This window comes from Anastrepha obliqua, chromosome 5, assembly GCF_027943255.1.
Source record: "Anastrepha obliqua isolate idAnaObli1 chromosome 5, idAnaObli1_1.0, whole genome shotgun sequence".
NCBI lineage: Eukaryota > Metazoa > Arthropoda > Insecta > Diptera > Tephritidae > Anastrepha > Anastrepha obliqua.
In genome coordinates this window covers 89,146,956-89,219,044 of record NC_072896.1, presented here as the reverse complement: position 1 = coordinate 89,219,044, position 72,089 = coordinate 89,146,956, and the positions used below count along the sequence as shown (strand labels likewise).

General features: G+C 38.0%; 3 protein-coding genes across 3 annotated transcripts; 1 reads left to right on the top strand and 2 right to left on the bottom strand.

Annotated features, from left to right (window-relative positions):
• Positions 1-4,129: 4,129 nt before the first annotated feature.
• LOC129248873 (uncharacterized) lies at positions 4,130-8,459 on the bottom strand. The gene is made up of 5 exons (XM_054888486.1): positions 7,529-8,459; positions 7,402-7,471; positions 7,086-7,335; positions 5,052-6,908; positions 4,130-4,954 (listed from the first exon to the last, which is right to left on the bottom strand). The coding sequence occupies exons 1-5, from the start codon at positions 8,457-8,459 to the stop codon at positions 4,823-4,825; spliced, it is 3,240 nt and encodes a 1,079-aa protein (XP_054744461.1). The 3' UTR covers positions 4,130-4,822.
• Positions 8,460-48,690: 40,231 nt separating this feature from the next.
• On the bottom strand, positions 48,691-51,160 carry LOC129248402 (dnaJ homolog subfamily A member 4). The gene is made up of 3 exons (XM_054887938.1): positions 50,930-51,160; positions 49,972-50,460; positions 48,691-49,906 (listed from the first exon to the last, which is right to left on the bottom strand). Exons 1-3 carry the CDS (start codon positions 50,996-50,998, stop codon positions 49,232-49,234), a joined length of 1,233 nt encoding a protein of 410 aa, XP_054743913.1. The 5' UTR covers positions 50,999-51,160; the 3' UTR covers positions 48,691-49,231.
• A 954-nt stretch (positions 51,161-52,114) lies between these two features.
• Positions 52,115-55,999, top strand: LOC129248078 (NAD-dependent histone deacetylase sirtuin-1). Its single transcript, XM_054887512.1, has 2 exons — positions 52,115-53,884; positions 54,020-55,999. The coding sequence occupies exons 1-2, from the start codon at positions 52,573-52,575 to the stop codon at positions 55,792-55,794; spliced, it is 3,087 nt and encodes a 1,028-aa protein (XP_054743487.1). The 5' UTR covers positions 52,115-52,572; the 3' UTR covers positions 55,795-55,999.
• The last annotated feature ends 16,090 nt before the right edge of the window (positions 56,000-72,089 follow it).

The window sequence follows — 72,089 nt, the reverse complement described above, 5'->3', positions numbered from 1 at the left end:
GCTCAGTCTTGCTTATTGTGGACTTTGCCTTGTATATGAAGGCATAGGCTCCGAGAAACCCACTGAACGTAAGGAGAAATTTGAGAAACACCTTCCGCACGCGCTCTATCCTATCAACGTGGAACTGGTGGAAAGGGCGCCAGATTATTGCAGCATACTCCAGATGCGAGCGAACAAAAGAGGTGTAAAGCAATTGTATGGTGTACGGATCGGTAAATTCAGTGCTACTACGCCGAACAAAACCAAGCCTCGCTTATGCCTTTGAAAGGACAAAATTAATATGCCTAATGAATGAAAATTTAATATTAAAAATAACGCCAAGATCCCTAAATTTTTTAACAGATTGCAAAATGTTTCCAGAGAAGCTGTACATTTTTTAATATTTAAAGAAAGATGTGATCTCAAGCACCAAGAATATAATTCCTCTAGTGTGGATTGGATTTTCATCATATCACATCTGCAATATTCTTATCGACTGAATAAATCTGAAGATCTTTAGCGTACAATAGAAAGTTGGCCATGGAAAAGCAAGAACGAATGCCATTTGTAAATAGAAGAAACAGCAGTGGGCCCAGAATGCTACCTTGTGGTGCGCCAGAGGTGGCGAAAGAAGGTTCAAATTGAACATCATCGATTGTGAGAACGCATCGTCTTCGACTCAAATAGGATTTAAGCCATTGCAGTTTGAAATTTGTAGCGACAGTCAAGCTGTACTAAGAGCCCGCTAGCCCACGCTGCGCTTCGAAATTATTCGGTGAATGTAAGACAAAACTGAACAGTGTTGTAAAACACAACAAGTTTTGTCTTATTTGTGTGCCTGTACACTGCGGTATTACAGGGCACAAGTTGGCGGACAAAATGGCTAATGAAGGCCCTTCAAACACACCACTGGGCCCTTAATCCTTACTAGGAGTCAATTCTGCACCAGCTCAACTATGGATTGACACTTTCATGAGGTCTACCCTTAGAAGACGTTGGTCTGTTAGGCTGAGTTGGACTCCTGCAGAGTAGGCAAAAGCTTTGTGTAAGAACCAAACAGGAAATTAGCGACCTTTCTCCTAAAACTTAGTAGGAAGTCCCTGAGAGTACTGGTGGCATAATCACAGGGCACAACGCCTGTGGTCAGCATGTGGCTACCATGCGAATTATAGGCGACCCAATATGCCTCTTCTGTCGTGAGAATGAGGACAATGCAGAGCATTTTCTCTGTAGCTGCCCGGCTTCTTCTAGAATCAGGCTTAGGCTGTTGGGCTACGATGTACTGAGCATGGATAAAGTTAATACTCTTCCGGAACTCTTAAGACTAATCAATGAATCCAAAAGATTCGCAGAAGAGTGACCTCCAACTAATATCCCCGACTTACTATCCATACCGTATCTATCCCGTCTCTCAATTCCTTCCACTGTAATCTATCCGAGTGTACTATAGTGGTCTTCTTGACTAAGTGCGTGAACTTGTCCAACCCTCCACAAACCTAATCTCATCTAAGACATGGCAGAATTGTAGAAGGAACTTCAGGCAAGCAAGCTTGTCAATCAATAGCATAGGTACTGCTACAACAACAACAACAACAATCAATAGCATAGGTGAAACTTTGTCGAAGGCTTTAGAAAAGTCAGTGTCAATGCAATTAACTTGACGCCCAAAAGAAAATACTGAGGTACAAAACTCACCAATGGCAGCCAAATCCGTGTTGATTCGAGCAAATTGAGCAGGGCAATTTTTCAAATAAAATATCGGAAAGACCATCAAAGCCTATTTGGGTAAAGTTTTTGAGTTGTGAGATCCCAGTTATTATATCCTCAGTTGTGAAGGAAAGTGATCCAAAACCGAATGGTGTATCAAAATAAAATGAAAATATACAAAGAACTCTTTCTGCTCTACAAAACTATGTTAATTGTATTTTTGAATTATTTAAATTTTTATTAGTTTTCAGGCTTAGAAATCGAATACCCAGGAGGCAAAAATCAACATTTTCGACACCTGCTTCTCTTTGCTTCGAGGTCAACAAGCTGCCGAAGCAACCCGGGACATTTGTTTCGTGTATGGAGAAGGTGTCATAGACGAGTCTATAGCACAGAAATGGTTTGCAAACTTCAAAAATGGCGACTTTGACGTCACTGACGCATCCCACAGCGGAAGACTTTATGAATTCATTGAAAAACGTTTCAAATCACTTTGGAACGAGAACGATCGCCAAACCAGTAGTGAATTGGCAGAAAAAATTAGCTACGACCATAAACCGATTCTCAATCGCCTTCATTCAATGGGATTTACCGGAAAATTGGGAGCCTGGCTGCCTCACGAATTCAACGAAAAAAGCAAAGAAAGTCGCACTCAAATTGCTTCTCAGTATCTCGCCCGCCATCGAGTAACACGCGGTCATAAACAGCGCTTTTTGTACCGAATCGTTACGGGAGATGAGAAATGGTGCCTTTTCTTCAATATTATGTAAAGTAGGGAGTGAGTGGTTGCAGGAGATACGCTAAAGCCTTGAGTCAAGCCGGATCTTCTTCCAAAGAAGATTATGAAATGTGTTTGGTGGGACTGAATGAAGTGATTCGAATGAAAAGACCTAATCGATATGGTCAAACCATATTCCTTTACGACAACGCCAGGCGCCATGTTGCACATGTCACCAAAGCCGCATTCCAAGAGCTCCAATAGGAGGTCCTTTAGCACCTGAAAGACTGGCTCAAAAACTTCTTTGACACCAAACCAGGCGATTTTTGGCGGAACGGCATCAACAAATAGATTGAGAGGTGGGAAGAGGTTGTAAATAGCAACGGCAAATATATGATTCACTAGCAAACCCGGCCCCCTTCGCTGGGCACACTAAAATGGAATAGATATGGTTTAGAACAGAAAATATATGAATTTCATATTATTTATTTCTTTATTCTTTATTCAAGCGCTTTGGCATAAACAATATTTTTTGTTTTTCTATTTGTTTTTGAGTAAATATAAAATATAAATTGAAAATCAGGAAAAAAGAAGATTGTTTTTAAATTTCAAATCAACGCATATGAATAAACAATCGTCTTTTTTCCTGATCATCCATGAATTTTTCGTTTCAATTTATATGTTTTATTAAGCATTGGAGCTTTTTTAACCATTATCCATTTATATTTATCAAAAAAAAAAACGAAAACAAAATTTTTTTCACGAACACATAATTTCATTCGGATTTCACATTAAATTCTCAAATTTCGTAAGAAATTATTCACTGTTCCAAAATCCACTCCAAAAAAATTCACAAACAATTTTTACATGTTGCACTTACGTTTTTTCCTTATGGCATCGAAATCAGAAAGAAATATTGACACATTGTAACTCACACTGTCAATTTGACAGTTCAGTTCCGCCCCAAGCGTTAAAAAAGTAAGCGACATTATGGCTGGTTCAAAAGAACGCTGTACCCGTTGCCAGTGCTCCGAATTACAACCAAACTTTATGAAACCCATTTTCAATACTTACTTAACAATGTGCGTAAGTTTGGTTTAATTCGATGCAAAGACACGGCGGGTCCACGTTTTGGCATATATTTCGAGACCCTAGTCATCAATAGGTATGAAAATTACCCCGTATTAAAGCACTTATCACTTTCATTTGATACCCATATTGTACATACACAACCAGAGGTTACCCGGGTCCACGTTTTGACCTATATCTCGAGACCACAGTCACGTAGCGGCATGAAAAATACTCTGGACTAAAGCATTCACCAACAGCTTTCATTTGATACCCATATTGTACATACACATCCGAAGGTTACCCGGGTTCACGTTTTGACTTATATCTCGAGCCCTATTTCCAAAATAAAATATAATCCATGTTACTCGTGGATGATGTAGCTTTCGAATGGTGAAAGAATTTTTAAAATCGGTCCAGTAGTTTTTGAGCCTATTCATTACAACCAAACAAACAAACAAACAAACAAAGTTTTCCTCTTTATAATATTAGTAGAGATTAACTTATTGATATTGTACAGACAAACTCGTTTGTTTGTCCGGCGGCAATGCTGAGAAAAAGCGTTATAATTCAACGAACTCCAAAAGTGTACTGTTTTATTTTGCATATAGGCTTGCTTATATACATACACACATACTTAATTCTAAAGGTTCTAATTCTAATTTGGTCCCCTTTAATCACCTAATGTTCAAGGTTGGTCTCCTTTAATCACCTGATGTTCAAGGTTGCGGGAATGCAATGCAGGGGCGGATCAAGTGATGCGGTCAAAAGGGCGCTCATAATATGACCAATCATGTGCAGGGGCGGATCAAAGGATGCGGTCAAAAAGGGCGCATATAATGTGACCAAACATCCCGGGCCCGTTGAAATGTATTTCAAGCAGGTAGTACAGCCATTTTATGACCCAGAATTGAAGACGTAGTAATGCCACCAGTGCTTTAGCACCTGCATGGTAATGCGTGATGTGTAAATGTCGAATATAGAGCTCCACGAAGTAGCATTTTCCTGGCAATATGATAGGGTGTTTCTGAAAATCTGCCAAATCTGCTAGCTCAAGACGCCCACCAACTAGTAGTAGACGAAAACCACCTTGAATCTGCAGAAACGGGTTGAGAAATTTAAGTTGCCCAGATATTGTTTTGTTTTGGTTGATCAGCCGTATTTCGTCAGCGAAGTGCTGTTGTTGCACATTCCAAACAATGCACCACAGCGCTTGCTTCAAATCTTGAGGTGATAGAGTTCCTTTGTCTAGGTGAGTTTCAAGCGGCCTGCTTGTTAATTGATGAAAACGAAATAGCCAGGCTACAACTCGTAAGCAATGAATGTATGTACTGTTTCTCTCAAGCACCTTCAAAATGTAGTTTTCTTCGATGACTGCTTTAAAAGCTGACTTACGTTTTTCTCGAGAAACTTCTTCCATATCGAGTTGGCCACATTGATTGCTGGGCCAGTTTTCGGGTTCAAGTTGTAGGAATGATGGTCCTGAAAACCAAATTGAATTGTTTAGTTCAAGTGCAGTACAGCCTCGTGACACGATATCAGCCGGGTTGCACTTTGTTGGGACATGCCGCCAACTTACGTCTGCTGTGAGATCTTGAATCTCTGACACTCGATTACCGACGAATGTTGATAGGGTAGCTGAGTGCAGTTCAAGCCAATGTAGCACAATTTGTGAATCAGTCCACAGAAACACAGTGGTGTTGGCGTTGAATAGAGGTTTTATTTTTGCTAGTAGACGTGCCAACAGCAAGGCGCCACACAACTCGAGTTTAGGTAGCGATTGCTTCTTAATTGGAGCTACACGCGACTTGGCAGTCAAAAGGGTGACAGTAGGTTTGCCTTCTGTTGATTTCGAGCGAAGATAAATAGCACAGCCATAGGCTCGAATGGACGAGTCACAAAACCCATGAATTTGTAAAGAGTTGTGATTTGTTGATCCAGAATACCTTGGAACTGAGAGCGTACTCAGATGAGCTATGTCCTTGAGAAATCGTTCCCATGCCGTTTGTAGGTTCTGCGGCACCGACTCGTCCCAATTCAGCTTCAAAAGCCATATTTCTTGTAATATGATCTTTGCAGTAATAATAACCGGAGCGAGAAGTCCCAAAGGATCGAAAAGCGCTGATGCAATAGATAAGATTGATCTCTTAGTTCCACGTCCATTCACAGGTTGTTTCGACTGAAAAGTAAATAAGAAAATATCTCGTATTTGATCCCATTTTATACCTAAAGTGCTCGTTGTAAAACTTTCGTCGATATTTAAATCTTTCATGGTGTCGTCTTCTCGAAATTTAGTGTGGTTTGAATGCCACTTCGCCAAGGGGAAACAACCACGCCTCAGTATCTCCGTGACTTCGTATTTGATTCGCGATAGCTCTGCCAGGGTATCGGCACCGCATAAAAGATCATCAACGTAGAATGACGTTTTAATTGTGCTGGCACCGAGCGCATACTCCGATTCGTATGCATCAGCAATGTAGTTTAGGCTCTGTACAGCGAGATAAGGAGCGGACGCCGTACCATATGTTACCGTGTTTAACTGGTAAGTGCGTATTTCATCGTGGGGCGTACTTCTCCATAAGATGTATTGGAATTTGCGATCGTTTTTATCCACCAAAATTTGTCTATACATCTTTACGATATCAGCAGTAAGTGTGTAACGATATAATCGAAACCGTAGTAGCAAGATGTATAGATCGTTCTGCAGAGTAGGACCCACAGCAAGAATATCGTTGAGCGATCTTTGGGTTGTACTCTTGCAGGAGGCGTCGAATACTACCCTGAGTTTAGTTGTTGTGCTAGTTGGCTTCAGGACGTAATGATGAGGCACATAGTAATGTGGATTATCGAAATTCACATTTTCAACGATGCTCATATGCCCAAGGCGGGAATACTCTTCCATAAATGCGATGTATCGTTGGTGAAGGTCAGGACAGCGCGTTATACGCCGCTCCTGAGCAATAAATCTTCGAAGTGCAGTTGCGTACGACTGGCCGAGACAATGAGGGGCCTCTTTAAACGGTAGCTTGACAACAACTCTCCCCTCGATGTTTCTCTGCACGGTTTGCATGTAACTTTGCTCACAATTCCTTTGCTCAGTGGTCCACATGTCTGCCTTTGATGGTTCATCCAGCTTCCAGAGGCGTTGCAAATTGGCATCCACTGATTCCTCAACCGAAAGTAGGCAAATTGATGATGAATTTTCTGTAGGTCGTTGATATCGGCCAGAGACGACCCATCCTAATAAAGTCTTCTGTAGTGACGGTAACCCAGGTGCTAACTTTATTTGCCCAATAGACAGGATGTCGAAAAAGATTTCTGTGCCGATGAGTAGGTCTACACGTGTTGGCTTGAAGAAATTTTCGTCGGCGAGTTCAATGTTAGCAGGCAAGTTCCAAGATGTGATATTAAATTCAGCCTCTGGCTGATAAGCGATCTGCGAGGTAACATGGAATGATAATGGTGTCTCATAGTCACACATTCGAGATTTGACAGTGGCTGATGTCTTGTGTTTGATGTTTGTTACCGAGTCCCCAATGCTCTGGATTTCAGCGTGGTGCCTTTCTCTTGGGAGGCGTAATTTTCGGGAAAACTCCTCGGTAATAAAATTTACTTGGGAGCAGGAGTCGAGTAGCGCTCTACCCAAATGAAAACAGCCAGACGCATCTCGGATGAGTACCACTGCAGTTGCTAGTATGACTTGGTCTTGTGGCGATTTTTCTTGATGTGTGTGCGCAGCTGCAGTACTTACAGGTTGCGTTGGTTGCTCAAGTGATGATGTAGGAAGCGATGCTGACTGCATTTTGTTTGAAGTAGGAGCACGATGAAGTAGGCTGTGATGAGAACGAGCACAATGTTTACATCTGAATGCGGACGAGCAATGTGCTAGTTGGTGTTTATTAGACAAACAATTTAGGCACAGACCTAACCTCTTAACCTCCTTGAAGCGGTCAGCAATCTCCATTTGCTTGAAGCGAGAGCAACTGCCAATCAAGTGGTCTGAATTAGAACATAATGCGCAAGAGCGATTTGTACATGAAAACGAATAGCCCTTACGTGGCGGCTTATTCCTGTTTTCCTGTTTGTAGCTGGATTTTCCAGAATCACCAAACGAGAGGGAGCCCGATGCTGACTCTAAAAACTGACAGCGTCGTTCGAGAACCTTTGCGCACTGTTCCCAAGATGGTAGCGATGTGAAGTCTAATGACTCCTTCCACTTGTTTTGCGTTTCTTCATCAACCTTGTCCATTACAAGGTGAATGAGCAGTAAATGCGAAATGTTTTTATCAGAGCCGATTGACAACAGCGAACTATAAAGTGCAGACACGTTGTCGACCAAACTTTGTAACTGAGAAGCACAACCTTTTGCAGCAGAAGGCAGCTCGAATAACGACTTGATGGTTTCCATGAAGATGAGCGTGCTATTGTCGTAACGGGACTTTAATCTGTCTAATGCCTTTGAGTAGTTCTCGCTGGTGATTTGGAACGCCTTCACAGTCTCCAAGGCCTGTCCTTGTAAACAATTGAGGAGATGGTTGAACTTCTCAATATTAGACAGCGATGACTCATTTCCGATGACGTGCATGAATGATGCGATGAAATTTTTATATTCCGAGTACCTTCCACAGAATACGGGTAATTTTAATGCTGGTATTTTTGAATGCGAAACAGGAATTGCTGCTGTTGATTCACGGAACGTTGAGTTGTGTTCATCTTCACCGAGCTGCATTTGGATGTTTGAACGGATGGTGACGTAGAGGTCTTCCAGGTCACCCCGACCATTGTCTTCTGGATCGAGCTTCTCGATTTGCGTTTGATAGCCCAATCCTTGCTTAAAATAGGAATCTAAAATTCCGAGTCGACACTTGAGTTCGATAGGCGAAAGTATTTTTCCAGTTTTACTTTCGCTTGTCTCCACTATTGTCCTTATGCGGGACATGTTTTTCCGGGTTAGTAAGCGCTGCTGCTTGACTTCTTCCAGCGACATGATTCACCAAATAAATTTTGCGAAAAGGTATAGATGTATGATTTGCGAAATGACAAAATGATGAAAATGCTGAGCCGAAAAATATTTGGTGGTTGATGAATCACTGCAGTAACACTTAAGTTGTATGCCAAACAGCAGAAGTTGACAATAATCCACGGTTGCGAAAAAATTTAATTGCTGAACCGATATTTATTCCGTTATCAGCGATTGCCACTAAAAATTAAGACACACTATATGTATGCCTCACGTTGGGCGCCAGAAAATGTACAGACAAACTCGTTTGTTTGTCCGGCGGCAATGCTGAGAAAAACGGTTTGAATTCAATGAACTCCAAAAGTGTACTGTTTTATTTTGCATATAGGCTTGCTTATATACATACACACATACTTAATTCTAAAGGTTCTAATTCTAATTTGGTCCCCTTTAATCACCTAATGTTCAAGGTTGGTCTCCTTTAATCACCTGATGTTCAAGGTTGCGGGAATGCAATGCAGGGGCGGATCAAGTGATGCGGTCAAAAGGGCGCTCATAATATGACCAATCATGTGCAGGGGCGGATCAAAGGATGCGGTCAAAAAGGGCGCATATAATGTGACCAAACAGATATAATTATTGTTTTTTGTATAAATAAAAGTATTCGATAAAAATGCTACGAACTTGTTCCCCCACCTAAAATATCCCCAGTTGAGAAGGAAAGTGTTCCAAAACCCTATTCATTCATTCTGTATTATTTTTAGCATATTTGCTATTACTATTTACCCATTATTATTTTTGAGCTTTTGAAGCACTGCACGCATCCACTGTATTTGCTAGATTTACCTTTATTTTCGTACTTGCATAACTAAAACATCTATTTTTCATGTTCATCGTCATCACTGACAATTTTTTCAAGTATGTTTTCTACTCTATGAAAATTGAAGACCAAAAAGTGAAAGCATAAATTCACGTAAAAAAAAACGTAAAAAAAAGTATTATTCAAATACTTTAAGGGGTTAGTCTACTTTGTCACTTTAAAATTTTTCAATTTTTTTTTTTGCATAATTTGAAAGTATATATATCCAGAAATATTGTGTAAAAATTTTAAGAAAATCCGAGCACTCTAACTATTTTTTTTTTACCTGAACATCATTTCGTCTACCTGCGCGTATAGCGTGCATTAAAAACTTTAAACGCGTTTTTCTCAAAACAACGTTTTCAAAATCTAGCTCCACTGTATCTCAAAAACTAATCAACCGATTTTCATAAAATTTGGATCACCTATTCTAGACATAATTTGCACCAAATTGACGCTCGGGGGTTTTGAAATTTTAAATTTTTACTATATATTTTTTTTAAATATGCGAAAAAAAAAACCGTTCTATCAAAAATTTTCCATTTTTATCAGCCATTTTTTTTGTCTTCATTAAAACCTAATATCCGAGGGTCATTTTGTAGCCAGTATCTTACTGAATCTGAAACATTTTGATTTTTTTGTTTCAGACAAGCCGTTCTTGAGTTCTGATGGAGCTGCCTCACCAACCCATGTTTGAGACGTTACGCTTCACTGCTATTTTTTTACTAAAAATACTATAAAATTGAATAAAAAAAAATTTATTTCTGAATTTTAAGACTTTATTTAATAAATCAAACAAATTTTATATTACTATCATTTATAGTTTTCTCAAAAAAAAAATCACGAATATAGCCTTTTTTTCGAGTCTCCAAAGTAGACTGACCCCTTAAGAACAACTGCTCGACGCATGGAACCGAATATGCAGTGCATATAGGAAGCCCAACTAGGTTAGTAGGCTTTCTGCGTTGATGGCGTCTTTTTGTGAATGTCTGCAAATGTTTTGCTTTCTCATAAAGGGTGTACCAATGGCTGGTTTATATCTAAATGGCGCGTTCTTTTCATCTTCATCATAGCATCACAGTTCGGTGTGAACCATTGCTTTCGTTACAATTCGCATTCACGTCACTCGGGCATCAGCTTTTCGTTTGATATCAGATATGCCCATAGCTTGAAAGTCGCCTTCAATGTCGTCATCTCCCCATCGTTTTCTCGGGCGGCCTCTTCTTCTGTCGCCTTACGGATTTGTTTCGAAGATCTTTTTTATAGCTCTATCGTTGCTCATTCATAGGTGACCATACCTTCGTACAATCCTTTGCGCTTTAATGTATCTGACTACATTTGCACCTCTGATAAGTGTGTCTAACTCGTCGTTGTGCCGAAAGCGGTAAGTACCATCCTCAAGTCGTACAGGTCCATATATTTTTCTTAGTATCTTTATTTCAAAACAATTTAACTGAACGGATTTTATTGGATTTCAGCACCCAGACTTCGTACCCGTATGTGAGTGTGGGTCTTACGACAGTTTGTCAGCTGTTTGTAGGTTTGTTTTAAGCTCTAAAATTAATGAAAAACTCAGATTCGTATTTCTGGGATATTTAATGGATTGCTTGGCGTAATATTGGAAACTAATTCCAAAATTGTGCCCAAACTTTTACTTTATTCAAAAGAAGTTTTATATAAGACACATTCTCACCTTTTCTCGAAATCCGTTGGTAAATGTCACTTTGACACCATTTTTGGAGTGGTGGCATCACTAATATTTTTGTTTGTTTGTGAAAATACTGCCTGGAACCGCATTTTGTTTTCGGTTGCCGACTTCTCCGACCGACAGAAATTTACAATATGAGTTTGGTGCTTGCCCTCCCATATCACACAGCTCATGAAATAATCGATCGTTTATTCGTATTCAATTTCAATTCTTTAGAGTTCCGACTTCAGTCCGCTATCCTTACACGGAAGACCAGTTTCCCTAAGTGTCTCCATGGTTATCTAGGCAAACAGGGAGGTCATGCGAGAGTTGACTCTACGGTTCATGGACAATAGAGTTCAGAGCCAGGACAGGAACTAGTCAGGATTTCTCAACTGAGCCTACACCACCAACTTGATGGTGACATGTAAGGAACGTACCCAAAGGCTTGCCAGAGTTTTAACGGGACGGAGGCGATTATTGTATTAGCCTATCAGTCATTTCGGTGAGGTGTTGCCCTCCTGTACTGAGGTGATAGAATACTTCTTTCACCAGCTCATAGACTGTCTAATCGGAAATATACCGTAATCAGGATCACACTGGTCTCGATCCTGATGAACTTTAGAGCCCCGCCGCTGTTGGTACCCGGGGTATATGAGGCATTTCGAGCCGAGCCCCTTCCTCTCCTCCCGGATTTTGGTCGCCTCTTACGACAGGCATGCCTTAACACGGGCACTTCCTAACCCGCTGGTACAGACACTACGTGATTACAACAGTCGGTTTGAGAATACCGATTTTCAGCTTTCGATCAGCAATTAGACGGCGTTCGACCTTTTTGCAGATTGTCATTAATAATCGATTAATCGTTAATAATCGATGATCCAAAGATGATTGAAATGCGTGAGGTGAGAGATAGTATTGGAATCTCGGATTAAAAGAACGCGCGGTAAATACAGCCAAGTTAGTTATATTCCACAGTTAACTGAAAGACAGCAAATAACGGAATTTTTTATATCATTTTTAAAAAGAAACCAGCTCATACCGCACCCTTTATATTTTTTTATTATATGGCGCGTGCTGTCGTATTTCATATTTTCATTTTTTCGGTTAGCTGTGTGCTTCTATGTGGCTCACTGGCTTGACTTGATCGGCTGTTGTTTGGATGCAGTCTATTTAGTTGTGTTTGTGGATTCCTGTTAATGTTTTTTTTTTCTGTTGCAAATTGTGTGTTTTGGTGTGTGCCGCAAAACAACGTGGCACACCAGTTTCACCGAGCAGATTTAAATTTTTTTTATTTATATATGAATGTATGTACAGGGTGAGGTAGAAGTAAGTTATGAGGTGAATTGGTTGAATATTTTTAAAACCAAAAAACACATTGTTTCTCTTTTCACGAAAAGTTTACTTCAAGGTAAAGTAGAGTAAAGTAGAATTGATTGCATACAGTTGACAAATATCAACAAAACTAAAAGAACAATCTACTGATTTCGTTCACCTCTCTTTGAATTACTGCTGGCAAAACATCTGGCTCCAAATTTATAATTTCTCTTCAGTATTGACCGGCCGCCGTAGCCGAATGGGTTGGTGCGTGGCTACCATTCGAGAGTGCTTAAGCTCGAATCTCCGTGCACGAAACAGCAAAATAATAGAAAAAGTTGTTTCTGATAGCGGTAGGCAACGGCAAACTTCCGAGTGTATTTTTGCCTTGAAAAAGCTCCTCATAAAAATCCATTTGCCATTCAGAGTCGGCTTAAAACGGTAGGTCCTTCCATTTGTGGAACAAAATCACGGCACAGGAGGAGGAGCTCGGCCAAACACCTAACAGAACTATACACGCCAATTTTTTATTTATTTTTTTATTATTGACCTGCAAAAATTGTAGTTCGTAGTAAATTCGATGTAAATACGAGTTTTCGAAAAAAATATACAGGAAAAAGTCTAACGATATAACCGGATCGCCAAAGCAGGATACCAAAAAACTGGTGATTCAAAATCTCACCGAGCTGTGTGAGCGATTATTTCATCTTGCTAGAGCCAACAATCTGCGATACCAAATTCCTTAGCTTGTGGGAAAAAGGGCGTTCAATATCTGTCTGCAGCGCTCACCAGTTACGGTGAAGGTGCAGCCGTCGACGTCCTGAAAAATATAAAAAATAAAATATAATATATAAATATAAAAAAAGAGCACATCCAATTTTTCACTGCAAATGCCGCACCAAAGAGACACATTGAAGACTTGCAATGGCTCATCGTGCTAGAAGGACCATTTTTCTTTTCACATAAGCATCTAAGCGCACATGTGTCCCGTTACTCATTGTGCTTTTGAATGCAAAATCCTCCTCCCCTTGCACCAGATTCAACAGAGCGTGGGACTATGATAAACTCGTTTGTCGATAAGCAGGAGCAAAAATTTGCTCTTCATAAGGGACGTCTACAGCTCCTTTCCTTTCTTTCGCTAATACCAAATTACTTGCATCGATTTTTCGTTAACGTTAGTGGCCACCACCGTATGTCCTTGGACACTGGAGTGGGTCCAGTTTACACGAAATGTTCAGCTAAAAACTTTATTCACTCGTTCACGGGCGACCAGGTAAAGAACGGCGAAAGTCTTGATGTTTGAAAACAACAGACCGAATACCAGGTTTGGTCATTAGCTATAGTGAAGCGAGCAACTTTGACTGCACCCTCAACGAGTGCCCGGCAGCCGAACTCTGCCTGCTCTAGCAAAATCTCATATGATGCTTTCCATTTCAATTCAACCGGGCTATTCGGGTCATGTTCTTCGATTTCGATGTAACTCAAATATGTTGCTCTCTGGTCAAAATAATGAGACACGTATTTTTTTGTTCGCCCGAAAAAATTTTTTTTCAAGAGTTATCAGCAATTTTGTGTTTCGGCTCAAACTCGATTTTTTTTTAATTATATAAGAAATTTTTTTTTTTAAATGCCCATAACTTAGTTAAAAATGAACCGATTTTAATAATTATGGGTTCAAAATGATCGTCATTACTTACAGGAGCGACTTAATGTAGAAACAATTGCAAAAAAGTAGTTGAAAATTTTTTATTTAGCAAAAAAGAAAAAAAAATTGAGATTTTTTCGAAAAGTGTATTTTTTTTTTTATATAACTTTTTCCAAATCAAGAGAACACCTCAATCTTCAATTGAGCTGAATGCCCAGTAGCTAAAATGAGTTGTGTTTGAGTAATGAATTTTTGAGTAAAAAACCTGTTTCGCACTTTTTTTTGGAAAATAAAAAATTTCCAACTACCTTTTTGCAATTTTTTCTACATTAAGTCGCTCCTGTAAGTAATGACGATCATTTTGAACCCAGAATTATTAAAATCGGTTCATTTTTGACTAAGTTATGGACATTTAAAAAAAAAAATTTCTTATATAATTAAAAAAAATCGAGTTTGAGCCGAAACACAAAAAAATTTTTTTCGGGCGAACAGAAAAATACGTGTCTCATTATTTTGACCAGAGAGCAACATATTTCAGTTACATCGAAATCGAAGAACATGACCCGAATAGCCCGGTTGAATTGAAATGGAAAGCATCATATACAAAGATTTTAAGAGGTGTTCTCTTCTTCTCACACCTCTCCTCCACAAATAGGAGGAGGAGCTCGGCCAAATACTCAACAAAAGTGTACGCGCCAATCATTTATTTATTTTTATTTTTTTATTCGGCTCGGAGCGAATTCGACAGAATCAGCCGATGGGTTGATGGCACTTGAAATGTGTTTACACAAAAACTAAGATGGTGTTGATGAATACGAAAAAAATCAACCAATGACACTTCGTTGCCGCCTGCACAACGACTGATTGCGACGAGTGTGTGAATACATGTAAAAAGATCGTGAACAATTCGGCTGCCGAATCTCCCAACTGAAGGTGGCAACCAAAGTTCCCCTCACAGTTTTCTTGTTCAGCATAGTTAAAGAGCAAACCCTGTAAATCTACTATCCTTGGCAGAATCTTAGTTTTTCGTAAACAAAGCGCTTCGTAACCGCAATGAGAGAAAGAGCGCCCCCAAGAGCGCTGAGAGCCAATTAACGGTCCAATATTGAGTGCGCCTGTAAAAATCTTTTCACCATGAGCCAAATATTGGTCAAATAAATATTTCGGCGCACTTCGGGTGTGTAAAGCGCAACTGCTTCTTATCTACTAAATTCTGTCTGCCTGTAACATAAAAATCAAAGCGCAATGCTATTAGAGGCCACTAGCAAAAATTATGCCACACTCCAATTATAGGGTTTTCCAATAACAGGTGTGACAGGTGAATGGATTGCGCTATCGAGAGATGATTAACGATTTTTTTATGGCCAGAATTGACAACTAGACAACGTTTATTTTCAACAAGGCGGCGCTACGTGCCACACAAGTAACGAAACCATTGATCTTTTACGGGAAAAGTTTCCGGAGCGTGTTATCTCTCGAAGAGTTGATCACGATTGGCCACCGAGATCTTGTGATTTGACACCTTGTGACTTTTTTCTTTGGGGCCACGTGAAAGGGAAGGTCTACGCCAACAGCCCAGGGTCGCTTCAAGACCTCAAAGATGGAATTCGTGAAGCTATCGAAGGCATAGGGCAGCCACTTTGCAAGTCGGTTATGGAAAATTTCAGGAAAAGGATATTGTCCTGTAAGCGTGTTCGCGGTGGTCATTTTTCTGACGTTATTTTCCACTATTAACGACATACCTTCCTCTTTATAATGAAATAAACATCCGATCATTTATATGTATTAAAAAATAGCATTTTTCTTGGAATATCAAAATAACACCTCTTATTGGAAAACCCTTTATAACATTTCTTTGACCGCACCCTGCATGTGAACATGTATTCTCCTAGGTCGCTATTCGCCGTTTTTCCTTCCGTCACTTTGGCCTTTTTTATGCAGCGTTTTCAAAATAGCGTAACTCTTTGTTAGACCATTTCTTGCTCGGGTTTTTAGTGTTCCCATTTGTTGTTTTTTTTATTACTTTTTTCGTATTTTATTTGCCATTTCTGTTTTCGTTTGGCACTTTGTAAATTAATGCACATTTTTTTCTATTTAAATTTTTTTTTATTTTTTCTTTTAATTTTTTTATTTTTTCCCCTCGCCACTTACTTTGGAAATGCGGTTTTCATTTTTCATCCCATTCACGTCTGCCTATTGTCGCTGCATTTACAGTTTGCCGTATTTAGTTGTTATTACTGTAGCTGCAGTAGCGGCAGCAGCAATAGTTTTTTTCTATAGGTCCTAATGCTGTTGTTGTGCATTCGTGTGCACATGTGGTTTTACGCTTCTAAAGAAAATTGATTGTTCTCTGCAGTGGCGTGGAACTCTTTGGCCTAATGGCGAATTCGCAATTTGAATGGGTGCATGGCCTTTTCCACATGTAGAGGCATTTAGTATGCAAAAATACATGCAATCGCATAGAAACACGTTTGTGCATTGTGGGTTGTATGTGACTGTGTGTGATGCACTAAATTCTGCGATTGTACCGATGAAATACATTGACTTACTTACATTTGTTATGGTCTGCTTCTTTCCTCGAATTGTTAAAAGGTTTCTGAAAAAAACAAGAACTAATTAAAAGTTGTATTTAAATTAAAACTGTGGAGCATATTTTAGATGAACCTTAGAGGGAAAAATCCTGTGTATAGTCTCTTAACAACTCTTGACTTTAGAATTTAAGAACTTAACCAATGCTGTTCCACTTGACTTTTGAGCCTTTCTAAACCTTTTTAAGTCATATTTTTAATAATATGATATATTTTTAATTAACTTAGAACTAATTTGTACTCTCCAAAGCTTGTAACGTTATTAAGCCATATAAAGGGTTTTTCAATTGGCGCGGGTCGATTTTGGCGCCCTGTGGCAGCCATTTTGTTTTGGTGACATCTGTGAAATCTTTTGTTTATTATTCAGTTGTTTATGCCAAATCATCATGGCAAGTTACACGATTGAACAACACGTTCAAATGATAAAACTTTATTATCAAAATGAGTGTTCATTAACGCAAACGTTGCGCGCATTCCGCCCATTTTTCGGTAGACGTGGTGGCCCTTCAAAGTCGACTCTTCAACGTTTGGTGGCCAAATTTGAGACGACCGGGTCAGTAAACAATCAGCCAACACCCGTACGTTCAAGGAACGCATGATCAGCCGAGAACATTGCCGCGGGCCGTGAAAGTGTACAGCAAAACCCGAGGCAGTCTATTCCTACCCGTGCACAAGAACTTGGCCTTTTGCAGACTTCAACTTGGCGAATTTTACGTCGGGACTTGGGCCTACACCCGTACAAGATCCAACTGACCCAGGAGCTCAAAGTTGATGACCATAGACAACGCCGTTTGTTGATGACTGAGCTTCGAATCGTTTGGAAGAGAACCCCAGTTTTGGGCGAAAAATCATCTTTAGTGACGAGGTGCATTTTTGGATGAATGCCTGTGTTAACAAACAAAATTGCCGTATATGGGACGATAATATATATATATATATATATATGATAATGCATCCTCAAAAAGTTAGCGTTTGGTGTGGATTTTGGGCCGGCGGCGTCATTGGTCCGTACTTTTTTGAAAACGACGTTGGTGAGGCGGTCACCGTCAACAGCGAGCGCTACACAACGATGATAACCAATTTCTTATGGCCCATATTGAACCATATGGACCTAGACGACATGTGGTCCCAGCAGGACGGCGCTACGTGCCACTCAGCAAACGCCATTTTATTCCATTTCAACATCTACCCGCCCTTATTGAAAAACCCTAGCGCTAGATCTCGCAGGGGTCGAGAAAAGTTGAATTGAAGGAACCTCCTTGGCTATGAAATAAACTCCGTTCCGGTTTGTCAATATTTTCTACGATTAGCCTACCAAAGGTGCCACTGTAGCCGAATAGGTGGATGCGTGACTACCATTCAGTAGTACCCGGATTCGAAATAAAAAGTTTTCTAGTTTAGTTTTTTCGTGGCCAACCGTCGGCAGTCAATGCAAAAGTCAGAGTGTTTTTCCGCCATGAAAGAGCTGCTCATAAGAAACCTATGGCGTTCAGAGGCAGCATAAACCTATAGGCTCCTCCATTTGTTGAAAAACGTCAAAACGCACACCACAAATAGGAGGAGCAGCTCGGGCAAACACCCAACAAAGAGTGTAAACGCCAACTAATATTATTAATATTGACTTACCAAAGGACGCTTTAGCTTACACGTCCATTTTACCAGAAGAAAATCGTTGAAAACACCAACTTGCTGTTGCATTTAATGCTGTACTGGGTTAATAAACACCACACATTTTTTCCCACCTGCTCCGACTTTTCAACTTGGTCCTAATAGTACCGAAGAATGTATTAAATTTCTTCCTTTTTTGCCTGAATTTTGGAACACCAAAACACGAAACTGCAAAAAAAAATTTTTTTGCAAGCGCAATTTCGTCTTTAAATCGTCGTGTAATATGGATCGATGCAATATACACGTCATTAGATATGACTCGCTAAAACCATGTAAGCGAAAGTCTTCAGAACTCATGACTTGACACAATATTTTACAAATGTCTACCTGTGTAGGTTATCGAGACAACAGAAAGCAGATTCGGACAGAGCTGAGTACCTACGGCGTACTGATAGTTCCATGTATTCATATACATATATACTACGTGATCATAATTTAAAAGTAAACGATTGCACTCCTCGATGTTGCCAATGTTTTTTTTCCTTTTTCTGAAGTATCAGCGGTTGCCGATGCATCGTAATTCAACTATAAATAGTTAGATGAAAAAAATAAAATCAGCCGCAAAATATTTCGCTTTTCCTCTAATAGCGAATGCTCGTGAAAATTGAGTTATGAAAAGATTTTGAACCATTCTGAGTTGGATAAAATTAGTTATTAGCTAAAATTCCCGAATAACGAATATCTTCAAATGATCTGTCCTCAGGAATGAAATTAGTGTCTTCAAGTATGATAGGATATTTTAATCTGATTTTGAATCCCATGCTAGCTTTTGTTATATCATCGTTTTTGAGAAAAAGGTCATTAAATTAGCGTTTCTTTTTATTATATACTAGCGTACCCTCGCCCGCTTCGCTAGACGATAAATTCAATGATTTGCTGAAAGAGAATAAAATTAATACGAAACAAAGCAAATTCTTTGATACAATTTCATTCGAACTTTATTGTAACACTTTTTGGTAGACAACGTTTTTGGTTTTTTCATCTTTCGCGTGAATAATGACGATGGTTTGCCAACTCGTGAGCAAGCTACATACAATTGTCCATGAGAAAAAATTGGGTATTCTAAATTAATACCGCACATTTGTAGAGACTGTCCTTGCGCCTTATTAATGCGGCGAATAGGGAACTGCAAACGTTTGAAATCGAATGGTAAATCCGCCGGAATCAGTCGAATTCAGGGTATCAAAATGTATTCTCCTTTGTACTTCCCTTTCAAAATTGTTGCTTCGATAACGTTACCCATTAGCTTCTTCACAGCGAGTCTGGTACCGTTGCAAAGTCGGGGCACATTACTATTGCGCAGCATAATAATCGGTGCTCCAATTTTTAATCGTAAATTATGAGGTGGTAAGCCTGGCAAATCGAGTGAGTTTAAGAATTCAGTTGGATAATTTACGACCTCATCTTGATCAGTAATAGTGTCCATTGACTTATACGCAACTATGCCACCAGGTATTTGATCTAAAATAGCTGAATTTATATCATTGACGTCCTTATTTTTCCCAGCTAAAATTGCTCTTTCGCTGAGCCAATCATGGTTTTTGTAATGTTGAACTATGTCTGGAAATACACTCTGTATCAATGCCTCTTTAGACTGTGCAAAAGTGCAGAAATTGTTAGGCAATGTTATCATTCCTGTTGTTTTTGAAAAAAGGTTTATTTTTTTTGGTTAAAAAGTGTTTTTTGAAGTTTTGAAAAACACTTCGCTCTAACAAATTTCTTCTCAGTTAATTGCTGAAAATTAAATATTTTGAAAAAACTATTTTTTTTTTTAATTTAACGTTTTTGAGAAAATTTTGTTCTTGAAAAAATTTCATACTTTTGTAAAAGTTTAAATTGATTTGTTAAAAAAGATTTTTTTCCGCTTTGAAAAACACCCCCTCGAAAAAATGTATTCTCTATTAATAGTGGAATATGAAATGCTTTGAAAACACCATTTTTTTTAAATTTTGTTTGGTTTTCAGAAAATTTTGTTTTGAAAAAATTTCATACCCTTGAAAAAGTTTTATTTTATTGTATTTTATTTGTTTAAAATTTTTGAAATTTTTTTTTTTTGTAATTTTAGAAAAACACCTCTTCGAAGAAATTTCTTTTATCTTTTTGAGGAAAATTTGGTTTTGAAAAAATTTCATGCTTTCGAATTTTTTTTATTTTACTTAATTTCTTCAAAATTTTTGAAAACAATTTTTTTTATAATTTTCGAAAAACACCCCTTTGAAAAAATGTTTTCTATGTGTCATAGTGGTATTCCATTAACTTTTAGGATTATAGTCAAATACTTACAAATATCTACGCTTTCACAAATAGCAACAATAAACAAATTTCCTCAAAACCAAAAAATTTACTTTTTTTCTAAAAAAATTCTAAACAAACAACGTAATAAATTTAGAATTTTGTGTTCACGAAAAAACAGTATTGTTTTTATTGTATTAACTGAGAACCAAAATGTTGCAAAAAATCAAAACAAAACTAAATTATTTTTTTGTGTTCATTTGGTCCATATGTTCCATAAAAAGTTGATATGGTAAATAATATGCAGGGTCTGATACACGCAAATTTCCATTGACCATTATAGTGACAAAATTATCGATCACCAATTCCAACAGGATTTCAAAATCAGAGTTGGAATGAGTTGTTGTGTGGTGTACTTCTGAAAAAATGAGAAATAAACAAAATAAATCTAAAAATTCGAATTCTAACTTTATCTTGTGTATGTTCTTATTACCTTTGAATTTTTCCAATGAAGCACCATTCATTTTAAATTTTCCAAGAATTTTTTTTATCATTTCGCGTTTCTTTCCTTTTTCATTCGATTCCAACATTTGTTCATAGCCGAAAACATCGTTTGCAAACGCATTCATTTCCATATAGAATTGGTCAAAGAAAGCATTGCTGAATTGAATTGAAACATTATTTTCTTAAATACTTAGGACCTTAACTAATGCACCTTGGTACATACCTAACGCAGATATTCATCGCGACCTTGACATCGATACTATTGATGAAACAATACAAAGCGCTAGCAGAAGACACATAAATAGACTATTAACGAATACAAATCCTATGATGAGGAGACTACCAAATAGAGAAAAATCTACCCAAAGTCGGCTTAACCGTCAAACACCAACAGATCTTGCAAAATCCTTGTAATCAATTGTCAACTAATCGTATATGTCATTGTTTGTTAATCACCTGTTTTTAAATAATATTTATATATTTCTTCTAAATGAGCTTGGGGGCATTGGCCCTTCAGTATCACTCTCATTCCATCTTTTTGTAAATCAAATTACTTATTGTCTAACGACAGGTGTAATATTTTATGGAAGAAATAAAAAAAAAAAAAATTTTCATTCGAATCATTTGAAATTTCTGTATACAATAACGAAAAATTCAAAAAAAGTTGTACACATAACTTACTTTAATCTAAGAATCGAGCAAGTTTTCTTTTGTACAATATTTTGATTTTTTCTTTTTTTTATATGAAGAAAATATTTAAAAGAAATTTTTTTCTGCTAAAAACCTTCCCCTAGTGGATCCCTATAATATGAAAAAAGAACGAATAAAATTGGCCTCGTATCGGCCCAAAAAAATGCGTACAAACGAACATCATTTCATTTTTATATATATAGATTATTTTTATTATTTTTTTTTTTTGGGAAGAAATAAATTTCATCACATCATGAATAAGTCCTATGTAGGCGGTTTCTGTCCACTTTACTCTGTTGGCATATCCTCTTGCCCAAATGAATCAAAATAATACAGTTTCTCACTACTCATTGGCGCAGCTCAAGTGATAATGATGAGGAGTCGAGCTAGTAAAGCCCTAACTTCAAGGTGTGATTTTTTTCGCAAAATTAACCAGAAGAGCTGAAAATAGATGATTAAAAAAAATCGAAAATTACTTATCTTTGCAAAGTCGCGTGAAAAGATCGAATAATAAATTCGAAAACTGCATGGAATTCGCTAAAACATACACCGGAATTTCAAGGTTTGGCGAACCGATACTCACATTTTTTTTACTAATAATTTAAAGCATTTATATTTCCAAAACTATTTGATGATATGAAAAATAAAAAAATACAAAATAAAACGATGAAAGAGTCCTGTCGAGGTCCTATGCTCCCGAGAAGAGTGAACAAGGAAAAAAAAAAACACCAGTCTAACGGTTAGACGCGATAGAAGTGAAACCTTCCGTAAAACAAACTGAGAGAGAATAAGACGAAAGCAGCATTAGGAGCACGATAATTATAGGTTCATTATAATATTGCTATAAAGTTCATATTTTATTTTCTTCATTTTATTATTATTCATCCTCAATGTTTTCAATTTCAACAAATGATACGAGTGGCTTATGATAGCTAAAATATGATACAAATGCTTTGGTTTCGATGTTGTCAACATATCTTTGAAATACCGCGTCAATGGTTGTTTTTGATCGTGTTGTCGATTCAGTGCGATTGTTACACATTTTTAAATTGAATGTTGTATTGAGAACGTCAATTAAAGGAACCGCCGTGTCCAATGCAAAATTTACGTTAAAATCGCCACTTAAAATCATTGGAACTTGATTGTAATCTTTTCTAAGTATCCGCGATACTTCTGGTGTATACTTTATTAAATTTTCGTGAATTAATTCCGTGATGCTATTTATTGATTTTTTTTTCTGTCGATATTCACGACACTTTTCTGCATTATTTTTCGGCATAATTGCGGTAAATATTTAAAAATGAAAATATTTACGAATATAAAAATACACACGCAGTTGCTATTATGAGCGTCCCCAGCAAAACCTGCGTGACCTAAACTCTAACACAATTACATTTTTTTGAATGTTACAAACACATATGCACGCAGGTTTTGCTGGGGCGTGACCGAAACTCTAACACAATTACATTTTTTTGAATGTTACAAACACATATGCACGCAGGTTTTGCTGGGGCGTGACCGAAACTCTAACACAATTACACATATGCACTCGTATTTGTTTGAAAATCGACTTTTTTTTTTGGTTCTCCGTCACCTTCGGAAAATGTGTAAACAGTAAGCAAACTTTATTCATATATTTTTCCTCATTTTTGCATCAGTAGCCGAATGGGTTGGTGCGTGACTACTATTCAGAATTCACAGAGAGAACGTCAGTTCGAATCTCGGTGAAAACACCAAAATTAAGGAAAACTATTTTTCTAATAGCGCTCACCCCTCAGCAGGCAATGGCAAAACACCGAGTGTATTTCTGCCATGAAAAAAAGCTCCTCATAAACATATCATAAAATAAAATAAAATAACTGTATAAAAAAATTTTTTTTCTTGTGATTCGAACCAAGGACTTTGGATCGGAAGCTCACATTGCTAGCCGCTCGGCTATCGCGCCATGCTGTCGGCGCTGGCCTAAAAGTTATTTAGTTCGTCGCTACGTGTATATGTAATATTCGTAGCCAAGAGTGTCGCTTTTTTCGTTTCACTTTTTCTCAAATCACTCCCAACGATTCTAAAGAAGTTTTCACTTCAAAAACACGCCTTAACTTAACCCATCCAAATGCCACCACTTCAAATGCCACCACTTCAAATGCCACATTGATCACAAAGTTCCGGGAACACTATAAGTCAAATGATTTGAGTTCTGCTATTTCTTGTCTTAGGTTGTCTCATCTGTGATTATGTAACATTCCTACCAAACCTTTATTGCCATTGCTTGACATTAGTAAAAGTTAAGACGTCTTGATTGAGACTACCTCTTCACGTATTTTCGATTTTTTACAATTTTAAAAATGGATTTGAATTTGCAACAAAGAGACTGTATGAAATTTTGAGTTAAAATGGATTCAATGTGGCGAAAACCTTGAAAATGTTGGGAAACTGTTTCAGTAATAGTAATCCAAAGAAAAAAGTCGTAAACGTTTCAGAAAAGATCTTGAGTTCATCAAGGATAACGAACGTAGTGGCAGGCCATCGACATCGAGATCTGATGAAAATATCAATAAAGTGAAAGAAAAGTTGACCAATAACCACAAAATAACCATCAAAGAGCTGGCAGAGGACTTGAACATTGCTTATGGAACCAGGAGATTGTCGTTAATGATTTGGGTTTGCGCCATCTTGTTGCAGAGGTGGTCCCACAGGGACTGAATTTAAGGGGGTTGTAGGGTTTAGCGCTAAAAAAGAAGCACTTTTTTTTTGAATTTTTTACAGAAATATGGCTTAAGATACTTTAATAAAATCAGTTGCATGTTTTTGTACATCTTTTCAATAAGTTTTTAAAAAATATTAATAATAAAATATTGACAAATAAGCCCATGACAGAGTTTTTTTGGAGATATGTTTTTCGAGAGGTGCTCTGCGGTGCCAATCGGCATACGTCGTAGAATCATCTGAAACCAAAAAAGTCGAATTTTTCAGTTAAAGTATGACGTAATGCTCCCCCCCACATGAATAAAATTTTTTTTTTTCATTTTTGTAGTTTTGGTGGCAAAAGAAGGTAAAACGAGCATTTTTGGCGAAAAATTTCGCCATATTTGTAAGTGAAAAACAACCTTAAAAAAAAAAAAATAAAAAAAACAGTGTGGGGTTGAGGTATTTTTGATTTAGAAAACGTGTGCCAAATTTGAAAAGAATCGGTTGAATAGTTTCGGAGTTGTGATTGGCACCGACTTTTAAGAAGTCGTTTCGGGAAAAACGCGTTTGAAAAAATGACTCTGAAAAATTATCGATGCTCCGCATTCGAGGTAGAGTGCCTACAAAGGCTATAACTTTGAGAGTTCTGCTCTGATCCACTTAAAATTTTGACGCAACATTCTTGAAATGATTTACTATAAGATGAGTGAAGAAAAAAAATTTCGATTTTGTGACCCTACCCCCCCTTAATGCAAACAAGGGACTGCATTGATATCGCCAAAGACATGATTTATACAAGGCAGAATCAGCCTAAGATTAATCGAAGGCATCATTACTGGAGACGACTCGTCGGTTTATGAGTATGACACGCAATCCAGACATCAGGCGAGTGAGTGGAGAGTTCAGAATGAACCAAGACCTAAAAACCATGTCATTTTCAGAAAAGAACGCCACAAAGTACACCACGAATTTTGCCAGAAGGTCAGATAGTTAATAAGGACAATAATTTGGGCGTTATGGGATGTTTACGTGAAGCAATTCACTAAAAAAAAAGGATTTGTGGGTAAGCAACTTGTGGATTTTGCACAGTGCCATTATTAACCATAAATTTTTGTCCAAGAACGAAACGAATACCAGCCAATAGCCCTCGAATTCACCTGTTATAGCTCCCAGCGATTTTTTTCTATGCGATCGAGTCAAAAAAATACTACGGGGACGCGTTTTAACAGCCGAAAGAAAGTAATGGAAAATCGAAGACGGTGCTGATGGCTGTACCGAAAATAGAGTTCCATAAATATTTGGATAGTTGAATCAAATGCTCGCATAAGTGCGTTGGAGTCGATGGGGATAACTTTGAACCTGTAAATTTTTAAAGAAAAAACTTGTGTTTTTAATTTTTTGAATATATTCCGGAAACTTTTTGATCAATATGGTACTCATACCCGAAATCATATGCTCACAGTGACATTTATTTTCGAAGTCTTGCTTAACTGAAGGTTGTCACAATTCTTAGATTAGCGCGGGTTACAGTGAGAAAGTGGTGACTAAATCTTAAAGTATTACATACTTATTTAAGTATGTACTCAGCAGAGGAAATTATCAAGTACTTCTGCATTGCTGGAGATAGCAAATGGCCTCGCTTGCGGTTTCCAATTGGCGCCAATTTGCTCAAAAGAGATGCCTTCACTGTGACGAATCAAAGACAGGTAGTTTTTTTTTACTTATTTATTTTGTTGTAATACAAATTTCAGTTATTATTGTAGTTTATTGTAGTGCATATATTTTTACCATAACTCATCGCCAATACGAAAAACCGCAAGGGTTTTATTGACAGCTGAGGTGAGTATATCAAAATCAATTGTGCTAAAGCCCACTGGCCGCAACACTGAAGAAATGAATCAAGTAATTGAAAGGTTGACAGGCGTATAAACGATTGACTCACTAGCGATTGTCGCGTGTCAGTGACAGTGATTTGGAAAAAACGTGCAGAGCAACTAATAAATTTTATCGAAAACAATTGCAAGGCAGAGCTTATTTAAAAAAAAAATAAAAATAAAAATTAAAGAAATAAATTTAAAAAGAAGAAAAAAAAGGACAAATATGCTAGGAATTGCAGTGAAAAATTATGATTTGTATGGCTGCGTTCCATATGCATTATTATGAAGAGCAGATACGCTGAATAATGGAAAGATACAATTGCTGGCTGAAGATGACGATTGCGTGTCAAGATATTGTCAACTGAATGTGTTGCAATGCACAAAAATACAAATAAAAGGTAGAGTGCTGAATTTTATAAAATTAAAGTTTGTAAAATACTTGGCTACCTGCGTACAGATGAAGGCGATGACAGTCAAGTGATAATCAGTAAAGGCTTCAACGAAAAGGTTGCGCATGCGCCGGCAATTTAAAGTGTTGTACGAAACTGAAAAGCAAAATCAGATTAAGCAAAAACTGGCAATACAGTACATGAATATACGCATACATATGTACATTAAGTGTGCTTACAGGGTGGTCAAAATGCAAGTTTTATTACTGAATTATAGATTGTCTGGGCACTGAACTGTCAATTAGTTGAACACCACCGCCAAACGAAATTGCATTGTTTTACACTTTGAAACCATTGGAAAATATTGAAATGAAGTAGCCACCGCTGCAACTGTGAGCAAAAATGCGCAAAAAGCGCGTGAGTAGCTGCTGTAGTCGAGAATGTACGTAGAGAAGAATCGGATCTCGATTTATCAACTTACAAGGACTGACTGACCGCTTGAACAGAATTGGAAATTGAATTAGACCACCTTTAATAGCATCATAGCGGTCTCGGTAGTCTAGCGTAAGTGCGCTAGCCTGCCATCCCAGAGATTGTGGGTTCGAATCCCACATAAAGCAAAGCATCCCAAATTTACCTACTTTCCCTGTTTCTAAATAAAAAAAAATCTCATTCCTCAACCCCAAAACCTTATTCTTCCTATCCTTACCCCCGCACAATACATACAAAACATGCAAAAACAAAGAAAAACACACAGTTACACAATGCAGCAATGGCGTCAGGGAGAGGAAGCGGGCAACAGCGGTAATAACGCTGACACACCAAATTTAGCGAAGTCCCTAACCACCTGTATGATCCTTCTGCCAGAAAAATGTGAAATGCAGATGGCGCGCAAAGCAGTAAGAAGGCATTGTTTCTAAACAACGACAGGTGGGCATTCTCGGTACTTAGGACGGCAGGTTGTCAGAAATCAAATAGATTAACGAAAGCAACGCAAGACAAGTTTGTCGAGGCGATATGCTCCCGAGAGGAGTGAACAAGGAACAAAAATAGCATGAATTGCGGCGCGAACGGATTTCTTGCCGTCGTTTACTTTGAGACGGAAAAAAAATTAAATTAAATTAAATTAATTAATATAATTCAAGACTCAAAGTTGCTTTTCTGATTACGTAATAGCAATTAATTCGTTTACAAGCAACAGCAGGCAAATAAAAAGCAAATAGTAACAAAGGCTTTATTGCACAAATTACCTATAATTTAGAAAGAAAAGATTTTTTTTTTTTTGTAACTTTGCGCTTCAATGTGTTACTTCAAAAATATAGCAAACGTAAAGATTCCACCGCAAAATTATTTTTTTTATTATAACCACAAAATTTCAGCTGAAAACCGTTCCATCGCAATAGTGTCCTCATCCCAATTGTGTTTAACCGACCGAATTTTCCGTCGAAAGTGGATCAGCTGATCACCACGCGTCAACCCGTTACCTGCTACAATTCAGTTCCGGACCTGACTCATTAATTAAGAGCTTCATTATAGTATCCCTGTTCGAGCTTCGAATTCACTTTAAGTCATCCTTTCTGACGCATTTAGAATTCGGCGACTACGCTCACAAAAAGTGCTGCGCCTGTGGATCGTGGAACTCATACGGTTTAAGCCAAGTCAGCTGCAGGAAGATAGAATTTGTATCCCAGAATTTAATTATTTTTTTTTTTAATTTATTGTTTAATTTTTTTATATTTTTTCTAATTTTTTTATCCCAGAAGAAGAAAAAGAAAAGTAGTCAACATTTTTATCTTTTTTTTTATTTTTTTCTTATTTTTGCTTTTTTCTAATTTTTTTGTCTTTTTTTTTTTAGATTTGTTTTTGTCTTTTTTTAATTTAATTCTTTTGTTTTTCTTGTTTTTGTTTCTTGTCTTTTTTGAATTCAATTCTTTTATTTTTTTTTCTTTTTTTTTTCTTTTGCTTATTTCTATTTTTTTCTTTTGTTTTACTTTTTTTATTTTCCCTTTGGTTATTTTTCGTTTTTTTTCTTATTTTTATTATTTTGTTTATTTTTAATTTTTTTCAGGTTTTTATCAAAGTATTGTTCAGTCGTCAACAAATATCACATAAGTCAAAGTATAAAACCGTGGTTTAATCAGAACTAAAAAACGAATTTGGGTACGCAGTTTTGCATGACGTGCAATCGTTATATGGAGAAAATGCGCAACACCATCAGGAAAAAAGTTATAAAAAATCAGCGAGAGCCATGAAACTATAATTTATAGGTTTTAACTAGGCACCTAGTATATGTAGTAAAGCATTTTTTGAAGATATTTACATTCGATACACCCTTTATGCGCACAAGTGAATGCAAGCGCAATCAACATTCATCATAATTTTTTTGGCAATTCAATATTTTTTTTTTAATATTATCATTTTGTTTAAGCGCTTGGTTGCATGCGGATTTGTATTTTTATATTACCAACTCTCTCTCTTCTCTTCTTCAGTAACTGCCGCTGCCACACCAGAGTCTAAACATATCAGACTGATATTTACACAGTCACATACAGACAAATATGTATGCATGCGCCGCAAAGATATGTGCCGAAAAAATGATATTCATGTCAAAAATAAGTTATTTAAGACAAAGCAGTGGCGGCGGTTGGGGCGACAGTGAGCCTTGACGAATGATGACGATCGCTGAGTCATTCACGAATTCTTAGTAATTATACGTTACGGAATATTATACGAGCACTTTTCTGCACGAAAAAAAACATGCACATACATTTACATTCGTATATAATATACATACATGAATACAAACTTATACGTTATATACGTCAACTCCCACCGTCAGTTAATTGGCCCCACTCTCAACTTTACAAATTGCTCAGATGTATCATACCCACTTACTTGTTGCAGTTGTTTTTATGCCCCTTTTTCGCTCATTATACAAGTACATGCGCTTGCATGCTCACATATGCATAAGAGCGCACACTTCATACATACTTGCATATGTATGTATGCTCTTTAATCACCTGCGATAAATGTTGTCAATACTAATTACCTTCACGCTTAAAAAACAACAACACGAAAAGAGAGTCGTAAAAACAAGATTACACGTACCAAGTTCTGAAAAATTATACAAGAGCAACAACAGTGACAGCCGAGTGGTAGGCATGCACTCGTGTAATCAAGTGAATTTTCAAACATCCACTTCCGTAGCATTCAAAAGTGTCATAACTGGCACTAATCAGTTCCATCCGAATAATCCATTGTCTGTAAAAGTGTTGACGGATGGCAAAACAGTAAAAATGCATTATGAGATCACTTAATTATCAAGCAATCAAGGTGTGTATGTATGTATGTATGTATCCTTTATCGGAGTACAAAATCAGAAAAAAAGTCAAATTGAACAGGTTACAATGAGCTATTTGTTGTTGTTGTTATTGTTATTGTAACAGTAAAAACATTCTCTACAAATATTTAAGGAATTCAGCTCAAGTGCCATCTCTTGGTGGAATAAAAAACCGAGTCGTTCCGGTAACAAACGAGTAGAACCGACTCTCGGGGGAAGGAGCAAAAGCAAATGCTGCATATATTCTGAAATTTTTTCTTAAAGTCAAGCTTTTTTAAATTAGATACTGTTGGAAGGGCCTGTATGAAGAAGTCCCTCATGTCCACACTCTCACTCGGAGGCGCAATTTAATTAAGTTGTTCAGTATCAGTTCGCGGCAAAAAATATTTCAGTCAGCCTAAAAAAATGTAATTTAAGCAAGGCGGATCCATTAAAGGTGAAATTCTGATGCACAAAAAGATGTTGTTGGCCTAGTGTCACCACCTTTAATGAATTCACCTTGAACTCATGCAATTAAAGACAGAAAAGTAAGAGAAATCTGATATTTAAGGAAAACAAATCAAAATACATTGAACAATAAATAAATAAATTAAAAAAATAAGCATTGCTGTCCGCAAACCCAGAAGAATAAGGAGATTGGCATTGTACTGGTACTTAGTTCGGTCCAGGTGAGAGTACGCGGTATTCGTTTGGAGACCGTTTCATGCAGTCTACTTATGTATTAGTAAATTAGAGTCTGTGCAGAGAGCTTTTCTGCGCTTTGCTTTGCGCTCGATGAAATTCGTTGATCCCATTCCGTCCCCTCGCACTCGTTGCTTATTAATAAATCTAATGCTAAACCTGTTTATGGAATGAATGCCTCTTTTAGCAGGACGCTATCTCAATTTAATACTTATTCTTCTTTCTTAAGCTTAGATTTCTCTTAAGTTTCCGTCCTTTCTTAGCCAAAGTTACGAACTATTTAAACCATGAAATAAGACATAATTTTATGTGAAGTATGTGCCATTGGAAGCTACAACTTTACGCCGACTTTCAGGCAGCATACGGATTCCTCTGACGAAAAATTCGAGTTCTTTTGACTTGATCCATTCATTGGGCCATTTTACGATGCTCTCGTAAGAAGTGAACCACTCTCCAATAAGGGTTGACTGCATTTAATAATGTTGCAGATGATAATCCGAAGGTGCAATGTCTGGGGAATACGGCGGGTGGGCAAGACTTCTTAATTCAGTCCATCTAAATATTTTTGGACCGATTTAGCAACGTGTGGCCTGGCGTTGTCATGCAACAAAATAATTTTGTCATGTCTACCGTCGCATTCCGACCGCTTTTCTTTGAGAGCTCGATTCAAACAAATTAGCTGCAGTCGGTAATGATCGCCAGTGATGGTTTCAGATGATTTAAGGGGGTAGTAGGGTTTAGCGCTAAAAAAAAAACACTTTTTTTTGAATTTTTTACAGAAATACGGCTTAAGATACTTTAATAAAATCAGTTGCATGTTATTGTACATCTTTTCAATAAGTTTTTAAAAAATATTAATAATAAAATATTGACAAATAAGCCCATGACAGAGTTTTTTTGGAGATATGTTTTTCGAGAGGTGCTCTGCGGTGCCAATCGGCATTCGTCGTAGAATCATCTGAAACTAAAAAAGTCGAATTTTTCAGTTAAAGTATGACATAATGCTTCCCCCCCTATTAATACAATTTTTCTTTTTTTTCATTTTTGTAGTTTTGGTGGCAAAAAAACGTAAAACGAGCATTTTTGGCGAAAAATTTCGCCATATTTGTAAGTGAAAAACAACCTTAAAAAAAAAAAATAAAAAAAACAGTGGGGGGGGGGGGGGAGGTATTTTTGATTTAGAAAACGTGTGCCAAATTTGAAAAGAATCGGTTGAATAGTTTCGGAGTTGTGATTGGCACCGACTTTTAAGAAGTCGTTTCGGGAAAAACGCGTTTGAAAAAATGACTCTGAAAAATTATCGATGCTCCACATTCGAGGTAGAGTGCCTACAAAGGCTATAACTTTGAGAGTTCTGCTCCGATCCACTTAAAATTTTGGCACAACATTCTTGAAATGATTTACTATAAGATGAGTGAAGAAAAAAAATTTCGATTGTGACCCTACCCCCCCCCCCCCCCCCCCTAAGAAGTACATAAAAGATGACACCCTTCTGATCCCACCAGATGCACAACATAACCATTGAAGTATGAAGATTTTGTTTCGCTGTCTGGCTTCTGGCGCTTCCTGGTTCACCTGGCAATCAATTTTTCATCGCCAGTGATGCAGAAAACTTTTTCTTTTCTGTCTCATCTCACACGGTACCAAACGTCTCTCCATATCCCTCTCCTTCAATTGATGTGGCACCCAGTTACCTGCTTTCTGGACCATTTCCATCGCTTACAAATGTTTACCGACGGTTGATCTGTCAACAGCCAACTCTTTCGACATATCATTAAGGGTTCGGCATGCGTCTTCATCCAGTAATTGTTGTGTTGAGTATCTTCAAATTGTTTCGGTGCCTCTTCGCCATCTTTATCACTCACGTCGAAATTGCCACTTTGGAAGCGGCGAAACCACTCTTTACAAGTTGTGTTTGTTGGAGCGTGATTACCGTAAATAGTGATCAATATACTATATGTACGACACGCTTCATCTGCACTTTTCTGTAAAAGGTAATAATGAAGCATGACTTGCCGCAAATGCTGTTTTTTCGGAATGAACGTAGACATTTTTAAAGTCAGATAAACAAGGATCTTTACGCTTCAAACGAATGTCAACTACTGCGATCGAGACCTCACAGCTGTGGGCAAAAAGTAAGGTGAATTTGGTTGTAAAATGAAAAATCTTTATTTATTCTTGTAAGTCAATTTCATCCCCTTCAAAATAATCTCCTCTGGATGAAATACACTTATGCCAACGATTTTTCCAATCCCCGAAACATGCCAAAAAGTCCATTTCCAGGTATAGCCGCGTTCCCCGGAGTGGTCTCTTGAGTTTTGGGAATAGCCAGAAGTCACACGGAGCCAAATCAGGCGAATACGGTGGTTGCGGAACGATATGCGTGGAATTTTTGACGAAATGGTCACGAAGAACGAGTGCAGTGTGAGACGGTGCATTATCGTCATGCAAAAACCCAGAGTTGTTGGCCCATAATTCTGGTCTTTTAAGACGAATTGCTTCACGTAAACGACGCATAACGCTCAAATAATATTCCTTATTAAGTTTGGCCAGGTGGAAGGAATTCATAGTGCACCACACCACGAAAATCGAAAAAAACTGTCATCATGACCTTTATTTTTGAACGACTTTGACGTGCTCTTTTCGGTCTGGCCTTGCCTTTAGCATGATATTCGCTTGATTGGTCGGTTGTTTCAGAGTCGTAAGCATAAATCCAAGTCTCATCTCCCGTAATGATGCATTTGAGCATGTCCTGATAGTCTGAAAGCATTGTTTCACACACATCAACGCGACGACTTTTTTCCAAGAAATTGAGAGTTTTCGGTACCAAACGAGATTTGACTTTTCGTAGGCCCAAATGGTCTTTCAAAATGGTTTTCACAGATCCTTCTGTGATCATATCAGTAAGGTCTTTAACAGTCAACCGACGATTTTTGAGCACTAACTCTTTCACTTTATTGACGTGTTGGTCATCTGTTGACGTCGATGGCCGTCCGGAGCGCTCCAAGTCATCAACACGTTCTCGACCCTCTTTGAAGTCTTTGTACCACTTATAAACATTTTTCTGCGACATGGTCGAATCACCAAATGCCTTCTGCAATATGCTAAACGTTTCCGCAGCCGAAATCTCATTCCGCAAACAAAATTTGATGGCCCTTCTCTTCTCAATCAAATCAGACATTGTAAAAATCGGAAAATGCACTCTTGGTCGTTTGGTAAACACAAGCGTAAATATATTACTGATAATGATATTCACATGAAATTTGGTTCAGATGTTATTAAAGTGCTGCCAACTCATGAAAAAAATAACTAGAGCGAAATCTTAATCCCGCGAAGTTTGACAAATAAATTCACCTTACTTTTTGCCCACAGTAGTACATCTTCAAATCACCACTATATTACTCAAGGCGTATCTATATAGTTAGTATGTACATGTATATGTGTATGAATAGATACGCCTTGATATTACTAGAGCGAACACAAAAATAGTGTCAGCAGCAACACCTCTTCTACAAGGGCGGAAACTTTTTCCCATACCCAATATTATAGGAGTCTTGACACGTAACTTACAAACCGACATAAAGTAAACCATACTAGCGTTTAAAATGAGTTTTTATATCACACTAAGGTATGGAAATAATTGAGGGTGCACACTGTCTACGTGCCTTCTCATGCTTAGCTGTGAAGGTGACAAAAGGGATCATTTGAATCACTTCGGTCCTCCACAAACGTTTGTGTCCAAAATCTAAATTAATAATTTTTTCGGTGTACATTCCGTGTTTGACCGGCGCCAGCAAAGATTTCATCTTAATCAGATCCAATTTGGAGGTCTCAACGGAACACGCGTAAACGTATGATCAACTCACATACAGTATGCGGCTTTCCAGCAGCCATATAAAGGAGACTTCGCTGTCAGATATTCTCGGTCACCCCAGGAAACAAGAACCTCGTCACATTCTATGTATATCAAAGTGAGATTCTCTGATATTTGAGGCCACCTCCTGCAAAAAATAAAGACAATATAACATCATTTCTATGATCGCTTAGAACACATTTATTAGCGCTGCCTCTGTCGAGACATAGAAGTCGCGTATGGAGACTTCTACACTAGAGAACACAGGAAAGAGATATTTGATACAGCCTCCACGACGAAGCCTTCGCAAACAGACTCCGGGTTTCGATTTCGCCGAAGCTCAAAATATGATATCCTGCCGCTGTCTCTTGATCGAAATTCAATCGATTAAATTCCGATGGATGAAAGGTATTTTCTGCTTCGCACACTAAGTGCCGAAAGAGAAGGCTTGCGTTGGGAAATATTGCAAACAAAGTCAATGTTGTGTAGCCCAAACAAAATAAAGAAAATAAGTCAAAATAGTATTTTCTGGCAAAATGCATTTTCATTTGATTATTAGCAAGCAAAACTACCGCACCTGAGGATCGGAAAACCCGCACATGATTATCGAGAAGCCAATTCATCCTCACAGAGTGGCAGTTTGGTGCGAATTTTAGAGCGATGACCTCATTGGTTCATTTTTCTTTGAAAGTGCTACTGGAAACGTCATTTCGGTCAACTGTGAGCGCTACAGAGGTGATTTTTTGTGACCGAAAATTGAGGACATGAGCTTGGGCGGACTTCGATTACAGCAGGATGGTGCGCTCGTGCCACAATCGATCTTTTGCGCGCTGGGTTCGATAATCGTCTATTTATTAACCCTTAGTTTTGGAAAACTCAGTTAACAGGATGCGCTACTGCAAAACCAGCCGAGGCAGCCACCTGAATGAAATCGTGTTTTATAATAAGTGGAAAGGTTTGATCTTTCGAATAAGCGAATAATGTGCCGAAGATATTTGATTTTTGTGTTTTTTTAATTAAAAAAACACTATATGGATCACCCCGTACTTCTATGCTCATACGTGCATATATGAATATTATTTGCTACTCATTTTGGTGTGACCGAATGTTGCCTGCGCTTGCCATTAATGTCACTTCATTAGCCAAAAACATCTTCGAATTAACTTCAGCATTCCTTACATTTTAACTTTTTTCACATATTTTTCTTTTTATGGCCTTTTGAATTTAATGAGCGATGCTTAGGTGGCGCACATTTGTCAATTTATCTGCTTATGCGCGAAGCAAAGTCGCCTAATCCCAAACTTTGTGGGTACAAAAATGTTATGAATCGTTTTTTTTTTTCTGGTTTAGTATTTTAGAGATATGAATATTTAACACTTTTGTCTGCACCTTAAAAATATTGAAAAACACGAAACGATAAAAGGAAATAAAACGAACAAACTCCTAATAAATTAGTGAAAATAAAAAGTTAAACGATTTTCGCACTTCTTTTTTTGTCTCATACTTTTTTGTGAACAGTTTATGAATATCCGAAATTAAAAGCAATGAAAAATCGAAGAAAAATGCAGAAGTATCAGCTCTGGAGAAACTGGATTACTTCTAGCGAGAAGAGAGGGAGATGGAGAGATAGAGATAGAGATAGAGATAGAGATAGAGATAGAGATAGAGATAGAGATAGAGATAGAGATAGAGATAGAGATAGAGATAGAGATAGAGATAGAGATAGAGATAGAGATAGAGATAGAGATAGAGATAGAGATAGAGATAGAGATAGAGATAGAGATAGAGATAGAGATAGAGATAGAGATAGAGATAGAGATAGAGATAGAGATAGAGATAGAGATAGAGATAGAGATAGAGATAGAGATAGAGATAGAGATAGAGATAGAGATAGAGATAGAGATAGAGATAGAGATAGAGATAGAGATAGAGATAGAGATAGAGATAGAGATAGAGATAGAGATAGAGATAGAGATAGAGATAGAGATAGAGATAGAGATAGAGATAGAGATAGAGATAGAGATAGAGATAGAGATAGAGATAGAGATAGAGATAGAGATAGAGATAGAGATAGAGATAGAGATAGAGATAGAGATAGAGATAGAGATAGAGATAGAGATAGAGATAGAGATAGAGATAGAGATAGAGATAGAGATAGAGATAGAGATAGAGATAGAGATAGAGATAGAGATAGAGATAGAGATAGAGATAGAGATAGAGATAGAGATAGATCCGTGCGGAGTTGTTTGTCTCCCATCGGATGCGTCCCCAGATGGCGGATAGGGAAATGCTCGGCAGATATGCAGGGTAGGTGGGAAATACAATACCATTCGCGGACAAACATCTACTTGGAGGTGTATGTATTTCAATCAAGTAAATTAATGACTCATAATAAGCGGCTGTATACGCATAAGCTTGGTGAACTTGGCTCCCTGGTCAGCGTCTGTTTCCCATGTAAGGGGCGGCTATTTTCCATGATGATGGATAATAACGACGACAAAAATAATGTTTTGGAAATGATAATCCCGGGCTGACAAGTGAGGTATTCGGCCACCTTAGTAAGCAAAAATTACATCTCGTTGAATCGGCTGGTCGGCTAATGCCTCAGTTGCCTTCGTCCTGATAAAACTCTGACAGAGCCTCAGGATACGTTCGACACCCAACGCCACTAATCGGGCCGTGCAGGTTCGGTTGGCTTTGTCCCGATTAATACCAGCCTGGTTCTGAATGCATGTACTCGTAAGGTAACGCATCAACGCGTGCCCTGCCTTCTTTGCATAGATAACCACGGGACTGATAGGTAACTGCAGAAAATGGATGAAGATAGCGGTCCTGCACTAGTGAATTCCAGGTAGCAGTGGCAGAAGTGCTGAATGAAACGGCAACCGTAGCAGCAAAACGGCATATGGTGACTCTTCAATGTAAAGATTTGGATGAAAAAAAAATGCAATGTGCTGGATATGCAAAGTGAAATCAGCAAGCCGAATGAATTAGCGATTCGCAGCATGAAGGCGGCCTACAATGGTACACAAACAGCTTACATCAGCCTTCCAACAGGGGATGTCAAAAATGGACTTGAAGTGCATAGAATCAAAATACGTTTTGTATCATGTCGCATGCGTGGAATCTCGTTCCCAAAACGCTGTTTCCGTTGCTGCAGATACGGCTACACGGCCATACGATGTACAGAAACCGACCAAACCAGGCTGTGCAGAAAGAGTTGGCCATGTGGCGGCGTCTTGCGCTAATAAAACGAAGTGCGCTCTATGTGAAGGGAATCACGCGACAGGAAGCGCGAGATGCGCACGTTTTCAGAAGGAGGTTCAAGATCTGGTGTAGCAAACGAGTGCTAATCTTAAACTAGATGTGGCTATTCTATAGGAGCAGCATGAAAACACAGATTCGCATAACTAGACCGCAGATGAAACCAGTAGGGCAGCACTATTGTCGTTTGGTGGAAATATGCCCCAAACAAAGATGGCTCGAGCTGAAAAAAAATGTACGTAGCTAAATAGAGAACAGAATTGTACAAAATCCATGCTCGATTTTTTTTTATTGGACAAAAAGCCCAGTAGCGTTAACAAAAAAAATTGTCAAAAATCGGTGGTATTTTGTAATCACTTGAAACTTGCACTCACTCAATGGGTTATAAAACTGCATACCCAAAAAAAGTCTAAAAAATCTGGTTAAAAAGTAGAAAGATTGACGAAATTTAAAAAAATTGTGTACAAAGTTTGAAACTTTTCGTTATATGATTTTTGTTGTTGTGCGAACTATATTTTTCTCAAAAAGGAGTTATTTGCTTATAATTTTACAACGAGATGTATGTGAGAAAAAATCGTAGAGATACGAATTAATAGTGAATGAGACAAGTATATGTAAATATGTATTTATCGCACTCGTTAGAGTTTTTTTCGAGCTTGTGAACTTAATATGATAATACAAAACAAAATGTTGGAATAATTTTTTTTTTTATAATCTGGTAGATTTTATTATAATCTGGTGGATAATTTCATAGCACTCATTTTTTGAATATGAAATTCGGTATATGTCCGCCATGTCTACGAGTTGCAGGCTCCATTCGATTAGTCCAATTTTTGACTATTTTTTCCAATAAATCGGGCCCTATGGTGTCAGTGGTGGCTTGAATATTGGTTTTCAATGTCTTGCCAGCAACACGGTTTATGGGCATAGCATAGCCCCAAAAAAGTAATACTTAACGCCACACACGAACGAGGGGGCCAGTGAACAGGACCGCTTCTGTAAAGAAAGTTGAATTGATTTTGCAATAAATCTATCGCTTAAAAAATTAACTCTGGACACACATCCCCAAACAGCCATCGCTAAATTCATTGTCATTTGAAACAGTTTGCTTTATCTACGTAAATCTAATTCGGTTCCGTTTGGCTATTACAAACAACCAAGTGCTGCAGTGATTTTTGAAAGAACTTTCATCACAAGGCACTACACTCAGCTAATCTGGCGCTCACAGAAGGCAACGCCAATGGAAATATTTCGCATTCGCCGCTCTCACTTAACGAAGATCTTCTCTAAAATTAAGCATTGCATCTTCTCATGTGTGTATGTATTAGTTATTTTGTGCTTATCACATTACAATGTTACTCATACGCCCCTTTGACCCTAAAACGTCATTCCTTGTGCTAGAAGAAATTTATTATTTTAATCGCCTGAGTTTAACTACGCGCGTTGTGTGCACGTCTGCGTTTTCCTGTTATTCTAATCTGCGTTGTACTTGTTATATATATTTACATTGCCATTTTTTTCTTTACAATTTGCATTTTCTTATCGCTTGGAAATAGTGCATTAGAAAATATTTTCAAGGCCATTGACACTAACTGCAAACATACATACATATATAAATAGTAAATGCCCTTAAAGCGGGCAATGGCTGACATTAATCCATGCAAGTGAGATAAGCGTACAACAACTGCTTTTGAGTAATCGTAAATGTATATTACGTAGATATATTTGTATGTGCTTATGTAAGCAATCACTGGTGTGTACTCGTGTACTATGTATATATATATTAGAATACATACAAACATGTTCCTATGTATTTGAAAAAGGATTGCCAATGGACTTAAGACATTAATATAAAAAAGCTGGTATAAGAAAGTCAACAAGTGTTCGGCGAACAGGCAAAAGTATATCCCGGAAATGTAATTTGCACTATTAGAAATCAACTTTCTCTTGTTATCGCTTTTCATGGCCAACAAGAAAAACATCCGAAAATTCTACCAGCAAGTTTCGCGGCTTACAGAAGGTTTCAAGACCGGGGCGAAGAAAGAAGGCAACGTTCTGGTAGCGGGCTTGAACTATGGAGAGAACACTTCTCAAACCTGCTAAATAGTGACAACTGCGCATGTCACAGAAAATGTGAAGATCCCGATACCTCAGTCATTAACGACGGGAGTGTCTTTTCGCTACCCGTCCATGACGAGGTGAGAATAGCGATAACGCGGCTAAAGAACAACAAAGTCGGGGGAACGAACGGACTGCCGGCTGAGCTATTCAAACATGGCGGAGAGGAGCTGTTAAGGGGGGAGATACATGTAAAATGTTGAAAAAAAAAAATTTTTTTTTTCCCATAATATGTTAGACCTTTCAGAATATGTTACCAAATTTTTAGAACATAATTTTCAGTATTTCTCATATTATAGAGCGTAAACCGTGACAACTCTATTCTTTGCCTTCGAGCTCTGGGACTTTTTAGTCACGTTTTTCTCAAAACTATATTTCTCGGATTGGCGTACACGATAACTCGAAAAGTTATTGACCGATCTTCCTGAAATTTTGCACACATCTTTCTAATGATATTACTTTCTATGTGAACCTACAAGTTTCCAAAAATTTTTTGAGAAAATAATTTTTTCAGAGCAAAACAACATGAAAAATTAGGGCCAAAACTCATTTTATTTTTTTTAAGCATTGTATTTCGTGAATTTTTAATTTTTTTTAATTTTTTTAGGTTCACCGACAAATTATGACATTAATAAACACAAAAATGTTTGTTTTTTGGTTTTCAGATCACTAGAAACAATGCTAGAATGCCCGCCGATTAAAAAGCCTCGCTCCGACCTTCACAGGAAGAATTTCACGTATACCCGCCATTTTAAATTATTATAATCAAAACATTTTTTTTTGTATTATTTTAATATTTAAACAAAATACATGCCAATTTTTAATAACATATAATGACTCTTTAATAAAAAAAATAAATCACAAACATCAAGGAAAATTTAAGCATTTACATGTATCTCCCCCCTTAAGGTGCATGCATCAGCTCCTATGCGAAATATGGTCGGATGAAAGCATGCCTGCCGATTGGAATTTAAGTGTGCTCTGCCCAATCCATAAGAAGGGCGATCCTGCAATTTGTGCCAATTACCGCGGGACTAGTCTTCTAAATATCGCCTATAAAGTACTAGCGAGCGTATTGTGTGAAAGGCTGAAGCCCACCATCAAACAACTGATTGGACCATATCAGTGTGGCTTTAGACCTGGGAAATCCACCAGCAAATCACAATATACCAAGTCATGAAAAAGACCCATGAAAGGAGAATCGACACACACTATGTTTTTGTCGATTTTAAAGCGGCATTCGACAGTACGAAAAGGATTGTACGAAAGGGAGGGGGTGTGCCGCGATGTCTGAATTTGGGGTCCCCGCAAAACTAACACGGCTATGCAAAATGACGTTGCTCAATACCCGCACCGCCATCAGAATTAGGAAGGACCTCTCAGAGACGTTTTATATCAAACGAAGTTTCAGACAGGTTGACTCTCTGTCGTGTGACTTCTTTAACCTGATGTTGGAGAGGATCGTTCGAGCCGCAGAACTTAATCGCTCAGGCACAATAATTTATAAGAGCTTACAATTGTTGTCTTATGCCGACGATATTGACATCATCGGCCTTAACAACCGCGCTGTCAGTTCTGCCTTTTCCAAACTGGATAATGAAGCAAAGCGAATGGGTCTAGTGGTGAACGAGGACAAAACAAAGTACCTCTTGTCATCAAACAAACAGTCGGCGTACTCGCGTATCGGCACCTAAGTTACTGTTGACAATTATGATTTCGAGGTTGTAAAAGACTTCGCCTATTTAGGAGCCACCATTAAGACCAATAACATCGTCAGCCTTGAAATCTGGAGAATTTCTCTTGCCAACAAGTGCTACTTTGGACTAAGTAGGCAAATGAGTAATAAAGTCCTCTCTCGACGAACATAACGAACACTTTATAAGGCTCTCATCAACGTATGGTGCAGAAGCTTGGACGATGACAACATCCGATGAAGCGACGCTTGAGTGTTTGAGAGAAAGATTCTGCGCAAGATTTTTGGACATTTGGCAAACGCGATGGAACGATGAACTGTATGAGCTTTACGACATCACAGACATAGAGCAGCGAATAAAGATCCAGCAGCTACGTTGGCTGAGTCATGTCGTCCGAATGGATACAATCGCTCCACTTCTGAAAGTTTTCGATGCGATACCAGCTGGTGGTAGCAGAGGAAGAGGAAGGCAAAAAAAGGCCTCTTCTGCGTTTGAAAGATCAGGTGGAGAAGGACTTGGCTTCACTTGGTGTGTCCAACTGGCGCCGGTTAGCACGAGAAAGAAACGACTGGCACGCTTTGTTGAACTCGGGCAAAATCGCGTCATGAAGACATACGCCATAATACGATTTCTCGGAATATTTCAACCACTTAGCCAACTAAGGAGCCTATATTTGTCAGCAAAAATTATTTTTAAGTAGACAAAACATATTCCAAGTATGACTCGAAGTATAATAGATCATAAATTGAATTTTTTCTAATATTTCGACCGCAGCAAACTAAGCTCGAGTAACTAGATCCGATTTCTGCGTATAATATCTCGACCGCAGTGCAACAGAACTTGTTTAAAACGAACTCGTAAAAATGTGCTCAGTACAAAATAGAACTAAAAGGAGGTTTTCACTTCGATTTAAACATTTTTGGGCCCTCTACTCATCCAGACCCAATACCTCATCCAAGCGCAGTTCCTCCAGTAAACTTAAGGTGGAGCTGGGTTGGGTACGCTTGCCTGACAGCTGAATTACTATATAAAGCGGTGTTAGCTCAAGAAACCCCACTTCCATCGCAGTGACAGATGGTCTTCGCTAGTGCGCTACGGTTCCTGGGCTCCTATGCTGACGATTGCACGATAATGGCGTCGGGCAATGGCATTGATGGCCTGTGCGCCAAAGTGAACGATTACCTCAGCAATCTTTCACGCTTTTTCACTGCGAGGAATCTACAACTTTCCCCCGCAAAGTCCACGGCGACCCACAACGACAAGGTGGCCATCACCTTTAACGGTTGCACTTCGTCGGACCCGAAAAGATGCGAGAGCCATTTTAGCCGACTATTCACAATGCATCCTCCGACCGACAGATCGAAGCGTCGTGCCACTAGACGGCTGCACAAATTAACGAACGACAGAGCGCCACTTACTTTCTTCTGTGATGAGGTTCAGGGGGCCATCAACAAAACCAAATCATCTAAAGCCATCGGCCTTGACGGACTAAACATACTGATGCTGAAGCAACTGAGTCCTTTGGGAGTAGGATTTCGCACAAGGGTCTTCAATCTGTCCTTGGCCACACATAAACCGCGGGCTTAGCCAAAACCGCCCCTGCGAGAGGACTGCCTTAGTAGCGTTGAACTTGAAGAAGGCTTTCGATACTGTCAGCCATTCCACGCTACTAGATGACAGTTGTTGTTGTTGTTGTAGCAGTATCTATGCCCTGTCAGTGTAGTGTAAGTTACCGGTCGTCTTCGTCTAGCTCATCTAACGGTAGGCCCAGGAAACTGGCAGTTTCGACGGGTTGGGTCCAGAGGGAGAGAGGTGTTAGATGAGTGGGTTTGATGGGGCATGTGAAGAGGTGGTTAGTGTCGTGCGGGGTACCTTCACATGCAGGACATATGTTTAGTATGTCGGGGTCGATTCTGGATAGGTAGGAGTTTAACCTGCTACAATATCCAGAACGGAGTTGTGCCAAAATTACGCGGGACTCTCGGGGAAGCTGGAGCTCTTCGTCTGCGATAGGTGGTGGTTGGACTCCGATAACGGCATTCGGGGGTCGGGAGCTTAGGAAGGTGGTGAGTGTCTCCCGATGAATGTCGTTAATAGCCTGTCTGTATACCGTCTGATCCTGGAGAGGTCTGTCCGTTTTGTCCTGGATCTCGTCCACGTAATTGAGGAGGTGTCTCCTGATGTGCCTGGGAGGTGGCTCGGGCTCGAGCAGGTGTCTGCATGGGTGAGGCCTACGGTGACACCCAAGCAGAAACTGCTTGCCGAGCATTTTGTTATGCTCCTTAACCGGGAGCATGTGCGCCTCGTCGTGTAGGTGGTTGATAGGGGACATCAGAAGACATCCTGTCGCGGTCCTGATGGCAGTATTCTGGCAGGTCTGAAGCTTCGTCCACTGCGTATCACTGGTTCCAGGCGACCAGACAGGCGCGGCATAGTTCAGAACCGGTCGGCCTATTGCTTTGAAAGTCGACAGCAACATTTCTTTGTCTTTGCCCCAAGTGCTGCCGGCAAGCGACTTGAGGACCTTGTTGCGATTCTGTACTTTCGTTGCAATAGCGGTTGTGTGCGCCGAGAAGGAGAGCAAGCTGTCAAAGGTGACTCCCAAAATTCTGGGGTTGTTTATCGTCGGAATTGGGGTATCATCGACGTGAACCTGAAGTGGCAGCTTGACCTCCTTTGTCCAGGTGGTAAATAGGGTCGCCGTGGATTTAGTGGGAGAAAGTTTTAAGTTTCTCGCAGTGAAGAAGCGAGAAAGGCTGGCGAGGTAGTCGTTTACTTTTGAGCATAGGCCATCAATGTCATTGCCCGACGCCATTATCGTGCAGTCGTCGGCATATGAGACCAGTGAGACTCCCTCTGGTGGCTGGGGGAGTTTCGAAATATAGAAATTAAAAAGCAAGGGTGAAAGGACACCACCCTGCGGTACGCCTTGCTTTATTTTTCTCTGTTTTGATGTTTGGTCTCGAAATACTACCGACGAGTGACGACCACTCAGGTAGTTCGCGGTCCACCTCTTCAGCCCTGGCGGGAGTGTCGACTGTAAAATGTCATCTAGTAGCGTGGCGTGGCTGACTGTGTCGAAAGCCTTTTGTAGGTCCAACGCTACTAGGACAGTCCTCTCGCAGGGGCGGTTTTGGTTAAGGCCGCGGTTTACCTGGGTGTTTATGACGGTGAGTGCCGTGGTGGTACTGTGCACTCTACGGAAACCATGCTGGTGTGGGGCTGGAGTCAGGTGTTGAGTGAGGAGTGGGAGTAGAAGGGCCTCAAGTGTCTTCACTACTGGGGAAAGGAGAGTTATCGGACGATAAGACTCCCCTTGGTTGGCGGGTTTCCCAGGCTTCAGCAGTGGGACCACTCTCCCTAATTTCCACTTATCAGGAATGATGAGAGTGGCCATAGACAGGTTGAAGACCTTTGTGAGATATTCTACTCCCAATGGACCCAGCTTTTTCAGCATCAGCATGTTTAGTCCGTCGGGGCCAATGGCTTTTGATGGTTTCATGTGTTTGATGGCCCCCTGAACCTCGTCGCTGGTGAAAGCAAGCGGTGCACTGTTGTAGGGCAGTTTGTGCAGCCGTCTGGTGGCACAACGCTTGGATCTGCCGACCGGAGGATGCAATATAAATTGCCGGCTAAAGTAGCTCGCGCATCTCTTCGGGTCCGACGAAGTACGACCGTTGAAGGTGATATCCACCTTGTCATTGTGCTTCGTCGGGTTCGACAGGGACCTTACGGTGGACCAGAGCTTGCTCACACCAGAGGTGAAGTTACAGGACTTCAGATGCTCTACCCATTTGGTCCGCTTATGTTGGGTGACCAGTTGCCTGATCTCCAAATTGAGATCCTTTATGCGAGGATCCCCGGGATCGGCCTGGCGTAGACGGTCACGCTCGTTTGCCATAACGGCTGCTTCGGCTGGGAAATTGGGACGTAATTCCCGGATCCGTCCAGCAGGAATGAAGCGAGCCGCGGCGGCTGTAATCGCCTTGCGGAATGCGCGTTCGCCTGCGCGCACATCGGTGGGAGTGGGTAGGGCTGCGAAGATGTTCTCAGTAAATTCCGCGAATCTGGTCCAATCAGCTTTGTTGAAGTTGATATATGACCGGTGATCCGCGGAAACAAAATCGGCGGGTCTCTCGATCGAGATGATAATGGGCAAGTGGTCTGATGCAAGCGATAGCATAGGTCGCCAGGTTATGCTATTTATCAGACCAGCGCTAGCAATTGTTATGTCAGGCGAGCTGCTACAATTGCCCACTACCCTAGTGGGGGCGTCGTCGTTTACAGTGCTGAACGTCGAATCGTCTATCTGCTCTGCCAAAAGCTGTCCCCTACGATCATTTGGCAGGCTTGAATGCCAAAGATCGTGATGCGCGTTAAAGTCGCCTACTACCAATCGGTTTTCTCCCCTGATGAGCGCACCAATATCGGGGAGATATCCTGCCGGGCAGCAGGTGACAGGGGGTATATAAATATTATAAATTTCGAGCTCGGCATCGCCTGACCGGACAGCTATACCTTGACGTTCTAAGGTGCTGTCCCTGCGGTCGATGCCTTCATCAATAAGACGATACTGCACTGAATGGTGTACTATGAACGCTAGGCCACCACCGTTGTCTCGCTCGCGGTCCTTTCGGTGCACGTTATAGCCGTCCCTGGTGATCAGGGGGGAGCTAGCGTGCAGTTTTGTCTCTTGGACCGCAGCTATCTTAATTCCGTACCGATTCATGAAGTCGACTATTTCGTCAATCTTACTCGTTAGTCCGTTGCAGTTCAGTTGCAAAAGCTTGAAGCTTCGCGGGAGGGTCGTCGTAATTCGGGGGGTGAGGGATGCGTGATGTAGTCTGCGTTGGTCCTGCTGTGCGTTCCGCAAAATGGGGGGTGGCCTGATGTTGTCGGGTGGCCGCGCCACGGGGGGCGGTTGCGGGAGCAGAGCTCTGCAGCAGGGGGCAACGTAGTCGCGTGTCCACTCACGGGTGGTGTGCAGGCCGGAGCACCTCCGAAAGTGACACCAGCCACTGCAGGAACTGCATTGGACAGTTGTCAGGTTCCGAGGTACTACGGTCTGGCACACGGAGCAGACTGTGCGGGGGACCAAGAGCTGCTGGTTTGTCCCCGCACTGGGGTAGGAGCAGGAGGGTTGTGGGTTAGAAAGGGAGTCGTGTTGCTCTTGGGGGCTCCTGGCCGTTGAGGTGTTGTTAGTGGCGGCAGTGTGATGTGCCGGCACTGATGGCAGTGTCGCCGTAGAGGCGGTGACCGCCTGTGGGCGGGAGCAACACGTGGCCACATACCTTGTGGACCACTCCCTGTGAGTCTTAAGGCCTGAACAGGTCTTAAGATGGCACCACCCGTTGCACTGGTTACACCTAACCGAGGTGGAGTTCGGGTGGAGCCGTTTGTGGCAAATGCAGCAGTAAAATACTTCAGGTCCGGGGTTGGGTTCGACGCCAGCCCGGAAGAGAAGTATTTGGAGCAAACTGGCTGCAATGAGTTGCTCCTGTGACGAAAGATTTAGGGTAAAATACGGTGCACTAGACAGGGCTAGTGTACTGGGGCGGCAGCCCTTGGTCGGGAATAAAAACCCGAGTCATTCCGGTAACGTAGAACCGGCTGCCATGGGAATGATGACAGATGACAGTCGACACTCCCGCTAGGGCTGAAAAGATGGTCCGCTAACTATCTGAGTGTTCGACTCTCGTCAGTGATTTTTCGAGACAAAATTTCTAAGCAGAGAAAAATAAAGCAAGGTATTCCGCAGGGTGGTATCCTTTTACCACTTACGCATGTGCGCCAAAGTGATCGATTACCTCACTAATCTTTCTCGCTTTTTCACTGCGATTAATATACAACTTTTCCTCACAAAGTTCCCGGCGACCCTCTTTACCACCTGGACAAAGGAGGTCAAATTGCCTCTCAAGGTAAAAGTCGATGGCACACAAATTCCGACTGTTAACAATCCCAAAATTTTGCGTGTAACCTTTGACAGTTTGCTCTTCTTCTCGGCGCACTCAACCGCAATTGCCACTAAAGACCAAAATCGTAAAAAGATCTTCAAATCGCTTTCCGGCAACACTTGGGGCAAAGACAAGAAAATGTTGCTGTCGACTTTCAAATCAATAGGCCGACCGGTTCTAAACTATGCTGGACCTGTTTGGTCGCCTGGAACCAGTGATTCGCAGTGGACGAAGCTACAGACCTGTCGAAACACTGCTATAAGAACTGGGACAGAATGTCTACTGATGTCCCTAATACAACATTTACATGACGAGGCCCATACGCTCCCTTTGAAGGAGCATAATAAACTGCTCAGCAAGCAGTTCCTGCTAGGGTGTTACCACAGCTCCCACCCATGCAGACATCTGCTTGAGCCTGAGCCACCTCCCAGTCACGTCAGGAGGCACCTATTAAACTACGCCGACGAGATCCAGGACAAAACTAACAGACATCTACTGGACCAGACAGTGTTCAGACAGACATTCACCGGGAGACCGTTACCACCTTCTTAAGCTCCCGACCCCCGAATGCCGTCATCGGAGACCAACCACCACCTATAGCAGATGAAGAGTTCCAGCTTCCCCGTGAGACACGCGTATCACTGGCACAATTACGTTCTGGATACTGTAGCAGGTTTAACTCCTATGCAGAATCGTCACCGACATACTAAACATATGTCCGGCATGTGAAGGCATACCGCACGACACTAACCACCTTTTCACATGCCCCATCAAACCCACTCATCTTACACCACTCTCGCTCTGGACCCAACCTGGCGAAACAGCAAGTTTCCTGGGCTTGTCGTCCAGAATACGACCAAGGTACTTCATTGCCCATTTTAAAAGCGACGCCCCATTTAGTAATTCCACTCATTTTTAGTAAAGATCTTCTCATGGTGAAGGGTTTCATAACTTAGGTATTAAGTCGCTTAGATATTTAGGTCGCTGTTCAATGGCTCTGCAATAAAAACTTTAACTAACTCATAACTCCACGGTGCTCTGTGGATGTTTCCTTCTATGCCGTGTGTTCACAAACGAAATTTTTAGCGACTTTCCATAACAGAAAATTCCTCAATTTTTAAAAACAAAAAATTTACCAATAGTCTTACCTTTTCGATTGTACTGAACTGTGTTGGTTTCCCCAAATTCTCTATACCGCCAATAAATTGCCATATTTGCTCATTACATTCCGTTATTCCTTCAAGAATGCTTACATTATTATTAATCATATCGTTACTTAGTAATTTAAATATCTTTTTTCAACTAAATGGTTGTTTTTGTTGTTAATAAATAAAAATGTGTTACATATTTTTATTCTTTCTACCGAATTCAAACAATTTTAGCCGCCCTTCAGTTAAGTGCATTAGTTAAAACAATCATTGCATTATATTATTTCATTATCACGTAGGTGAAAGTGTGTAAGTAGGTAAAACAAAAGGTTAAAAGCGAATTCTTCGAAAATATGTTAAGTCCAAAAGAGCACACACACACACATAAAACAAACAAAAAGGATAAAATAGAAGAACTTATTGAATGCAGCACACCGCCTCTACACAATACTCATTCCCTTATCGCGCCCTCTTTTTATATTATAATGTTTCACATTGGTAAGACTCTGCATGTCCGACTGTATTGCACAGCACACGCAAAATTTCGTTATCGCACCAAAAATTTTACTATACTGTTTAGTACGCTATACATATATATACGCAGCTTTATCCAGTTTGACATTGTACACTCTCGAAATGTGCACTCTCATCGTCATCATCCATTCCACCTTGTGCCCCAGCATGACCGCCTTCGCCATATGGTGGTACATCCGTCATCACTACTTCCTCGGCATCTTCGGGCATTGTGAAGGGTTGGCGTGGCGGCAACAGTGTCTCCAACAAATGCATCTGGTCAATAGTCGCAAAATTGTCATCGGGAAAGTCAATGTTGAATTCAACAAAAAGATCACCTCGCTCGAAGGGATTATTGCGTAATGGCATACCTTCGCCAGTAACGACTCTAAGTTCACTGTGTTTTATAACATCGCCCGGCTTATTTGTGATGCATAAAGTACGGCCATCTAAGTGTTGGAAACAATGCACAAACCCACACAATGCTTGAGTGATGTTTATGCGTATATCTCGCAGGAAGAGGTCATTCTGGCGTCGTATGAATACCGGATGTTCGGCTTGCACTAAAACCACAATCAGATCGCCACGTTCGCCCACCAATGGCTGATTGCCCGCGGAGTGGAATAGTACTTTCAGCATATTTGGCGCACCTTTCTCAATAGGCACTTCATGTTTTAGCTCCTCTTCTACCAATCCACTACCGCTACAGGTAGCACAACGAAATCCATCTGGTATAGTGGTGCCGCGTCCATAACAAGATGCACATGTCTACATATGAAATAGAGGATGTCATGGTTACTTAACAAATTTAGTTTGCTTCTTATAATACTCACAGACTCGAACGCGTTTACAAAGGCGCCCATAAAGGAGTAATTTGCAGTGCGTCCAGTGCCATTACAGGCTTTACATTGTTCCACGGTCATTTCAGGTCCTCCTTCGCCGTTGCATGTGCCGCAAAAAGAAGTACGCTTATATTCAACAGGTTTTGAAACATTTCCATTGTATAATTCCTCCAATGTCACTTCTAATTTCACCACCACTTGCGCTCCTGCCCGCGAACGGTTGTTGCCAAAACTACCGCCGCCACCGCCGCCGCCACCGTGACTTTGACCTCCACTGAAAGGGAACCAATGCGAAAAGAATTCGGATGCATCACCGAATCCATCACTGCCTTCTTGCACCCCTTTCAGACCATATCGATCATAGATTTTGCGCTTCTCTGGATCAGAAAGAATTTCGTACGCAAATGAAATTTCCTTAAATTTATCACCAGCTTCGGGATTCTTGTCTGGGTGAAACTCTTTAGCTAATTTTCGATAATTCTGTAAAAGTTTCATCCAAAAAAATTTTATTTAATATAGATGCAATAAATACAAACAAAAAAATCAAAATAAATTGACAAAATGTAAACAAAGTCAACCTTAAGCAATCAGCTGTTTTGTGGAATATATTCCTCTACGCATACATAGCAATCGTGTAGACGAAAAACAAAAATACGTTATGAAAGTTTGCAGCCTCCTTGTCGCGCCCTTGCGAAATACTAAAGACAAAGATGAACTTCAGCAAGATTGTGCTCAAAAGATGCAAAGGTCACCATAGATTCTATCAGAAATTAATCCATTTTCTGTTTAAGTAAATACTAGCAGCTGGCCCAAGACAGTCGCACACCCACAACTGTTCTTGTTGATGCTCACAATGCATTCCGGCAAGCAGCAGCAGCAGCAGCGGCCCACATACCAGCTAATTCGCTGCACTTCGACCAAATTTATAAAGAATCTTCATCTTCCTTACCTTTTTAATTTCAGCATATGTCGAACTTTTATCCACTCCAAGAATTTCGTATAGCTCCACATTCTCCATAACTGCAACTTCTTAAATTTGTTGCAAAAAAATCAATTTCCTTCAAAATTTTCTGTCGTCGCAAACACAAAATAACAATTGAGAAAATTTTGCATCGAGAAAGCTTTCCGTCCTCTTTCTACGTTCGTTTACTGCAACGATAATGAAGAGAGTAAATTTGCTTACAGCGGTGTATTGTCAACACGGGTGATTTTTTATGGGGATTTTATAGTAAGTAATGGATTTCCATTTATATATATGTTATTATAAAAAAAAGGGTTAAAAATATGAATATATAGCTGCATAGGTTATTTAGTCATATATTTTAAAAATGAGACTTGTTATAAAAGCTTGTCTAGAAAAATAAATAAACAATAAACTAAGAAATATCTTATAATACAAATTTAACAAAGCGATTTTGTTTTGAATCCGAATAGTTGGTTGTTATAACATCATAAAATATTTCCAGACTCGACAGTTGTTACAGCTATCATTTTAGATAGAAACTAGACCCTTCCTTTGCAAACAGTGGGAATAAGAATTACATTAACTATGTTAAACTATAAATTACGCTGTAAAAACTTCATAATTGTAAACTATAATTTGTTTTATTGTACACATATATCTATGTAGGAATATTATTATTGTTTTTAAGACCGTAAAAACTACATAAATAAATGAATAAATTTTTGCTGCCACCAATGAATTATATTAGTCACGTTAACCCTTGCTAATAATTTTAAATAAAACACACAGCCGAAAAAAACATTTTAAATTGTTTCTTCACTTGTGCTTTAACTATGGAATGCGTCATTTAGTATGTTGGCAACCCAAGCTAAGGACGTGAAAGAAAATTTTCCACTCAGTGTTGCATTATCGGCAAAGTGCATATCCAGATATTGCCTACATAAAAATGTTAGTATTTTACTATTTAGATCGCAATATTAAAGCTTTGTGGGGTTATTTTAAGTAGGTTCAAATAAAAAATTTAAGAAATCATTTTATAATTGACAAATATATTACTAGTAGGGGAAAATATGTAAATACGTGCTACTACATTTTACGAAAACTTGAGAAAGCACTAAAAACGCACACGGCAACCCCACAATACGGCAGCCATTTTTGTTCACGTCATTGACGAGGCACTAAAAAACATTGTCGTCTGTGCTAGGGCGAGGATCATTTGCTACTATTACCGAGTAAAATATACGTATAAATTAAAAAAATTTGCGCCAATTAATGTTGCAATTTGTTACTAACAGAATATTGACAAAAAATATCGAAAAAATGTTATATGAAAAACGCGGTATTTCTAGGCAGAAATTCTGAAAAAGACGGTGAAAAAAATTTTACATCAGCAAAAGAGACGAAAGGAAAATTTTGTGTGTACCAACGAAACAGCAAATAAAACGTAACATAGGAGAACGGATAAACAAGGTGAAGAGTGAGTGCGAGAGAGAGCGCGTTAGTTGATGTTAGCTGAAAGGAAGTGGGAAAGAGAGCCTACTGTGTTGGCGTATTTTCTTTCGAATAACAGGACAGGGATTTTCGCATCGCCGTGTTGTAGGTGGTGACCACGATAAATCAAATTGGAAATGATGGAAAGTTATGAAGAAGCACCAATTAGTCGTGCACATACTGTTCAGTGTGATTTGCATGATATAAAAATTCATAAACAATGTTTGTCCGCCAAATGCACTGCTCTGGCGGGTAATAAACAGAACTTTAATTTTGGCGCCGAAATTAGTATTGGCACACAAACAATAGTATCAGAACGCGAAAACAATATAAAAACAAACAGGGAAAATATAGCAACGGTTGCGGTAGCAGCATCCTCCGCCTCGCCCGATGATAATGAAGTATCAGGTATAGAAATGCCATTGAATGTGGCGGAATTACCATTAAAGGATAGGTTTGCCACCGATCAAGGCAGTCAGGTTGATGAAGATGATGACGGCGGTGATAGTTTTCAATCAGACGATATGGACGAGGACGGCAATGAAGATTTACAACAAGAACGTAATGAAAATATACATAATGATGTTTCGCAGGAGAGTGATGAATCCACTTCCGATTCAGATTTTTCTGATTTGAGTGGACTCTCAGATATGTCTGGTCGCGAATGGAAGCCGATAAGTGCGAGACCTATAAATTGGGTGCAGAAACAAATTCACGCTGGTGCTAATCCACGTGATTTACTTTCCCAAATGTTGCCTTCTAACGCACATCCAATTGCACCGGGTGTGAATGATATGATGTTGTGGCGCATATTGGCCAGCATGCTGTCGGAACCGCCACGCCGCCAAAAGTTACGTTATATCAACACATTCGAGGATGTTATTCAACTGATTCAGCAATCGAAAAACATTATTGTCTTAACTGGCGCAGGAGTTTCCGTATCTTGTGGCATACCAGATTTCCGCTCTAGCGATGGCATCTACAGCCGTTTGGCCAAGGACTTTCCCAATCTACCCGATCCCCAAGCCATGTTTGACATCAACTACTTCTCAAGTGATCCAAGACCATTTTATAAGTTTGCGCGCGAAATATATCCCGGCCAATTCAAACCGTCGCCCTGTCATCGTTTTATAAAACTGCTAGAAGAAAAGGAAAAATTGCTGCGGAATTATACGCAAAACATCGACACTTTGGAACAAGTAGCTGGCATAAAGAATGTAATAGAATGTCATGGGTCATTCTCAACCGCTTCCTGCACAAAATGTAAAGTCAAATGTACCGCAGATGCAATACGAGATGATATTTTTTCTCAACGTATACCCGTTTGTCCGTGTTGTCAGCCCAATGTGCATCAGAGTGTTAACGCCTCTGATGCGGTGTCTGATGCAGATTTGAGAAAGCTTGTGGAGAATGGTATAATGAAACCAGATATTGTATTCTTTGGCGAAGGTAAGTTTAACAATAATTAACACTGATTAAATACTTCATCTTAATTGTCAGGTGCTAAATATTGTATAAATTTTTATTGGAGAACATGTTTGATAAGGTTCTAACGACAAAATTGCATATCTAAAATTCACACAGGTCTTCCCGAGGAATTTCACACCGTCATGGCCAATGACAAAGATAGATGTGACCTGTTGATTGTTATAGGTTCTTCTCTTAAAGTACGGCCGGTAGCATTAATTCCCAGCTCTATACCAGCAAATGTACCCCAGATACTCATCAATCGGGAGCAGTTGCATCACCTTGAATTCGATGTTGAATTGTTGGGTGATTCAGATGTTATCATTAATCAGCTTTGTCATCGCTTAGGTGACGACTGGAAAGAAATCTGCTACGACAATGTTGTATTAAGAGAATCCAAGGAGCTCTTATCCATAGAGGAGGAAGAAAACAACTACGAATGTGAGGAGGATGGCCAACAGATGCTAGATACAGACACACAGTCGGTCAAATCCAGCGCATCCACAGATATAGTGCTACGCTCGGCAGGTGCTTATTCAGACAGTGGCTTCGATTCGTCCACATCATCTGGCATGGTGCTTGCTAAACCCACGTCGAGTGTGGCCAAAAAAGAGGCCAACGAGGCGATTGAAAAGATCAAGAGCACCATATTGGAAATGAATCACCCGTTAACGAAGACCCGCCAAAGTTGCGATTCGTTGTCAGTTGACTATTTAGAAGAGCCTAGTGATATGGTGGATTTTGAAAATCGTTCCTTCCAACCTTTTAACGCGCACGTAAGTGAACCACATCATCACCACATTGCGTACGATGTGAATGCACGTCATTTGTCAATTGATTCATCCAAGGACAGTGGCATACTAGGTGACTCGTCCAATTCCGCGCTGATTTCGAATAATGTCATTGGCCAACTGCCGCCACCTGTTACAAATTTCGGTGATAGTGGGGGCACAACAGCTATCACAGACTTGTCGTTAGCTTCCCCAACCTGCGCAGATAACATAAATACACCCTCAGTAACACTGGATGCGGCAGAGATGCCACAATTGGCAAGCGATACCGAAAACAAATCAGCACCCGTTACAATACGTCTTAGCGAGAAAAAATACCGAACTGCAGCGGAACGTTTGCTCGAAGGTACATACTATGCGCACGATGCCTCCTCAGCTTACGTTTTTCCAGGTGCGCAAGTCTCTTGGTGGTCCGATGTCGAGGACGAGAATGAGGATAACGACATAATTGGGAATGATTATAATGATCAAGATGAGGATGATATCGATGCGAGTGGCGGGCCGCTTTCGCCGCTCTTACCACCATCTGTGGAGGCGGAAGTCGTTAGTGAAATAACAACAACAAATGCATTTGCAATTTGCGCTAAGCAAACGCTGCCGGCGACATACAACAACGGCGGCGAGGTCTACCAAGCTGAAACAGAAGTGCAAACGGTTAGCAATAAATCACCGTGTATCTCAAGCAATGCAACAACAACAACATACGCCTACGGCGAAACTGAAAACACCGTGGCAATATCGCCGTCACCGTCACCGTCACCATCGCCCCGAAAGAAACTTTGTAAATGTCCGCCAGTTCTGAGCAGCAGTAAAAGTAATACAGCCACTACCGCAAGCAATAGTAGTAGTAGTAGCAGTAGTAGTAGTAATAGTAGTATTGACAAATTTGAATGCAGTCCGCCTGCCTGCAAGCGTAAGCGCTCAAGAGACGATAATGATGTGTTGATCAATCATCCAACTAGCAATTTAGACTATGTCTTGACAGAAACAAGTATTTGCGTGGGAGAGAAAAGTATAATCGACGCTACACTAACACTGAGGAGTGATACAGCCGAGGCGTTGTCAACGAAAGGAACAACACAGCAGCAGGTGCAAAATTAAATATCGTTAACGCTCATCTTACTTCTTTGGCGCCTGCAGCACACTTATTTGAACTTACAAATGATGGGGAACTAGAAGAAACACAAAAGTATGCATTAATTAAACTTATTTATTTTTTGCTATTTTTTTTTTTTTAAGTATAACTAGAAATGCATTTGACGTAATGTCCAATTAAACATATAAGTCTTACGTAAAAAGAACATAACTATTGGATTTCACTTTATATTGTAATAATTATTCAGCTAAGGGCGTGTGCGTAAAAATGGCAAACAGAAAACTTCTTCTAACTTAGAATTTCATTTTAGCGTTCAAAAGGCATAAAGTGATCCAACGATATTTCGGTAAATAGTTTGGCAAAAGTGAAATTCGAATTATAGTGACTTTAAAGTGATATTTTATTTTTTTTAATTGACAAGTTAAATTCGAATTATAGTGACTTTAAATTGATGCTTTTGGTTTTATATACGTTTTTATTTATTTCATTTTATTTCTTCTTTTATTTATTTATTTTTTTTATTTAACAAGTTAAATTCAAATTACAGTGACTTAAGATTCCTTTTATTTTTTGTTTTTGTTTTTTTTTTTGTGACAGAAATTAAATTCCAATTAAAGTGCCTTTAAATTCCTGTTATTTTTTAATTTTATATTTATTTTTTAATTTTTTTTTTTTTAATATTTTCATTTTTTTATTTTGTTTTTTGCTTTGAATTTTTTTTGATAGTTTTTTTTTTAAATATATTTTTTTTTAATATTTTTTTATTTATATACGTCGCAAAATTTTGGCATTTTAGTTTAATATTTCACATTCAAATGTCTCAACCACTTTGCCAGCATTAACGCTGGGCGGAATTTTGTATAAGCTTCAACCTGCATAGAAATTAATGAAGATTTGTTTACGTCCTTTTTCGCTACAAATTTTAACCGACTTTTTAATATTATATTGCAAGTATTCGTATTTTTGGGACTACCCGGATATAATTCGCCCAAATTTAATATAATTTTATTTTTTTTTTGCACTGCACTTTTACTTACTTTCTAAACATAAATTCTGGCGTTGCGTTTTTAGCCACATAGAATTCGGAATATTTTTTATAAACAAAATTTGTTATTTCTTTCGTATTTATTATATCTAGTAGAATTTTTTAGCGAATTACCAACTTGAAATATACATATAATTTTTTTTTATTTCAAAAACAATTTTTAGTTTTTTTAGTTGCATTTAAACGATTTTGCAAAAATATGCATACCAAATACATGCCGTTATATATATATACATATATACAATATAATTGGCGCGTACACCCGCTTTGGGTGTTTGGTCGAGTAGTTCGAAAACAAAAATAAAAATTCGGCACTTATTTTTTTTATTTTTTAAAAGCTTAAATAACAATTTAATTGTTAAATAAACTGAAAGACAACGCAGCGCTAGCAACGGAGGCTTTCAGCTGGACTTATTAATTTTTTTTTTTGTTTTGTGTATGCTTAATTTTTTCTTTAATACATAAAACTACTTTAAAATGAAAGTATGCAAAGATTTTGTAGATTTATGCATACATTTAAACTCATGACACCACTTTGAAGTAAAATTTTGCATATTTTTTTGTGATCTATACTTTTGTGTTGCTGAATCGCGCGTTCTGTCAAATCAAATACAGATTTGTAAAATAAAAATCAGCTATATAAATCTAAAATCGACTTAAACCTGAGCTTGGTATGCAAATTAGCATTTAAAACAAAAAAAAAATTATGTACATTGACTTACAAAAAAATACTGAAATAATTAGATATGTGCATTTTCAACTCTTTCTTTCCTTCTAAATTTGTGGGCTAAGCATTTATGTTTAGTGATTTAACTTTTTCGAGGTTTTAACGCTGTTGTTGTAGCAGCATAAACATTCCCCATACATACAATTATAGGGAATGTTGCTGGAGTGACAGTCCTTGGCCGGATATAAATCCGGGTCGTTCCGGTAACGTAGAACCGACTGTCGTGGGAACGCTCTTTAGGTTTTCTTTTGAATGTTTTTACCATGAAACTGTGTCTCAGAATAAGAAGCTGCGTTTTGAAAAAAAAATTCCAACTTTCCCTCAAAATGTAACTTTCCCTCATTTTACTCTCTCACTTTCCCCTATTTTGCAAATTGCTCCTAAGCATAAACACCAAAACTTGATATATTATTATAAATTTCCTCAGATAAAGCTAATAGTCCCATATAAACAGGTTTATTTACATCTGTGAATACCCATAACTTTTGTTCATGGCGTTCATGGGGTTGCATTAAAAACTGAAGTCCTTGATTTTGTAATAAATGATGAAGATACGATTAGCCCATAAATGCTGCTTCAGAGTTCACCATTGGGTAACTAGAAGGAATTTGATGAGGTATCTTTGCAAAAATATTGATGAACTCATCAGTTCTCCAAATATTAATTTGACATTTGAGTTTGAACTTAATCGATAAAGTACGCAGATGGATGACACTTATCATTCCACTTCTTAGTATTCCATGGAGTAACCCTCATAAGTACATTATAGGGTTCACTTTATTTTGTATAGTAAGTGAAAATAATGCGGGATCTTCGGATGGAATTTGATATCCCCAAGTTGAATCTCCAAAAATGAATCCTTGTATGAGGCCTACATACATGATATGACTGTTCTGATTTTGTTAAAGTTGCCCAGTTGCCTTGCTTAATATTGATGATAGGATTTTTTACTGGCCAAGGAGGCATTCGAGGTTTCCAATCTTTTAGAATATGAGACACATTTTCTGGAATAAAAACTACCGCACAATGAATATGAAGATCATCGATTTCACGCAAACATTTTTCACATTTAATATTATATGTGCATGATAATAGCCTTGTTTCTTACCCACTGGATGACTCATAAATATGTTTATTAACTCAACAAGTAGACAATTTTGAAACATAAAATCATAATTTTTCCCCCAAGTTCGGAGAGAGTGTTCGTTGTTGCAATCTTACGTGTTAATGCGGTCGGATTCTGAGCGGGATAACCTCCACTGCTTTGTCTAGAGCAATTGAATCGATGTAGAGCGGATCCTGTTCCTTTAAACCCTGTAGTCGATTCTGACCAATCTTCCCCTGTTAAAGCTTGAATGTTATTTAATATCAACTTCGCTAAAGGAGTTCTCGGTGTTACAAACCATCCGATTACATTACGAAGTTTAGATCTCTTAATGACTGGAACTTTGGTTTCACGCTCCCAAAACTGCAATATACTAGTAGATTCAATTGTTGATGATCCCATGTATGGAGTACATGTTCCACTTTTTGACCAAATATCTTCTAATCCTACAGAAATCGAGATATCGGCACTCCTATGTACACTAATAGTAAAGTATCCCATTGCTGCAATTGCCCCTTTAAGGGGGTCTTCTGGTCTCGAGGCCCTGAAATGAAGGGTTTTTTTGGGGATTGATTGTGACAAATCCTGTGAATATTTAAAAAAATTTTTTTTTTTATTTTAAAGGTACATGTCTTGGCTTTTAAAAAATGGTTTTGACTTTGAAAAAAATTAACACCCGCGACCTTGAAATGGCGCTGAAGACGTCCACCTCCAAACGAAACAGGTCTCCATTTTGGTCACGGTTTTTCCACCTGGGTAATCAGAAAGCAAAAATTAGATATGCGTTGTCTTCAGAGTTGCCCTGGTTAAGTTTTCCCGTGACAGATTTTTTTTTTTTTTAATTTTTTTCAAAAGTTATGCAACAATTTGCAAAAAAAAATTTTTTTTTGCTCATTTTTTGAACTTTAAAAGGTTATAAAAATGGAATGAAAAAAAATTTCAAAAATCGTACACGGGGAAACTTAGCGGTAAGTTTTCCGAACCTTTTAAGACCAAAACCATTGAAATCGGAGTATAACTACTATGAAAAGTGTGACCAAAATGCTTAAGAAACACGATTTTCGGGGAAACGCGTTTAAAGATAAAGTTTATGATAAAACGGCCGGAGGAGGGTACACTTCGGTGCCCAGAAAAATGTGAAAAAATTTTCAAAAAATCCTTTCTGTGGCGTATTCTCGCATACACATACAACAAAATTATGCAAAAAAAAAAATCGATTTTTTTTTCGCTGGAGACCAGAAGACCCCCTTAATAGCTACGTCCTCGGTGTTCTCATAAACACATTTTATGTTGTAAAATCAGGAAATCCTCTCACCAAGTACCTGCTCAGTGGCATTCCTGATACTCCACCTAACGATGGATCTAAATAAAGAGATGCAATTAGGTATCCCAAAGATTGAAAGTCTGATTTTTTCCAATTGGACGTAAACTGATGCATTGCTGGATTATGAATCTCCACAAGTTTCCGTGCAAAATGGCCGAGGAAATTGTAATGGTACATTGAGTTTTCAGGAGATAAGGCATAATGGGCTACCGGTAAAGCATTACTAGAAACTGATGATAATACATTTCAGAGTGTAGGTCGTTGGTAACACAAGTTACACGCAACCATCTCTTTGTTTCCAGATTTCTGATATTACCTCTAAATACACATGTCTTCCCATAATTCAGGAAATCAGCACTTTGTACAGTTTCATCTTGATCAATGATTAATCCCAATTTCGATGTACCCAAAACGATACGCTGAAAAAGCAAGTGGTTACTATGGATTATACCATTAACCCTAACCATAATTTAATATTTCTTTGTAAAAAAAAAACATACACATGTTATTAGACCTCTAGGTAATGGGAAAAATAATTAAAAAATCTTTGATTTATATTATAGAAGTATTTTTTTTTTTTATTAAAAATGGTTTGATGTAAACTTCCATCATTATGCAGATACCCACTGATAGAATTCCTTGCTTGGCTAAATAATGAACCAGGGGCAATGATTTGTAAAAATTGTCAAAGTAAATTATGTGATTTTGATATCTTGGCACGCCTCTTAGCAAACGAATGACTACATTCCCTGTGGCTCCTATATCAGGCTCTCCTTCTGGTCTTCCTGTATTTTCCTGTCCTGAATACAATTCAAATGTATGAACATATCCTGATAAATCACACAGTACATACAATTTAAACCCCCATTTGTGGGGTTTATTAGGCAGATATTGTTTCAAAAAATGAGCCACTTTTGTGGCACACATCTGCTCATCGACTGATAATCTTTGCCCCATTGGTACAGTAGAAAATTTTGCTCTGAGGTGCTCAATAACTGGACGTATTTTAAATAACCTGTCATGATTGGGATGGCCAACAGGTTTGTGATCATCATTATTTTGAAAGTGCAATGAGAGCTTCATTCTTTCAAATTTGTTGACTGGCATAGTGGATAAAACTGGACCATAACCAAAGGCAGGAGACCAATATGATTTGGTATTTGGAAATCTTTGCACAGACATGAATAATAATATCCCAAAAAACGTCTTGATATCTAACGCAGTATAAGTTATTTTGCTGTTGGTATCGTTTTGCATGATATATAAATTAGTTTGATCAACAATTTTCTGAATAAAATCATCATCCAAAAAATATTTGAAACATTGGTGTGGAGTTTCAAGCTGGGATATTTCTATAGGAAAGGCTGACCTGCCTAAGAATGTAATTTTATCCTCATCAAATTCCATGTTTCTCTTTTTCCAAATCAGTTTTCTTTTGTCCAATAATGTGCTGAAAATAGCACCACCACAAGGAACTCTGCTTTGGCTTTCTTGTTCTTCCACCATTTCTTCAACAAGAGGAGGGTCATTTTCATTAACATCCTGCCAGTCTTCATCATCATTTACATCATCTAATATACTTAGAGGTTCGTCTCTTATATAGTGAGGATCTGGTAAGTTATCATCGTCAGAATCTTCAGCCTCCATTCCGTCTTCCGACAGCCAACCATCCTCCAGCTGTGTTAGATATTCTTCTATGGCTTTATCTGTCAAAATATTCTGAAAGAACAAAAAAATTGGTAAACAAACTGGAATTATGTGAACCAAAATTTCTCCATACTTCACAGATGACAATACTGCATAATGATGTAAATTTACACCATACCTATTTGACGTTATTTTAGTAATATTTTACATGTTTTCTTCACAAATAATAGCAGTTTCCGAATTACTTACCATATTTCTATGCATAGTAAATATTTTGTACGACTTCTTTGGACAAAACCATAAAAAAACTTGATAATTATATGTACCGTTAGAACAAAACACATAACATAACCTTGACCAAATTTTGATTGTCATGTGACAGTTGACGTTTGCTTTTTTTTTTATTAGATGCGTTCCGTTTCATTCTTAAATGTTTTTAAAAGTTGCCAGAGGCAAAAAACCATGACCAGAGGCCTGTTTTGGGTGCATTTTTTCCTTTCTTTGGTTTGATAGAAATATCCATCACGATGCAACGAAGGGTTAAATCCGTTAATGTTCTGTGCTGTCTCATTTTGTATTGCGAACAAATGACTTGATTGTCTCCTTGTGCAAATACTTTGACTCGTGTATTAACGGAATAAGATTCCCGTTGTATAACTAAGAAATTGTTCACACTCCAACCTTTCTGGCGTAACCCCTCCAATCCTCCTTTTTGTCCTTGCCAACAAACTCTTAAATTCGTTGTGTTTATTAAATTTTCAGATGCGTCTATTGCCATCAGGTCGCCACGATTATTGTAGTAGATCCAAGATTGTTCAAAGATTTCATGTGCCCGGCAATTAAATTAAAATTCCCCCAATATTGAGAAAACAGGATTGGTAGATTCTTTTTTCTGATGATTATTCCATTTGGTGTAATCAATATGATTAGCAATTGTAATTTGGCTGTAATCCTTACCGCCTTGACCCGCTGAACTTTCAATCATAGCCATAGTCAATCCTTTAAATAACGGGACAAAATGTGTCTTAATGAGATATTCCGTCATCACAAAATAGTCTCTAATTTCCCAAGACATTAAGGCGAAGAATCGACCTACTGTCTTCAACTCTCCTTCTGTAGCCTTGAGTCCAATAATTAATTGGTCTTCGAAAATTCCAAAATCATTGACTTGTTTTAAAAACTTAGGCCAATCCGTCGCTGATTCACGTAATAGGAAAGATAAGAATATGAGGATGATGAGGGCGTTTTAAAAATTCTCGCAATTTAGAGCGAATAATTGAATGAGTTTTATCAGAATAAATTTCAGATGGATCAATTACATCTGGAATATCGAAACATTGAATTAATAGTAATTTATGCCATTAATTACCAAAATTCTTTATCGTTGCATTATCGGGCCATGATTTATTTTAAATGAAATCTTTTAAGGGGGGATTCTACTGTAAAAATCAAATTTTCATGGATTTTGTTTTCATACTTGTATTAATTTAATTAGTAAAAAAAAGTTTAGGGTTACATAAACACAGGTCTTGAGTGTACAAAAAAATTTTTTAAATTTATTTTCATTTCAAAATGGCAGCTGTACAGCCGCTCCCCCGAAACGCCTTTTGAAATCTGCCCACACTGTCGCGCATTAAAAAAAAATCTGAAATGAAAAAAACCAAATTTTTTTTATTATATATCATTATTTTTAGTTGTTAAGCCTATTACTTGCAAAAAAAAAATTTTTTTGTAAAATTTTTGAAGTTTTTTAAAAAATCGACATTTTTTTGTTGTCATTTTGTTATTAAAAAAGGGGTTATAAATAATAAATTTTTTCCCACCATAGCTTTAAAAACTAGTAAATATTGTTAAAAATATACTATCAAAGTTTGAGCTTGATATGTTAATTTTTCACGGAGCTGTGATGTGGGCAATTTTGAAAACGTGGTTTCGAGAAAAACACGCTTAAACAATTTTTCATACTTACAGCTTAATCAGCTATTCCTGCCCCATATAACATTTCGTCTGCTCTTAATATTTCATTATCCTCTTCAAGAAGAGCCTCTGTACGAGCTTTTCGGGCTTCGTGGGTGGATTCAGAGCGACGTTTAACCTTTTTCTTCTCACGACGATTGTGGACGAAAATCGCATATTCATAGCTGTGCTCGCCAATTTCGATTTTTAATTCTTGCATAATCCACAATATTGCTCCCCTCTCTTAATGCTTTATTCTTTTATCCGAAATAATATCCAATGAGCATTTTCAAGGTCAAAAGAATCTATAGATATTCTGACATGGGTAACCAAGTAGAAGGTTGGAGTAGGGAACGTCTTATCTCTTGATCAAGCGCATATGACCGTAAACCGCTCGAGCGCTCAGTTTATACCTGCTTTGCTAAAACTTTTAGAACTTGAAAACTATTCAAGATTTCTTTTTAAGATTTTCATGGAACATTCTGGAGTTGTTTCTGAGTATGTTTCAACAAAAAGTAAAAAATCGATTTTTTTAAGTTTTACAGTAGAGGCCCCTCTTAAAGAATGCGTCCACCACAGGTTTTTTAAGTAGGGACATCTTATATGCTTCATTGATAATATCGAGGAACCCTTTACTATATTAGATTTGTAGTGTTTCCGCAAATTAAATAATCCGAACCAACGAGGGAAGTTTTTAAGTGATGCATCTTCTGTGTTTAACATATTCTCTCCGAATAATTCCTTCATTCTTTGAAATTTATTAAGATTCCATCGCTTCCCGGTGCTATTACCTTTACTCCACAATATGAAATCTTCTATTACATCCGATATTAAGGGAGAATTCAATGAATAATCAACATTACTTAAATGGGTCATAGACTCTTCAAGAGGAGTCGATTGCCATTCCTCCAATAGATACGGATCATCTTGCTCAGTAACAGTCATAAGAAGATCATTATAATCACATGAAAGATCATTAATCATATCCATAACTTTTCCCACTTTAGTTGAATAACACTCAGCTGTGATCGTTCCCACGACAGTCGGTTCTACATTACCGAAACCACTCGGATTTATATCCGGCCAAAGACTGTTACTTCAGCAGCATTCCTCGTATATGCACGAGGAATGTTTATGCCGCTACAACAACAACAAAAACAAAAACCAAAACTTTATAGTTTGTAACAATTTGCTTCAAGAACAGACCTATTGAAGAAGAAGCTCGGTTAAAATCTATACATATAAATTTTTTGTTTGCCCGTGAATTGGTCTCATGCGTTGCGATGCCTACTCTTTTCCTTAGCAATTTCACGACCTTTATTCGTTTATTAGTTCAGTTCATGCTTTTGTCATACTCATCTCCAAATTTAAGGGGGGGGTAAGGGATAAACGCTAAAAAAAACACTTTTTTCATGAATTTATTGTAGCGAAACGGTTCAAGTCAGTTTATTAAAAGTTGTTGCATATTATATTATAAAGTAACATTTCAAGAATATTTGGTAAAATTTTCATGTAAAAATATTGCAAAATGAGCGAATGAGAGCACATTTACGTAGACGTCTTTTCAAAAATACATTTTGCAGTAGTCAGCATATCTCAGCGTAGAATCATCTGAAATCAAAAAAATCGAATAATTTAGTTAAAGTATGAGTTAAACTCCCCCCCAACATTTATTTTGACGATTTATTTTTATTTTCAGCCATTTGGTAGTCGTTTGAAGTAAAAAGTGATTTTTGACGAAAAAATTCCGCCATTTTGTAGGTGTAAAACCACCTTAATATAAAAAAAAAATGGCGAAAAAAAAACGTTGGGAGGAGGTTTTTTATATGTAAAATATGTGTGCAAAATTTCAAAAGGATCGGTTGAGTAGTTTTCAAATGCCAATGACTACGCACTTTAAAAAAAAAGGTTCGAGAAAACCGCGTTTAAAGTTTGTAACGGACTACGCGCGCAACTGCTGCGTCTCGGCAGATGTTTGAGGCGGCTCGGCTTTATGCTCTATAACTTAAAAAGTTTTGCTCGGATTGACTTAAAATTTTAACACGGTATTTTTGAAATGTTTTACTACAATAACATGCAAAAAAAAAATCGATTTTTATCCCTTACCCCCCCCCCCCCCCCCCCCTTTAAGCAATTTCAAATCATTTTAGTATTTAACAAATGTTTTTTTACGACCAGTGTATAGATCACCGTAGATCATACCGTTTTATTTTCTCTCCTTTGCTGATATGTCAAAAAGCGTTGACTGCAGAATTATAGTTGCAATGCATTTTCGTAGAGCGAAAGCAGGCTATTTAAAATTATAGAAAAAATAATAATAAATATTCGGATGTGGCTTAAAATGTATTTCTAAGATATTTTTATTTTTTATTATATATTATGCTTTCTCTAAGCGATCGCTTGTGTTTATTTTTCCTTTTCTTTTACAACTGTACATACTACATACCTACATATATATAACTAAATACATTTTTTATCGGCTTACGGTTTATGGCATTTACTTTAACTATATACACATGCGCATGCTTTCAATGCAAATTACAATACTGTTCCGATTTTGTGCTGATGTATATCAAAAAAAAAAAAACAAATTCACTTGCAGTGGTAAAAATTAATACCTTCGAAGATTAGTTGGAATCCAAATTATTTTAAATCAAAAACAAAAAAAGTAAGAGCAAATATATACGAAAAAAGCAGTAGTGTATACAAAATCTCGCAAAAAAAAACAAAAACAAAAAAAAAACAATAACACCAAGCACAAATCGTTTTCTTACACTTTTTGCAATTAATAAATACTTATGTAAATATATACAATTTGATTAGAGTTAGTGGTCCCACATATTTATTGTTAAAAATAAGCGTAACGTGTATTTTATTCAATATACAGATGCAAGCGCGTGCATATGTACGTATGTATGTACATATGTATGCACATATATATAAATTTATTAGTAAAGCCTAGCCTGCTTTTACTATTTTACCATCTGTTTACTAATTAAAGCATTATTTAAGCGTAAAAGATAAATAAAAAAACAACAAATATGTAAGATGCGCAAGATTATCCGCTTAGTTATATAACTTTTTAATAGTAAATAAAAAACAACAACTGTTATCAATCAAGATCGGTATGTATTAACACAGACGTGTGGGTACGTACACTTACACACATACACATACATATATCTGAATAATATTGTAAAATTATACATATGACTTACATAAGTAAATATGTATGTTGGCATATAAACAATAATTTAATTTTAGCATTGCTTTGTTTTCTATTTATATATAATACATGCAATTATTATTAAATGCTAATTTTTATAATTAAGTAATCTTAAGAATTTAAATAATATACATTAGTATTTTAATTTTGACAAAAAAAAAAAAAAATTTAATGAAGCAAAATCAAATGAAATGAAGTGATTGTTTAAAAGTTTTTAACGTGAAATCGAAAGGAGGTGAAAATTTCCAACAAAATCATGATCATTAACACTGCGGCGACGACTGAAAAAATGGAAAATTTTTTTGCAAAGAATTCAAACATTAGTGACAGATTAGGAAAATGAACGACTTAAAATTTTCAGAAAAAATGTTGTATATGATTTAAAAATTGCTAGTTAATTGTAGCAGCTAGAAAAAATGTCACATTTTGCGGACTAACTCAATTTAGAACGAGATGTGAAGAGTACGTACAAAAAAGATGAAAAATATTACGTAATAGGCATAAAATTATGTTACTGGGGTGGCAGCCCTTGGTCGGGAAAACCCCGAGTCATTCCGGTAACGTAGAACCGCCTGCCATGGGAATGATTATATTATAAATTTTTTGCCCCTCGCTGCATATATTTGAGCAAATTTTTACCCCTTAAAGAGTCAAATTTAAAAAATATAAAATACAATTACTTTTAAATTTCGAAAATCGAAAATTTTTTTCTTCACTCATCTTATAGTAAATCATTTCAAGAATGTTGTGTCAAAATTTTAAGTGGATCGGAGCAGAACTCTCAAAGTTATAGCCTTTGTAGGCACTCTACCTCGAATGCGGAGCATAAATAATTTTTCAGAGTCATTTTTTCAAATGCGTTTTTCCCGAAACGACTTCTTAAAAGTCGGTGCCAATCACAACTCCGAAACTATTCAACCGATTCTTTTCGAATTTGCCACACGTTTTCTAAATTAAAAATACCTCCCCCCCACTGTTTTTTTTTTTTATTTTTTTTTTTTTAAGGTTGTTTTTCACTTACAAATATGACGAAATTTTTCGCCAAAAATGCTCGTTTTACGTTTTTTTGCCACCAAAACTACAAAAATGAAAAAAAAAAAAAATTATTCATGTGGGGGGGAGCATTACGTCATACTTTAACTGAAAAATTCGACTTTTTTGGTTTCAGATGATTCTACGACGTATGCCGATTGGCACCGCCGAGCACCTCTCGAAAAACATATCTCCAAAAAAACTCTGTCTGGGCTTATTTGTCAATATTTTATTATTAATATTTTTTAAAAACTTACTGAAAAGATGTACAATAACATGCAACTGATTTTATTAAAGTATCTTAAGCCATATTTCTGTAAAAAATTCAAAAAAAAAATGTTTTTTTTTTTTAGCGCTAAACCCTACCACCCCCTTAAAGTTTGTAACGGACTACGCGCGCAACTGCTGCGTCTCGGCAGATGTTTGAGGCGGCTCGGCTTTATGCTCTATAACTTAAAAAGTTTTGCTCGGATTGACTTAAAATTTTAACACGGTATTTTTGAAATGTTTTACTACAATAACATGCAAAAAAAAAAATCGATTTTTATCCCTTACCCCCCCCTTAAGAATTTATGATGATGTTCGATTAGCATAGAAGCGAATGTCGTGCGAATGCCAAAATATGGCACTCGTATAAAAATGGCTGAATCGCTCGTTGAATTCAACTCGGCTAATGACACTGCATTAAAATGGCCTTTTATTAAATATTTTTGAACGGTACAAGCAGTATTGAAAAAAATTTCGCTTTGAGTAAGATTTGAATTATTGAAAAATTTTAATTTGATAAAGCAAAACAACATTACGGCATAAAGGAAAGCAATACGGTGCACTTGAAATTTATAAATGGTGAAGAGCGCAGCTTATGCTTAGAAAAAATGTTCGCTTTTGTTGTTAGCTCTGTGAACGCTGACTCTCATTGACCCTTGGTAGCTATACTAACCTGGCCGCATTTAATTGAATACATTTTTTTTTTAATCGAAATATGTATGTCCGAAATAGCAGTAATATTTGTGTTCACTAAAGTTCAGCAAATTCTTAATGATTTCAAAGCATTTTGGTTATCTACATTTTTACATCATTTTAATGCGCTTTGAACTCGATTAGGTATCGAAACCGATTTTCTTGTAGTCAAATGTGCAACAATTATTATTTTTGCATGAGGCATACAACAAAAGGATTTGCTAAATGCTGTCGGAGTGATCGTCCTTAGTCGTGTAAATCTAGCATCTTTGCCTTAACCGTACATAGTTGCGGTTTTTTCCTTGAACGTGCACCTGAGTGTCGAGAAGAAACGTGAGTTACGGTGTAATAGCCGCTTTTATTAGATTTTTCGAAGTTTTTTATACGAAAGTTACACATTTACGAAAATCAATGCATTTATACGTAGTTTTTTTTTTTTTTTTGTAAGCTTTAGTTTGCTCCGATTCCTTCAAACCGGCTTTCTAAATTAAGTAAAGTTCGTAAAAAAATCGTAGCAACCAATAAAAAAAATTCGACGTATTCTATGCCGCCATTCCTGACGATCGCCGCAGTGCAGAGTGAGCTCTGACGTTTTAGCAATGGTTTGTAATTTCAAAACAGCAATAAGTGAAAGTAGAATTAAAAAAACAACACAAAAAGAGAAACAAAATATGTAATAATTAGTAATTCACTTAAATAAAATGAAGAAATGTACTAAAAACCAAAAACCATATATATTTTTTTCAATTTAAAAACACTGAAACTTAATTACAAACACTTTTTTCTTTTTAGAAAAAAATTTTTTTTTTTGTTAACTGCAATGTTTACATCCAAAGCGTCAAACAAAGCTAGAATGCAAATATGTGGTTATACACTGTGTATTTGCATTGTTTTCATGCAACGTAGCATTAGTCAGCAAATTCTCGTTTGTTTCATAGTGCTAAGTAATTAGTTATACACATATACACACACGCACATGAGTTAGTTTAATTTGATCTTCTGAAAATACGTACAGATGTATGTAACTAATATTTGTTTTGTTGCTTTTTTATGTATAACGTAAACACATATTTATTATATATTTATGCATGTAATTCCCCCGTGTCGTCACTTAATTTATGCAGATATGTTCAAAGTAAATATGTATGTACATGTAACTAGAAATCCGTAAATAAGTCCTTTCCCACCCTACAGTTGTAAACCATTAGAGCATTGCTGTATAATCTGAAATCCGGCAGCATTATTGTTATACACTTTGATAAATTTATATTTAGATAGATTTGCATCTCAGAAGTTTGTTTTGGAATTTTGCTTTTTTCTCTCGTATATAAATTTTTTTAATGCTATCAAAAACTATGTGTATTAAATTTTTGTAATAAATTGGTTTACAACCTATTTTTGTGTAAGCATAAGTAAAATTGTCTTGTTTTATTTGGTCACCAGTGTGAAGTATTGCATGCGATGAGATTTGTGTGTATGTATGTATTTATGTGTTGGTTTTATTATTTGCAAACAAATGTGTTAATATTTGAAAATACGTTATAAGACGCACCATGCGAAAAGGCATATTGAAAACCTTTAGAGTGACTTCTAACCGTCAGCCGTACATGAGTTGTTCGCTGACTTTGTGGTACTAAAAATACTGTGAACCTTTCGGCACTTACTATAACTCAGCAATCATAACAGTTTTTGTCAGCAAGCGGCCAGATGGATTCCGCGACTATCATAAATCCATTGCGTGGATACGACCTACAGTGGCTCAATAAAGAACTCGGACAACCCTTAGTTAAAACTTTGTATAAAAAACACTGCTAAAATAAAGGCAATTTGAACAATATTTTTCGATTTCTAAATGCTTTATTTATCTAATTTAAGAAATAACAAAAACGTAAGATAAGTCGTGTGCACTTCTTTTACAATAACAAAAAACTTTCAAAATGAGGAGCGTGAATCCAAAAAAGAACTCGGACATCTGGCATCACTTCGTAATTTCTGACAGTTTAAATGGGCGAATCCCATTTTTTAAATTATATACAGTTAATTGAGGAACGATCGACAGTTTTGGAAGTAAATTGTGTCAAGTACGCATTTTCTTTTTTCTTTTTTGTAAAATGAGTCGACAACGTGGCCAAACTTCGGTAGAAGTGCGAAAAATAATTATTGAGCAACATAAAAATGGAAAAACCATGCGTGAAATTGGTAAACTTGTAAATCGACCGCGATCAACTGTATATAACACCATAAAACGCTTTAAAGAAACAAAATCTGTAGAAAACAAAGTGAAAACAGGACGGCCAAAGCTTTTTACGGCGCTGACGAGCGGTGGATAGTAAACCAAGCCAGAGCAAATCCTCATTTAAGTGCTCCAAAACTTACAACACAAGTTAAAGAACATCTTGAAATTGACTGCAATCCAGATACTTTGCGATTAGTTCTAAGAAAAAACAACTTCAATGGCAGAGTCGCAAGAAAAAAAAATACCAGTCTAACGGTTAGACGCGATAGAAGTGAAACCTTCCGTAAAACAAACTGAGAGAGAATGAGACGAAAGCAGCATTAGGAGCGGGATAATTATAGGTTCATTATAATATTGCTATAAAGTTCATATTTTATTTTCTTCATTTTATTATTATTCATCCTCAATGTTTTCAATTTCAACAAATGATACGAGTGGCTTATGATAGCTAAAATATGATACAAATGCTTTGGTTTCGATGTTGTCAACATATCTTTGAAATACCGCGTCAATGGTTGTTTTTGATCGTGTTGTCGATTCAGTGCGATTGTTACACATTTTTAAATTGAATGTTGTATTGAGAACGTCAATTAAAGGAACCGCTGTGTCCAATGCAAAATTTACGTTAAAATCGCCACTTAAAATCATTGGAACTTTATTGTAATCTTTTCTAAGTATCCGCGATACTTCTGGTGTATACTTTATTAAATTTTCGTGAATGAGTTCCGTGATGCTATTTATTGATTTTTTTTTCTGTCGATATTCACGACACTTTTCTGCATTATTTTTCGGCATAATTGCGGTAAATATTTAAAAATGAAAATATTTACGAATATAAAAATACACACGCGGTTGCTATTATGAGCGTCCCCAGCAAAACCTGCGTGACCGAAACTCTAACACAATTACATTTTTTTGAATGTTACAAACACATACATATGCACGCAGGTTTTGCTGGGGCGTGACCGAAACTCTAACACAATTACACATATGCACTCGTATTTGTTTGAAAATCGACTTTCTTTTTGGTTCTCCGTCACCT

Coding starts and splice junctions, on each gene's coding strand:
- LOC129248402 (XM_054887938.1), bottom strand. CDS start 50,998: ATGGAGAATGTGGAGCTATACGAAATTCTTGGAGTGGATAAAAGTTCG. Junction 50,461..50,929: donor CATATGCTGAAATTAAAAAG/GTAAGGAAGATG, acceptor AAACTTTTACAG/AATTATCGAAAATTAGCTAA. Junction 49,907..49,971: donor TTGTAAACGCGTTCGAGTCT/GTGAGTATTATA, acceptor TTTCATATGTAG/ACATGTGCATCTTGTTATGG.
- LOC129248873 (XM_054888486.1), bottom strand. CDS start 8,459: ATGTCGCTGGAAGAAGTCAAGCAGCAGCGCTTACTAACCCGGAAAAAC. Junction 7,472..7,528: donor AAACAGGAATAAGCCGCCAC/GTAAGGGCTATT, acceptor GTTCTAATTCAG/ACCACTTGATTGGCAGTTGC. Junction 6,909..7,085: donor TACTCGACTCCTGCTCCCAA/GTAAATTTTATT, acceptor GTTACCTCGCAG/ATCGCTTATCAGCCAGAGGC.
- LOC129248078 (XM_054887512.1), top strand. CDS start 52,573: ATGATGGAAAGTTATGAAGAAGCACCAATTAGTCGTGCACATACTGTT. Junction 53,885..54,019: donor TATTGTATTCTTTGGCGAAG/GTAAGTTTAACA, acceptor AAATTCACACAG/GTCTTCCCGAGGAATTTCAC.